We start from the raw sequence: 52,793 nt of genomic DNA, 5'->3' as shown, positions 1-52,793 counted from the left end.
CCAATTAGTAGAATTCCAGTTAGTAGAACTTTTACCTTAATTCAATCGACCCTTACATTCCTAGATGTGGCCTCCTCTGGGACTCCATCTACAGGTTTGGGGTTTACAATACCAGGTAAGGGAAATATTCCCAGCAGGACATAATATCCATTCCCATAAAACAATAGGTAAAGGAGACACAGCTTCTTTACATAAAGCCTGTTTAAACATTCCAACTTCCATAATCTCATGAACTCTTGCACTTCTACGTTCTGTTTTCTCAATCTAATTGCCGCCAAGTCAGGGCTTCACCAACAGGTTTTGGTACCACAGTGAGTGGTGAGTGGGGCTCCTGTGTCAAGGAGTACTGGGAAGTTCCCTTCTTCACTCCCCGACTGTTTCACCCACTGTTGTGCAAAAGGCTTTGGATTGGAGAAGATTCTGGGAAGATGGTGGAGTAGGAAGTACCAGGAATCTGTCTCTCCACCTGGACAACAATTGCACTGGCAGAATCTGTCTGATGGAACTATTCTGGAACGCTGAAGGCTTACAACTTCCAGGGGAAGGCTTGGACAGTAAATGGCCATCAATTTCAGTTCTCAGTTCAGTAGTAGCTGCCCATCCCCCACCTGGAGAGCTTGCAGGAAGGAAGGTGAGCAAAAAGGACCCTGTCCTCCGAAGATGGGGGATCTGGGCTCTGATGGCTGAGAATGATCAATGCTTCTGATCAGGGAGCTGTAGACAGAGGGGTGGCAGCCATTCTTGTGACACCTCCCCCCGTGCTGCAGCCCCCGCCCATCTGGCTGAAGTGACGGCGGGGGGGGGGATTTAAAGGGCTGAGCCGTGACCCCTTTTTAACCCCCTTCTTTTTTAAAAATTAATTTTTATTGGAGTATAATTGCTTTACAATGTTGTGTTAGTTTCTACTGTACAACAAAGTGAATCAGCTATACGTATACATATATCCCCTCTTTTTTGGATTTCCTTCCCATTTAGGTCACCACAGAGCATTGAGTATTAACCCCCATCTTTTAAAGATTTTCCTCTTTCAGGAGTCAGACATTAAAGACTAGAACATTAAAACAAAACAAAACAAAACAAAAAACCTGCATCTATGGGGAAAATTAGCAAGTGACTGCGTGTGCCCAAGGAAAGGCTCAGAAAAGACCTAAGAACACATTAAGTTCACACCTCAGTCACAGAGACAGCCTACAACATTCCCCCCCCCCCAAACAACAACAAAAAACAGCAAACCCTGGGGAGGGGGAGAACCTGACTTCCAGAGTTACCACATTATTAGATTTAAATGTCCCAGTGTTCAACAAAAAATCACAAGGCACACAAAGAAACAGGAAATATGGTCAGTTCAAAGGAAAAAAAAAATCAACAGAAACTGTCCTTGAAAAGACCTAATGGCAGGCAAATACTACAGGATTCCACTTAAATGAGGTACTTAGAGTACTGAAACTCACAGAGACAGAAAGTACAGTGGTGACTGCCAGGGGCCAAGGGTGGGGAGAAGGGGTAGTTTGTGTTTAATGGGGACAGAGTTTCAGTTTTACAAGCCGAAAGGAATTATGGGGATGATTGTGGTGATTTCTGCACAGCATTGTGACTGCAGGTAATGCCGCCAAACTGTACACTTAAAAATGGTTAAGATAACAAATTTTATATATGTGTATTTTACCACAATAAGAAAAAAAAGTTAATGTGGAAAACAAACAAAAGAAGGAGGACAAAAAAATAGATCATGCTATATGATTCCAGTTATATTTAGCAAATGCAAACCAATCTAGAGGGATAGAAAGCAGATCAGTGGTTGCTTGGGTGGGGTTAGGGGGAGGCAGAAGGGAGGAATCAAAACGGAGCAGAACACTGTGGTACCCCCGCCTCCCCCCAGGTACAAAGGCCCTTCCAGTGTCCCCTGCCTCTTGTTTGTAGAAAAGCTGAATTCTCCCAAGCCTCCCTGAGTCACAAAAGAGCAGGCTCAAGCAGTTAATGATCAGGACAATAGAGTCACAGAATCTTTCAGTGTCTGATGCACATTCTTGAGTTGCTTTACAGATACTGTAACTGTCCCCCAGAGGGAAAAAGCATGATGACCAGACTGCAGCCATGACATAAGCTGCTTCGTTTTGAGCAGTACTGACTCTTTGGCTAGCACAATTCCAAGTACTGGCCTGAAGAGAATGCGGTTAACACTATTGCTCATAATAATCTGTATCTGTGGGCGTCAAAATAATTGTAGTTTGCTATGCCCGTATATGTAAGCGGGCAACTAAAATTGTCAGCAAAGAGATGCTATAGAAGCATGTCGACATCTTCCACACTAAGACTACGACACCCTATGTCAGCAGGAAAAAGTTACAGAAGATAGACCTTCGCCCCTAATCCCTTAGAAATGGAGTGATGTCTGACAATGGGGATGTAAGCAGCTTTTTGCAGGAAAGAGCTCTTTGCAGGAAAGAGCTCTTTGCAGGAAAGAGCTCTCTGCAGGAGGTCCCTTTTGTCTTGTCCCTTTAGCAAAGCCAGATTGTAACTAACCTCCGGCCCAAGCACACCTTTCAAATCTTTTGATCACACAATACTTAGCCAAACCTAATTCTTTCCTTAGATCAAAGAAATAGAAATGAAGAATGAGGAATTAACAGATGACTAGATCTCTTCCCTAGCTTCCCCTTCAGTAATCTCGTGAAGAAACTGTACAAGGTGGCATTTAAAGAAAGATCACAAGGAGTCGACAAGGCTGCACCCAACGGGAGATGGTGATGATTCTGACCCCCTATCTCAGTGATTAACTGAGGGGACTTCCCCGGTGGTGCAGTGGTTAAGACTCCATTCTTCCAATGAACTAAGATCCTACTTGCTAGCGAGGTGCCGTCAAAGAAAAAGAAACTGACAGTGATTAACTGAGATTACCTCTCCTTTTTCCCCTTTAAAAACTTTCATGGCTGGGCTTCCCTGGTGGTGCAGTAGTTAAGAGTCCGCCTGCTAATGCAGGGGACGTGGGTTCGTGCCCCGGTCTGCGAAGATCCCACATGGAGCGGCTGGCCCGTGAGCCATGGCCGCTGAGCCTGCGCGTCCGGAGCCTGTGCTCCGCAACGGGAGAGGCCACAACAGTGAGAGGCCCGCGTACCGAAAAAAAAAAAAAAAAAAAAAAACACCTTTCATGGCCAAGCAGGATCTGCAGAGTTGGTTCTGGGACTTGAGTCCGACTTCTCCCCAGGTTGCTAGCCACCTGGTTTTTTTTGGTTTTTGGCCATGCCACGCGTCATGCGGGATGCGGGATGCAGGATCCAAACCAGGGATTGAACCCGTGCTCCCTGCAATGGAAGCATGGAGTCTTAACCACTGGACCACCAAGGAAGTCCTTCTCTCCTCTCGTTTTACTCTTTGTTTCATTCCTATCAATATTCGTTTTATTCACCTTATTTCTTAATAACCCTTTAAAAATGTTCACCCTGCCAAGACCTGTCTCTTGTCTCTTGATTCTCTCCTCTGCCTTTCCCCATTTTCTTTTTTTTTTTTTAATAACTGAATTTATTTATTTATTTATTTATGGCTGCGTTGGGTCTTTGTTGCTGGGCTTTCTCTAGTTGCGGCGAGGGGGGGCTACTCTTCATGGTGGTGGCTTCTCTTGTGGAACACAGGCTCTAGGCACGTGCGGGCTCAGTAGTTGTGGCTCGCAGACTCTAGGGCGCAGGCTCAGTAGTTGTGGCACACGGATTTAGTTGCTCTGCGGCATGTGGGATCTTCCCGGACCAGGGCTCACACCCATGTCCCCTGAATTGGCAGGTGGATTCTTAACCACTGTGCCACCAGGGAAGTCCCCCCATTTTCTTGTTAATTAACCTAATTTTTTTCTTTAGTAAGACCCATGAGGGGGAGCTGGTACCACAGATTTATAAGGCTTCCTGAACTGTCCTTCAGTTTTGCAGCAGTCAGGTTATGTGGGGGTACCCATGCAAAAGGGCCACCCCCCTCAACCAGAGGGTGGTCGGGGTAAGGGGCATATTTGGTGGGTGAATATCCAGGTCCTTTTAAAGCCAGCTCCAGGTGGCTAGCATACAGAGTTGTCATCCACTTCGTCTGCAGTGTTCCACTTGGCATTTATGGGGCAAGATGGATAGTTCTCCTTCCCAGGGTAATCAGACCTTACTGTGGCTTTTCTTCAGTCTACCAGGCTGGCTGTTCCCTCGGGAATAACCTCCTGTGGGTCTGGATCACTTATAACCATCTGTGATTCTTTCATATTGAGCTGTGGGTCCTGAATCAACCCAGACATGCCCTTCCAGTCTGCAGACTCAAAACCAAAGAACAGCCCTAAGCTAGTTACTCTCACAATCCATTTCAAGAAAGGGTCTTCAAGAAAGTGATGATACTGATACACGAAATGAAAAAAACCCTCCACACTGTTCCCCTGCTTTCAGCAGTTTCTTGGTTTTGCCTTTCCCTCACCTTGACTACCTTCCTGGTGACCTGAGGTCTCAGAGGTACTTATGGTTGTCCCTGCGAGACTTTTCCCTCATTGGGAGGCATTAGGCTAGTGGCCAAAGCTCAGACTCACCAAAATCTGATCAGTATCAAGGTTCCACCCAGCACTCTCTTTTAATTTCATTTTAGCTATTACCGATAACAATAAACAGTTGAATCCTTTGCCGTTTTCTTATTAGTTTTCATTTCCTTCTGCCTCAATTGAACCAACTCCCTGGGAGTTGGGTCCATCCCTAAATTCCATTGCCAGCTTTTACCTTTAGTACCTGAGTACAGTACAGCTGCTTCTCCAGACCATGGGTGACCACGTGGCTACCAGGAATCAAAATCTCCGCATCCCCTGCCCTTTTATCCTTTCTCTTCCCAAGCCACATGCTTCCATGAGTTCTAGCAAATCCCACTTCACTGACACCAACTTAATGAAAACCTCACTTCTCCTGGCATCCCTATTTACAAGGATTTCAGGAGCTTTGTACCAGGAACTGAGGGCAGAGACCGATATATATTTTTTCTATTATCTCACACCATGTTTGTCATTGGATTGGCAAAAATTTAAAAGTCTGATGATGCCAAGTATTAGCTAGGAACGGGCTAGATGAAACTCACACTCTGCCAATAGGAGTGTGTTTCCTGGTTGCTTCGTGATGGGAGGTGAAGACTGATGAGGTCACACGTAGCAAGAGAGTAGGATGAGATTGATGACTGACATAATGAGGCTTCCTGGGAGGAGCAGGGCAGGTTCCCAAGCAGGTCAGAAATGGCTTGAGAGAGTGAGGAGGGGCTTTCACTGTGGTCAGGGGGTGAGGCTGGGCTGAGGGCCCCTTCACACTGGCCAGGGCTTTCCTGAATTCAATTTCCCGTCTGTGCAAGGGAGCGAGCATCAGGGCCTTCTTATCAGCTTGCCCAGATGTGGGACACAAGAGGGAAGAGGGAAGTCTGAGGCTTTCAGGCTATTAGCAAACATCAGAAATGGAGTTAGTGCTCGCTTTGGCAGCACATATACTAAAATTGGAACGATACAGAGAAGATTAGCGTGGCCCCTGAGCAAGGATGACACGCAAATTCGTGAAGCGTTCCATATTTGTGTAAAGCAATTATACTCCAATAAAGATGTTTAAAAAAAAAAGAAATGGAGTTGGACTTCTGATTACAGAGTGTAAATTCATACCTACCCTTTGGAAACCAGTTGGGCGATATTTAATAAAACTGAAGAGCATAACCTCTGTGGTAGGTAAAAGATGGCTGCAAATTCTTCTCTACTCCTCCTGTGGAGAGGTGGAATCCACTCCTTTCCCCTGGAACCTGGGCTGACTCAGTGCCTTGCTGACCAGTAGCATGCTACAGAAGTGATGGTTCTGGGAACTTCTGAGTCTTAAGAAGCCTGGCACCTTCTGCCCAGGCTTCTTGGAACCTCGTTTTTGGGGAAGTCGGCTGCCACGTGAGGAGTCCAGGATAGCCTCGCTGGGAGGAAATCCAGGCAGACGCGTGCAGAGGCTGCGTGAAGAAAGAAACACTATCTCGTCCCAGCTGACCCAGCCAGCCAGCCCAGGCGCCAGACATGGGCGCAGAGAAACCATCTGATGACACCAGTCCCGGCCACCATCTTACCTGCAACTGCATGAGATGCCGGCAGAACCCAGCCAACCCTCAAAACTGTGAGAGAGAAAACCAAATTGCTGGGCTTCCCTGGTGGCACAGTGGTTAAGAATCCGCCTGTTAATGCAAGGGACACGGCTTCAAGCCCTGGTCCGGGAAGATCCCACATGAAGCCCGTGCGACACAACTACTGAGCCTGTGCGCCTAGAGCCTGTGCTTTACAACAAGAGAAGCCACCATGATGAGAAGCCCACGCACCGCAACGAAGAGGAGCCCCTGCTCGCCACAACTAGAGAAAGCCCACGTGCAGCAATGAAGACCCAACGCAGCCAAAAATAAATTTAAAAAAAAAAGTTCTAAAGAATAATTTAAAAAAAAAACCTTGCTGTTCCAAGCCTCTAAATGGTGGGATAGTTATTACACAGCAAGAGATCACTGGAACACCTCCCCCCACTCATTCTACTTCTAGAATGATGACAGCATAAAATTTCCATCCAAGTGTCCATGGAGATCTATGTACAAGGATGTGCATTAGAAAATTGTTTATAATGTTGAAGAAGTGCCAGAAGACTAAGTGTTCATTGATAGTAGAGTGGAGAAATAAATCAGGGCATAAATATTGGATGAAATACCTTACAGCTGTTAAGAACAAACTAAATCTAAATACATTATCCTGGATAAGTCTGAGAAACATTTTGGAAAACAGCTGCTTGTATTCTTCCCCCCAAAGTCAATATCCTGAAAGACACATAAGAAGGCAAGGGGAGTGGGACTTCCCTGGTGGTCCAGTGAGTAAGATTCTGCACTCCCAATGCAGGGAGCCCGGGCTCAATCCCTGGTCAGGGAACTAGATCCCGCATGCATGCCGCAACAGAAGATCTTGTGGACCACAACTAAGACCCGGCACAGCCAAAATAAATAAATAAATATTAGAAAAAAAAAAAGAAGGCAAGGGGAGTATTTCAGATGAAAGGGGTCTAAAGAGAAATGTTCAGTTGATCACATGTGATAATGGTACATGATTATGTACGGGGATATCTGTGTCCTCAGAGATGCAAGCTGAAGTAGCCAACGGTTTAGTAAAATGTGTGAGAGTGTGTGTCGTGTAAGAGAGCAAGAAAGCAAATGTGGCAAAATGTCCACCATTGGGAGCCTAAGTGGAGGGTATTCATTGTGTTATTTCAGCAACTTTCCTTTAGATTTGAAACTTCTCAACCCTATTGATTCCACTGATATGTATGACACGGATGAATCGCAGCAGCATTATGCTGGGTCAAAGCAGCCAGGAGAAGGGACTTCCCTAGCGGTCCAGTGGTTAGGACTTGGTGCTTTTATTGCCACGACTCCATTCAGAGAGCAATCTGGAAGAGGCAAAGTAAAACAGATCAGTGGTTTCCAGGGGATAAGACCTGCGGAAGGAGCACGGGGAGCTCTGGGTGATGGACCATGGAGCTGGGAGAGCAGTGTAGGAGAGATGCCCGTCAGGGGCTCAAGGAGGAGCCAACCCTACCCACACCTTGATTTCGGGCTTCTGGCCCCCAGAACTATGAAACAATACATTTCTGTTTTTTGAGCCATAAATTTGTTATGGCAGCCCTAGGAAATGAATACCTACCAATAAAGTCAATTTTTTTTAAGTTGGGAAAAAACTTGGAAATATCAGGCTAAATGAAAAAAAGCAAGTTACAGAACAATGTATTCAGTGCAAAACATTTTATAGGAAGGTTTTAAATGCCCCAAACAATACTACTTATTGTTCATAGACTTTGTATCTGTCGTAAAAGCCCGGAGGCACCTTGGTCTGGAAGTGCGCCATTCCCTGGGTTGCCTCACTGGAGTGGGTGGGGCATTCTGCTGGCTTCTGCCGCCCAGCAGAGGCTGCCCAAGTCCTTGTGAAGTCTGCGGAGGCTTCCCCAGGGAGGAGACACCAGGACTCAGAACACTAGGGGCCCACCAGGTGGTTAGGAAGGTGGGGGAGAGCATTCAGGGCTGAACCAGAGCTTGGAGGCTCCAGGAAGCTGGCTTGCTTGGGGGGTGGCTGGAGACCAGAGGGCTGGGTTATTATCATCTCTGCTCTTATCTGGACATGTCCCAGCATCCCTAGGGCTTCCCTGGGGCCACTCTGTTGCTCTCATCCATATTCACCTATGATCAGCAAGGAGGCTGGGAGAGAGACCTGGGGGACAGGGGAGGGGCTGGAGGCCAGGACTCAGGTCCAGCAGGGAGGCTGGAGGCCAGATTCAAATGTCCAAAGAATTACTGGGACTGGGAGCCAGGCAAGCTGGGATGAGAGGTCGTCCATGCAGCCACAGACAAATCACTTTGCCTCCCTGAGTTGGTAACCTGTCTGTGAATGGTAATGACTTAATAGGGTTGCTGTGAGGATGAAATGCATTGTAATATGTGTGGTGAGTCATTTCTTAGGGCCCTGCTGAGGATCATGAGCACAGCCTAAGCGCTGGTACTTCACCCTCATTGAATTCTCAGAACTCCATAAGCTAGGAACTGTGATCACCTCCATTTTACAGATGGAGAAACTGAGGGCTGCAGAGGCCAGTCAACTGAATGACACAGGTACACAGAGCTGACATGTGGCCAAACTGGGATTTGGACTGAAGCCATGTGATGCCAGCACCCAAGAGCCAAGCTCTTTTGCTGTTTGTTTTATTGGTGCCTTTCTGGTTTATAGGTCTACACCTCCTCCAACCTCCTGGGTGGACTGTGAACCTCCTTTGGGAGTAGGGTCTTGAGCACTTCATCTCCAGGTGAGCCCACCCCCTGCCTGGCAGGAGGGGGGCTCAGGGAAGGCTTGCCGAGTGTGGGTGCATTATACCCGGGGTCCCTGGTGGTCCTGGTATTTGGAGGGAGTCAGGTGGCAGCACCGAGGCAAGGCTGGGGTGTCTCCAGCCCTCCGAAGTCTGCCAGGCTGTCCTACAGGTGCTGTGGGAGACTGTACTGGCCTTGCCAGGCAAGGCAGCCCACAGACCCCTTTGCAATGTAACTGGTACCCCTGCTCTGTACTGGCAGGAAACCTTGTCCCAGCCCCGGACGCAGTAGTCCCAGCCCCCGAACCACCCCTCCAAGGAATCCTTGCATCCATTTCCCCACAAGTCAGAAGTCCCAGCTCCCATCTTCCTCCTGTTTTTCTAAAATTCAGCCAGATAGGACTCCAGTCCTCCAAGACTCAGAAGCCCTGACCCCCCACAGCCAGAGGGGCAGGGGAGCCAGCTGGTACTGGCTGGCAAAAGCTGATTATGGACATTTCTGCCCATCTCCACATTCAAGGATGTCACATCAGTAGCTTGAAATCAGCTTTGGAGGGAGTACTTACAGCACAGAAATTGGCAAAAGCAACAAATCAGGGCATTCTTTTTCCCCAGAGAGTCTGTTGTTAAAGTGTTACCAGCATACCATTGCTCCCAGCCCTCCATCTGTCCCTACTCACCAGGCCAGGAACCCCTTTTACAGGGACCCAGGGAGCCCTGGAAGTCTGCGGAGACTCCTGACAAGCCACCAGGTCACAGCAGGGGCATCCCCTGCATGCCCAGGCTGCACTGGGCTGGACCCCAGAACCCAGGCCTGGATCCTCCCAGTCTCCATACCCAGGCCTCTGCCTCTGCCTCTGTGCAGCCTGGGAACCGACAGCCTCAAGTTGGGAGGCGCACAGGCTAAGGTGTGGTTACGGGCAAGTCACTTTAGCTGTCACCTACAGCATGGGAATCAGCATAAGAGCACACACCCTGAAGTCACACTTGTGCTGCTCACATTCAAGTTCTGGCCACGTGACCCCAAGCAAGTTAGATTCTCCCTGGCCCTCAGTTTACTCATCTGTAAAATGGGGATAATAGTAGTTCCTGCTTCATTAGGATGTCATGAAAGTAAAGAAGTTATTCCCATATAAGAGGATATTGTTACTTAGCATATTACTTAGCATTAATACATGTTAGATTTGTTGTTATTGTTAATAATTTCCTATCCCACAAGAGCAGTTGTGAGGGGAAAGGAGCTGACATATATGCTCAGGGGTCTGCACACAGCAGGTGCTCAGTTAATGGGCCCTGTCGTTTTCCAATGGCAGCAAGATGGGTCACTGGCTCTGATCTGGGTGGAGGCCTTTCTTTAGGCCCCACCTGGCCATTCCGGCCACCAGGGGGCGCCCCAGGCCTTGCCCGTGGCACCGCGCCCTCACCTGTGCGGGCAGTTCACCTGGCGCCGCCTCCGGAAGAGGGGACCGGGGACCGCGGACCGCGGGTACCTCGGAGGGAGCCCGGCGTCGTCGGGTGAGAGTCTAAAGGGCGCCGAGGACAGGGACCCTTCGAGCTTCGGGCGAACCGGGCCGGGGAGAGTGGGCGAGTGGGGCATGGGGCGGGGCAGGGGCGGCTGGGCCGGACTCCCGGGGCCGGGAAACGGGGGACGCGGGCAGGAAGGAAGGCAGGAAGGCAGGAAGGCGGTGGCTGGGCTTCCGACGCCTAGGGTTGGGGGTCGAGGCGCTGGGGACCCTGACGCCTGGGTTGAGGTGCTAATAACTGGTAGCTCAGTGCCGGGAAGGGTGAGAAGGAGGGATACCCCTGAGTCCCAGAGCGGTGTTGGGCCTGCAGAGGCCACGTCAGGGAGACCCCGTCTGGCCGGGGGGCATTTGGGCTGGGACTGCCGCTGATGCCTGGGCCCTGAGAGTAGGCCTGGGGTCGGACACCTGGCGAGGGGAGGAGGGGAAGGGACAGATGTGTGTGCACGCGTAGGGGGTGGGGGAACCTCAGGAGTGCTGGAGAGGGGTAATATGCCAGGAAAGCCCCGTGTTTCCCCTCCCTCCTGAGCCCTGGAGCCCCTGAACTGCGGGCCCTGGCGGCCCTAGGGGAGTGCCACCAGGCTCCCATCCCCAAAGCCGGGCGGGAAGTAAACAGAAACCTGGAGTGGCCGGGCGGGTGGCAGTGCCGGCACAACCTGTTACCTCGCCTGCCCGCCTGCTCAGGGCCTGGAAACTGGGGGACTGGGGCCATCAATCTAGAAGGGGTGGGCTGAGGGTCCGGGCACCTAAGTTCAGAAGGATGGGGACCTGAGAAAATAGGAAAACAAGGGTCAGGAGGGCTGGGGGGCTGGGAACTTGGGCCTGGGCTTCTGGAAGGGGAGGGTGCTGGATTTCTGGGGGCTAAGGGCTCAGGACACGTAAGTTCCCAAGGCCCTGTATTCTTGGGAGAAGAGGCTGGACTCATCGCACAGTCCTGAGTCCCAAGAACCTGGGTTCTGGGAAGAGTTTCCCAGCTGGTAAGAGGCGGGGAGCCAGAACAGCTGGGTCCTGGGAAGAGGGGGGCAGGGACTGTCTCTGGGGTGGCGTGTGGTCCTGGAGCACTGGGAGAAGGTTTCCTGGGAGCAGAAAACATCTGCCAGAGGCAGAAGTCTGGACAGCTCTTTTCCTGCTTCTCCCTGCCTCAGTTTACCCTGGAAACATTAACGGAGCTGGACAGCCAAGACACAGATCATTAACCCTTCATGGACCAGGGAGGCCCTGGCTGCAGGACCGAGAGGGCCAGTAGGCAGTTGAAGAACTGCAGGAGAGCCACGTCTTGGCCAGTGGGGGGGGGGGGGGGGCAGGGCAGTGAACCTCTTTGGGCTGCGGTGTAGACTGTCATGCAGCTACCTCTCCCCACAGACCTACCTGTCCCCACAGACACTGCAGGCACCATGAGCTCCCCAGAAGGGCCCAGCTTCCCATCTGGGCTGCTCTCCGGGGGCACCTCCCCCAGCGGCAATGAGGGCTTCTTCCCCTTCGTGCTGGAGCGGCAGGACTCATTCCTGGGAGGGGGCCCAAGGTCTGAGGAGCCCAAGGACCTGGCCCTGCAGCTGCAGCAGAAGGAGAAAGACCTGTTGTTGGCCGCAGAGCTTGGCAAGATGCTTCTGGAGCGCAATGAGGAGCTGCAGCGGCGGCTGGAGATGCTGAGCACCCAGCACTCTGAGCGTGAGGAAGTGAGCTGACAGCAGAGGGCAGGGCTGGGGGGATGGAGGACAGGGGAGGGACCAGGCAGGGGGGCAGGGAGAGGAAAGCCAGGCAGGGGGATGCCTCTGGAACAGCAGTTCAGGTCTGGGACCAGCCTCCTTGGCAGTGTTGCCCAGTGGTTAAGAATATGGACTCTGAGGGCAAGACAGGACCTGGGTTCAGATCCCTGCCTGGTTGTGTGACCTTGGGCAAGCTGCTGGACCTCTCTGAATCTTGGGTCTGTCTCCTCAGCAGTATTGCAATGATCCCAGCCAACAGATCCTGGGCTCTCTCCCTGCCTGGCTCTGGGCTAAGCACTTTCCATGCATCATCTTGGTCAATTCTCATCCGGCTCTGGGAGATATGAACAGTTCCCTCTGCCCAGGCTGTAGTCAGCCACACTCTCACCCTGGGGGTCACATCTGGTCCCCTAAACACCCTGGACACCACTGACTCCTGTATGCATGTCGTCAGCCCCACACCCTCCCCACCTGGCCACCTAATGGGCATTTCAACATAAGTGGCACTGGATTCCATGACCCCATCCCCTGCTGTCCCCACCCCAGCTTCCCGCCGCAGGACCAGAGCCTGCACATCTCTGTGATCTCTCCCTCCCACACTGGCAGGCCCTATTGATTCTTCTTCGAAACTAGATTGTGAGTCTACCCACTTCTCATTGTCTCTCCAAGCTGGCCGCAGCCCCATCATCTGCCCCAGACACTGCAGCTGCCTCCTCACTGGTCCCCAGCGTCCACTCTTGCAACCTGAGCCCCTTCTCCATGGGGAAGCCAGAGGGATCCTCAAAAATTGCAAATCAGATCATTTCAGTCCTTGCCCAGAATCTTTCAGTGGCTCCCCCTCACATTTAGAATGAAAACAAAACTCCCCATGTGACCTCCTTGACATCAGTTATAAGTCATCTCAGCCATGCAGTCCCTCCTCAGAGGGGGCCTTTTTTCAGTTCCCTGAGCAACCCATGCATACTGCCTCAGGGCCTTTGCACTTGCTGTCCCTTGCTATAGCCCTCTTCCTTCTTGCCCTGCAGGAATCAACAGACATCACTTCCTCCTGAAGGAGCCCCCACCCCACCCCACTCCTCTTCAATCACTTCCCAGGGTTTCTTTAGGGCTCTTAATGTCCCCCCTCTGAAACTACCTGGTTCAAGCATGTGTCCATTTGCCTCTGGACTCTAAGTTGCTTCAGGCACGGAACTTGGTGGTCTCACTTACTGCTAACAAAGACTCCAAAACGGGGTGAGCTCAGGAAATATTGGATGGATGGATGGATGGATGGATGAATGGATGGGACTTGGAGATATTAGGGAACTTGCCTGACCACAAAGCAGCAGCAGAGCAGGACAACGGCCAGGACGATAGGACCCCGAACCTGTGGGCTCCATCCTAGAGCTGTGTTGCCGCACAGTATTTGGTTAAGGGCTTGGCTGCCTGGGTTAGAATCCCGGATCCACTAACTCACTGTGTGTCCTTGGGCAAGGCTTTTAACCTCTCTGAGGCCCAGTTTCCTCATTTGTAAAATGAGGATGTTAAGGAGTCTAAGTCTTGTAGAGTAAATAAATATAGGTAAAGTGCTAGCACAGGCCCTGGCAGGAATGCCTGCTAATCATTGTAGCAGCTGTGGTTAGCTTCACCTTCCCGCATGGAGAGTCTATGACAGGGAGGCGGGAGACGCTGGCCCCCTGACTTGCCTGCCTCCACAAGCTGGGCATCTGGGTGTGCCAGGAGCATCCCCCTGCTGGTTAGACAGGTTTGGGGGAGGGCAGGCAGAGGCCTGGGGCCAGGGTGTGGCTGACCAGGGTTAATTAGAGGGAGCTGGCCAGGAGGAGCTGGGGGAGAGGGACCGAGCAGAGAGGCTGGGCAGAGTCCAAATCTCCAGAGCCCCTGGAACGCAGGTGTGTGAGGCAATGGGCCTAGGCTTCAATTCTGCCAGACTCAGGCGCCAGAAACAGCGCCTACACCCTCGGGTCCAGAAGCCCTGGAGGCAGCCAGAGGTGAGTGAGCATCAGGGAGCCCGCCCAACTCTGGCCCAGGGTCAGCCCCTCCCGGAAGCTTCTCTCTATTGCTCTCCCTCCTCCTCTACTGTCTGAGGCTGTGTCTTGCCCTCTGCCCACTTCCTCCCCGGCTCTCTCATGTTTCTGGTTTTCAGGCCTGTGTCAGACCCCCCTTGGACTTTCTTTGGGTCTCTGTCTGTCTCCCTGCATACCCTCCAGTCTCACCTCTCCCTGTCTCTACCCTCTATCCTGGCCCCCACAGAGGCTGCAGCAGGAGAACCATGAGCTCCGCCGAGGCCTGGCAGCCCGGGGAGCCGAGTGGGAGGCCAGGACTGTGGAGCTTGAGGGGGACTTGGAGGCCCTTCGGGCCCAGCTGGGGGAGCAGCGTTCCGAGCAGCAGGACAGCGGACGGGAGCGGGCACGCGCCCTCAGTGAACTCAGTGAACAGAACCTCCGGCTCAGCCAGCAGCTGGCCCAGGTGGGACGGCCCTGACCCCGGGTCCCTGGGCAAGGAGGGGCAGACACCTGGGTCCTGGTGGGAGTGGGTGCACTGGGCTTGGTGTTGCGGCTTGGGCCAGCTGAGGGCTCCACTGCCTCCCCCCACCCTCAGGCCTCCCAGACTGAGCAGGAGCTTCAGAGAGAATTGGATGGCCTTCGGGGGCAGTGCCAGGCTCAGGCCTTGGCTGGGGCAGAGTTGAGGACACGGCTGGAGTGTCTGCAGGGGGAGGTGAGTGCCAGCTGGGTCTATTGAGCCTGGAAGGCTCGCTGGGGGCTGTCTGTGCCTGGCCTAGCCCTTCCACTCCAGCTCTGAGGCCTTTCCCCAGAATCAGATGCTCCAGAGTCGCCGAAAGGACCTGGAGGCCCAGATTCGAGGTCTGTGTGAGGAGGTGGAGAAGGGCCAGGGCAGGCTACAGGCAACCCATGAGGAGCTGCTGCTGCTACGGCGGGAGAGGCAGGAGCACAGTCTGGAGGTGACTAGTAGGGTTGGGGTGGGCGGGTGCATCCAGCCGGGGCCTTGGCCACTGCCTCAGGGCTTCCTGGGAGAAGACACCAGGGCTGGGTCACTGGGAGCCCTAACAGCTGGGCCAGAAGAGTACAGGCATTAATTAGCACAAGGGCAAGTGGGAGCCATAAGCTACTGTGCAGGGGCAGTACTCTTAGAATGCATCAGAGACTGGCATCTGGGAGGCCAGGGATGGGGCTGAGGCCAGAACTCAGGGCAGAGATGATAGGGACCTGGACCAGGTCTGGGCTGTGAAAATGGACGAAAGGAAATGAAAAGAGGCAGTATGGCTTGATGTTTGAGATCTCAGGAGTTTGCATTTTGTGGTCAAATTACCTGGGTTCTTATTTCGGTGTCCCTTCCTACTATTGCGGAACACCACCTTCAGTTTCCCCATCTGTGAGATGGGATGGTAATGGTACATGGCTGTGGTAAGGGTGTGAGACCCTCAGCACATTGCCCGGCTTAGGAAAAAGGATCAGTCAATGTTGGATGATAGCATTAGGGAGAGAGTTAGAAGGTAGACCGGTATGGTTGGGGGAGGGGGTGGGGCTTTTCGAGGTGACCTGGTGGGGTGGGACTGGAGGGAGGGTGATGGGAGACTTTGAAGCCGGGGCGCCCATCGGCGCCCTGATTTATAGGGGAGGAAATTGGTGTCTGCCGAGGGGAACCGCGCGGCCCAAGGCAGCCCAGCGATCTGGGAGTGGGATCGAACTTCAGAGCTGGGCTGCGCGGACGCGCGGGGCTGCCTGACTCTCTGTGGCGCGCCGGCGCCCCCTGTGAGCCGGCCGCGGGATGCCGGTGGAGGGAGCACCTGGCTGACCACCCTTGTTTCGCTCTGTGGTGGGTCGGTCGCAGCTGGAACTCGCGCGCTCCGAGGCGGGGGAGGCACTGAGTGCGCTGCGGAGGCTGCAGCGGCGGGTCTCGGAGCTGGAGGAGGAGTCGCGCCTCCAGGACGCCAACATCTCGGGAGCCTCGCTGCAGTTAGAGCTTGCCCATATCCTCGACAGCGACAAGGACCAAGACCAGAACGCGGACAGACGCGGAGATATTCTGGTGAGCTCTTGGCCCACCAGCCCCCACACGTACCATCCAAGCGGGCTGCAGACTCCGCCCCTCCTTTTTTTCCCACGAGGTTCGACACTGCACTGACCAGTTTCTTTGGTGAACAGGCCACTCTGTCCCCGGAGACCCAAGAGGCATCCAGCCACCAGCCTTCGCCCCAGGAGGAGAGGTTGGAGCCTCCCAGGAAGCGAGCATCCCTGAGCCCAGAAGAGATACTGGAAGAGAAGGAGGCGGAAGTGGTCCGGTTACAGGATGAGGTGAGGGGAGAATAGTACTGGCTGCAAAGCCCCTCTCAATGTCAGTTTCTCTTTCCCATCTACATCTCCGAGGCTTTGCCCACGAATTCCCCTCTATGGATAGCCCTTCATCCCCAAAAACTTGCAATCATGTTTGAAGAGCCAGCCTGTATGTCACCTCCTCCAGGAAGACTTCCTGGACTACACTGCCCCTTTAGTCCCACCTCCCAATGCTTCTCCGTGCATCCTTCCTGCAGGTTTATACCACTCATCCAACCCCGACCAACCCCACCCCTCTAGGCGCTCAGAAGATTCATCTCCAGCACAGGACCACAGCTATCTGGGTTGTTTGCAGAGCAGGCCGGGATGGGGGGTGGGGGAGGGGCGGGAGGGCGGCGAGCTGGAGTCCAGGCTGCCTGGAAGAGCAAGAGCTGGGACACTCAGGGGCCTACCTGCCTTTCTGCACCTTACCCTGTCCGCAGATGGCGCTGCAGCGGGAAGAGCTACAGTCCCTGCGGGAGGAGCTGCAAAGGCAGAAGGAACTGAGGGCGCAGGAGGATCCCGAGGAGGTCTTAAGCGGCGCCCTCTCTGATCGGGACGAGGCCGTGAACAAGTGAGCATCTGCCACCATCCACCACCGCCCCACGGGGGGCTACAGGCCCCCAGGACACTCTGGCCTTTCTGGGTCTCGGATTCCCTCACGCGAGTGCTATAATTGTCCCCACTCCGACGCAAGGGCCAACCTCCCTGGTTTCGGTATTAGCGGCCTCACTCCTGCCTGGGCCCAGGAGCCCCCAACCACCACTGTTTGCTGAGGCCCCAGCGCCCTCGGACCTGCTCTCTGTCCCTCTCCCTTGCAGGTGCGTGGAACTGGCCCTGGAGCTCAGCCGCGTTTCTCTCGAGCGAGACTCCCTCTCCCGGGAGCTGCTTCGCACCATCCGCCAGAAGGTGGCGCTGACACAAGAGCTGGAGGCCTGGCAGGTGAGGGGCGGGGGCAGGAAGGGGCGGGGGCAGGAAGGGGCGGGGCCGAACGGACCTGACCCGCCCACCCGGCCGCCCTGCCCGCAGGACGACATGCAGGTGGTCATCGGACAGCAGCTGCGATCACAACGCCAGAAAGAGCTGAGTGCGGCTGGATCCGCCCCGAGCCGCGCCCCGCCGCGCCTGGGCCCTGGGCCCGCCGGCGGCTTCTTCAGCAACCTCTTCCGAAGGACCTGAGCGCCCGGTCAAGGGGGGCACCTTTGCCCTCTTTGGCTCACTTTCCTATTCTGGCCAATGGAGCGACGGGCCCCGACTTTCTGCCAAAGGCGGCTGGTGCCCTCTCCACCCCGAGAGGCTGGGCAAGGGCTCACCGGGAGCAGGGGCCAGCTTTGGGGGCCAGGAACCCCAGGTGGGTGGCAGGGGCAGGTGTGGCAGAGCTGTTTTACGAATCTATATAGGTCTATCTTTTCCAGGGACTAGGCCCCCTGGCCCCTGGCATGCTCCAGGACAGGGGTGAGGGTGGGTATTTATGTATCAAGATCAGACAAAGTAATATATAAATCATTGCACCGACTTCGCCTCCATTCTTGGGAAAAAAGCACATGAAAAAAAATGCCCAAAATTTTATTAGTATAAAAAAAAAAACAAACAACAAATCACTCCAAACCCCTGAGGTGGAGGTGGGGGTGTTGCTGGAGGTCAGAAGGACAAGGAGAAAGCTCGGTAGCCCAGATTGGTGAAGACATCCACCCTGCAGCTGTTGCCTGCGGCTGTCAGGACCTAGAGGCAAGAGGGGAGTGACTGACCTGCCCACACGCCCTGGCCTCCCAGGATCCCCACCGCCCCTTGCTGAACCCACCTTGCACTCAGGGGCTGCTGGTTGCTGGTTGAGGCTGAGGCTTAGCAGCCCTGGGGAGGAGCCAGGCACCTGGGCCTTGAGCTCCCCGCTCAGCTGCCAGTGATTGACACAGCGACCCTGTCCAGCTGATAGAATCTGTGAAGACAAGGAGGGGCCTCAGGGTTCAGGGCTGCAGGGGGAGCGGGACAGGGCTGGCAGAAGCAAGACAGAGGGGCTCACCAGGTCCTGGTAGAAGGTAACATGTTTCTGTGGTGCCCGCATGGGGAAGACGGTGGTGGGTGTGGAGGATCGAAGGTGCCAGAGGGTTAGTGCTGGGCCACCTCCACAGACCTGGGCAGAAAGGTGGGGGTCCCCAGCTACCGTGAACCACAGGGCCTCAGCTGGACAGGGCCCAGAGCTGCCACCCCATCCTACACTCTGCCCAGCTCACCATCCAGTCGGAGTCAGTTGCCAAACATCCAATCCAGCGCCCATTGTGGGGCCTCGAGCACTCCTGGGAGGGAAGAGGAGAATAGAGGAGGAGGTGAAGACACAAGAGATGCCCAGTAAGGAAGAAGCACAGAGCATGGGGTGTGCCCTCACCTCGTGCTTGTAGACCTCAATCGTCTGGACCTCCTTGGCCATGCGGAGGTCTGTGGGGGAAGAACCATAAAAGGTACCCTCCTTGCCCCAGCCTCCCTTACCACCATCTTTCCCTCCAATCAGACATTCCCTTACCCCAAAGCCGCACGGCCCCATCCTCGCCACCTGACAGCACCTCGGGGCTCCGCTCCCGCAGTGCCAGGCAGTGGATGTAGTCTGTGTGGCCCCAGAGGGCCCGCTGCAGGGAGAGGGGCAGTGTCAGGACAAGATCCAGGAAGGATGCTGCTGCCCCTGCTCCCCCACCCTGCCCCTGCCACTCCTGTTCCACAGCTGTCTCACCGTGAAGGTCCCCGTCTCAAGGTCCATCGTATGCAGCTGACAGTCTCCCCCCGCCAGGATGAGGGAATTCTCCTGCAGAAGAAGGCAGGATGGGGTCAGAAGAGAATGTCAAGTCAGAACAGGGAGAGGGGAAGGATTAAAATTTGGGCCCAAAACAGGGCAGGGCAGAGCCCCGATTAAAAAGGGCTCAAACCTTGGGGACGAGAAGCAAAGCATTGATCTCAGGTACTTCCAGACTGGTCCTGGGAGAGGGAAAGCAGGGTCAGCTCTTGTGAGGCAGTACCTTCACCCCCACATGCCCTCTGCCCATATGGGCCTGGCTCACCTGTATGGGGGCTGACGACGCCACAGCTCCTTACAGCCCTTCATGGAGGAAAACAATGGGTGACCTCAAAGGCTCTCTCTGGGTCTGGGCACCTCACCCTTCCCCCAGCTCCACACTCACCTTCTTAAGGATCTCTGCCCAAAGCCAGGCCTTCACCTCCCCATCCCCAGCACTGAGAAGATGTCGATCAGTGGAGACCATGCTGTAGACGGGTCCATCGTGGGCTAAATCGAAGTACAGAACCTGAGTGACCCTGTCCTGCTCCTCTCGTCCACCCGGGGGTTCCCTAAGCTGGCCTCAATGCCTGCACCCACCTTGGAAGGTCACCATGGGCTTCTTACTTTCCTCTTTGGCCTCAGAGCTCAAAGCAGCAGACAAGCTGAAAGGAGAGGGGCCTGAGAGTCAGAAGCAGGGGGCATCAGCCCCAGAAGACCAAGTGCTGGAGCTAGTGGATGGTGGGGAGCAGGGGCAAGGGTACCTAAAGATGGCTATCCGCCCGTAATTGTTGCCAGCTGCCAGGAACTTCCCACAGGGTGAGACATTCTGGGAAAAAATGATCATGTGCAGCCGCTGCAGGGCCTGAAATACTTCCATCTGTGGAGAGAGGCTGGATGAAGGCTGTCTGGGGCGTCTGGGACCCCTGATCCAGTCCAGCCTCCCACCGCACTGACTTCTCGGTTCTCCTTTTTATAGCCCACCAAGCAGGCACCTGTCCATATAGTCCCAGGGGTGGTTCGAAGACGGAGGTGAGAAAGGGGAGAGTTGAGGCTTGATGCCTAGTGGAACTTTTGACCAAGGACTCAGCCTCTCCTCCAGGTTTCCTCAACTGTCAAAAGGAGCTCACGGGAGATTTTGTCACCATTGGATGAGCTGTTGTATATAAAAAGCTTCGCACAGGACTGCCTCGGAGAAACCGCTTAAAAAGTGGCTCTATTACTCCAATACAGAAAAACGTACTGACTCCTAATCCGTATCCTGACTTTCATGTTAGGCCCCTGAGGTATTTCTGGGTTACTCTCCCTCCCTCGGGTCAGAATCCGAGTCCCACCAACAGCCCACGCAAAACAGGTCTAGAGGGCACGACTCCTTGGCCGGCCCCTTCGGAGCCGGGCATGGACTACAAACCCCAGAAAGCACCGCGCATCGCGCCCCCCTCACCTGACCGAGAGGCACCGCTTGAGGCAAGGCTCGCTCCATCTCGAGAAATAAAAGTCCCAGAGTGCTCCGCGCGCGACGAAGCCTCACGAGACCGGAAGTGCCAACGAGCGCCTCCTTTTCGCGGCGTGTCACCTACCCAACGCCGCTGGCCTGCCCGGCGTGAAGGCGGCCGCCACGTAACCCGAGTCCCAGGAGTGGAGGTGACCGCCGAGAAGGTCCCAACACTAAGTGGCGCCCTCCTCAACGCCACTACGCCAGGTCCCCTCCCCTACACGGCTGAACCGACGCGCCTTCCAGTCGCGTGCTGTCCGTCTTCCGCGCCTGCGCGGAACCTGGCCGCGCGCGCTCGCCTAAAGCCACGCCCCACGCGTTGAGCCACGCCCTCGGAGGCTCCGCCCCTGTCGCCCGGATCCCACCCCTCTGCTGGCAGGACCCCGAACCCCAATGATCCTGCAGCAACCCCTGGAGCGAGGCCCCCAGAGTCGGGCCCAGCGCGACCCGCGGGCCGCCTCAGGGGCGTCCCGAGGCCTGGACGCGAGGTGTGTGTGGGGGCCCTGGGTGGGCCTGGTCTAGGGGCCCAGGAGCTTTGGCTGGGCCCTCAGGGCTGCTCTGCAGGATGACACGCGGTAGGGTTTATCGGCAGGGCTTGGGCATGAGCTAAGACAGGGTTGCAGACTGGGGACAGACTCCGAGGCAGGCTTCTGGATGGTCTGGGAGAGGGGGTGACTTAGGCGTCAGCTGAGACAGGGTTGGGCTGGGGGCTCCTGGCTGACGCTGCAGGCTTAGTTGGGCAGATCCTGGGGATGGGTCCAAGAGGGTGGGGTGCTCCGGGCTCTCTTTTCTTCCCAGCTCCCCTCTCCGAGGAGCTGTGCCCATGAGCACCAAGCGTCGCCTGGAGGAGGAGCAGTGAGTTTGGGGGCAGGGAGGGACTCCCAACAAGCCCTCTGTCACCTCAGGTCCCCATCAGACTACCTCTCTTCTGAATATCCCAGGCTGCCTGCCTCCCTGTCTCTCCCCAGGGAGCCCCTGCGCAAGCAGTTCCTGTCTGAGGAGAACATGGTCACCCACTTCTCTAGACTCAGCCTGCATAATGACCACCCTTACTGCAGCCCCCCCATGGCTTTCCGCCCAGCTCTGCCCCCACTCAGGTAGGCACCATCCACAATCCACTAGCTGGGCCTTCCGGAGGATCATACCCAATCCTCAGAGCCAATCTCCAGGCTCTGCCTCATCTTGCTATTTTTAGCTTCTAGCCAACCTCTGTTGTTTCCCTACTTGGCTCCTTGGAAGGTGCCAGCAGTCCAGGGGAGCCCCTGGGGACCTGTACCAGGTGGGGTGTAGCTCTGCCAGACCAGCCTCAGCCCTGTGCCGTGACTGTCATTTCCTCTTCCAGAAGCCCTTGCTCTGAGCTGCTTCTCTGGCGCTACCCTGGGAACCTGATCCCTGAGGCGCTCCGGTTGCTGAGGCTGGGGGACACCCCCACCCCCCACTACCCTGCAACCCCAGCTGGGGACATAATGGAGCTCTGAGTGCTGGGGGGCAGTGCCCCTGCCCACCTTCCTTCTTCCCCACAACAGGGGAGGCCAGCACTCCCACGAAGGGACCAGCTGCCCTGCTTTTCCTCCAGACCAGGCCTCTGGGCACCAGGACTTTCCCCCAAGAGGACACGGAGCCCTGGGGTGGGAGGGGCAGGAGCATGGGAAGGGAGCTGTCTCCTCCTCAGAGAACTGAATAAAGATTGCTGAGCAAATGAAGGTTTCAGTGTGGAACCCAGGGCCTTTGGGAAAGGGAGGGCAGGGCAGGGATGCTGGATGCTGGGGTTTCTCAAGATCTTCCCTGGAAAATGGTCAGGGCATGGCCAGGTCCTGGCAGGCTGGGCTCAGGCATTGAGAATGTGTGAGTCAGAGCCTCACCCCCACCCCCGCGCTGACTCACTCCTCCCTCCAGCTCTGGGAAGTCAGGCTGGGATCATGCCACTCTCCAAACCATTTAAAGTTAAAGATTCTTTTATTAATAAATTCTCTCCCCCTCCGAACTTTCTTCCCAAAATAAATATCTCCCCGCTTTGGGGGGTTGGAGGGGCAGTGTCTTAGGGCCAGCCCTGCTAGAGGGCCAGCCCCCTAGTGTTAGGAACAGGTCCCTAGCTCCCCAGGCTGAGACCCGTGGTGGAATTTCAGTACATCTGAGTGGGTGGGTCCTGATGTTGTGTCTGTCTCTCAGGTCAGCCTGGCCCCCAGGCCATAGTGGGGGTGGGGGGACCCTTGTGCAAATGCTGTGGTTCCTTAGTGTCAGCTGTCTGTCATGAGCCAGCCAGGGTCTCCTTTTCTATTCTGGAGCCAAAGTCAGGGCAGTCAGACACCTTGGAAGGCCCTTCTGAAGCCTGAACCCAGGCCTCAGAGAGGTGATTCACTGTCCTCCATCCCTCCACACCCCTGTGGTTGGAGCAGCCTGGCTCTGGCTGTGTCTGGGAGGCTGGGGCTGGCTCCAGAATGAATGAATGAATGATGAGTGGGCGCAGCCTCCTGCTGGCAGGGGGCGCTCACTGTCACTGGATCAGCGCCACGCCAGGACAGCCCTCCCCGCCGGTCTCCTCGATGGGGGCTGCAAGATAAGAAGAGGGGCATCAGGAGCGGGGGAGATGTTGAGGAATGATGGGCGGCCGTCGGGCGGGCGGGGGCACACTTACTGGTAAACTTTTCTCTCCTGCGGCACCGTCTCCAGACCAGGAATCCGGAAAGCAGCCCCAGAACGAGGGCCAGGCTCAGGGCACCCCCCAGGATGGGCCACAGCAGCCTGAAGGAGGCTGGAGGGGCCGCAGCGCCTGGGGGCGGGACTCCAAGTCAGACTTCGCCCCTCTAGTGACCAGCCCCGCCCCCTAGATCGGAGCCTTAAGCCTTTCCTCCACCGTGGTCCCTACCCCAATCAGAGCCCCTTCCTCACTCCAGCCTCTCCCAATTAATTCCACAGATCTGCTCCCCTCTCCACCCAGCAACCCTCTCCCCCAGTCTGGGGTCCGCTCGCCTCTGGCCCGCTCCCACTCACAGCCCAGGCAGAAGTCGCTGTGCGGTCGCGTGGGGCACGATGCGCAGTCCATGCACTTGTCTAGGTCCGCGCTCCAGGAGCTGCCGCGAGAGCAGGGGGTGGTGCCTGGGGAGGGGGCCGCGAGTCAGAGGCGGGGGGCGGGGTGCGGCTATTTTGGGGGCTGAGGTCAGGGTCGGCCGGCTCGAATAACGTGAGTCACCGGCGCCCTCCCTCCACATTCCTCACAGGTGACCGCACGGCCCGACCGGGACACGGCAGCGCGGGGGAGAGGGGGGCGTAGTGCGGGACGCTGGGGAGAGGGGGTCAGGTCCCCATAACAGCACCCCCGCCGCCGCCGGCGGGTGACTCATTCCTGGGCACCGGGCCCGACCCCGGTCCCTCCCCCCGCATAGCTGGGCACTGAAGTCACCGGATAGAAGGGGGCACCCCACATGGTATGGGGGGCACAGACCTCCGTGCCTCTCAACACCCCCCCAACTCTTCGGTCAAGCGGGGTGGGCAGACCCGATATTGATCAGGCTGGGGGCGTGCCACCTTACCGGACGGGACATCTCTCCCTCAAACTTTTTTTCTCTCTCCACTTCCGAGTCCAGACTCAGAACCGAAGCCTCCCCCGCCCCCCAAGTTGGACAGGCGGGAAACTGAGGCCCGGACTACGGATGAAGCTGGGAGCGAGATAAGACCTCTCCTGGCCAGGGAGCGCGGTGTCTGGAGACCACCTGACCCAGGATCCCCATGTCCACCTAGTCCCGCCAGTTCTGCCCCCTCCTCTAGGCCCCCAGTGACGGCTCCCCGATCCCGGACCTGGGATTCCCCCGTCTCCCACGCCCTCCCGCCCAGCCCGGGCCGGGCATACCTGGCACTCGCTCCCCGGCCGCGGCGCGCAGCAGCGCCAGCCCGAGCCCCAGCACGAGGAGCCGCGGCAGCGGGAGTAGTGGGCCGGGAGACATGGTGCTCGTCCGGCGGCGGCTGCAGTCTGCGCTGGTCAGCCGCGTACCGGGGCAGACAGCAGCGGCCCCGCCCCCGCCTTCCGGGGCGGATCCCTAGCCTCTGCCCGCCCCGCGATCCACCCCTAGACGCCGGGTCCCGCCCGGATTTCTAAGTTCAGTCATTCGCTCAACAAACGCCGTCTCTGTTTGGGAGCGGCTAGAACGCCAAAGGGATGCAGATGTGACCCTACCTTCTCGGTGCGGAAGCCCAGGAAGTGCGTGTTGGGCGAGAGGGCGGATCTGACACAAAACAACCCAGCACAGAGAAAGCTGCTTTCTTAAGGGCCCCGAGGGTATGATAATAACAATACAACAAAAGTAATAATACTGTGCTCTTTAATTTCTACCTTAGGACATAGTTACATAGTAAAATGTGGGCTTGTTGTCTCCATTTTTCAGAGTAAAATGAGGCTCAGGAAAGTTAGGTGAGTTCCGTAGTCGAACCCCAAGCTCTGTTCGGCTCCATACCTTGCGCCTTGACCCACTGCCTGCCGGATTTCTGCCAGCTGATGCCCTGCACCCGGACCAGATGGGGGAGCAGCGGCTCCAGGCTCGAGCGCCCCCCACTGACGAGGTTGGGATTCGCGCGTCCGCCGCGGTCTGGACTGGGGTCTCTGCCCCTCCCCTGGGCGGTGGTCCGGTGACGTCATTGCCTCTTTAAGACCCCCGCCTCCGCCCCCGTCCCAGCACTCCGCCTGCTACTCCGAATCTTTGTGGACTCCCTTGCAGGTGAGTCTGGGGGAAGTGTGCGTGTCGTGGGGGAGGGGGTAGGTGCCTCGAAGATGGGGGGGGCAGGGGGAGTGGCGAAGTTGGGTTGGGGTGCGCGTGAAGAACCTGAACTGATTGGGCGGCAGCCACTCAGGGCCAGGAGCCCCTGGGCGGGGGGCTGCACCAAAGCCTTAATGGGGTCCTTTGGCGGAAGGGTTAAACGCCCCTCCCCCCAGCCCGGGGACAAAGGCACCGAAACCCAGGCGCCCCTCCCCCACCTGCGCTTCCCTCTGGGGCGGGGCTGTCCTCCCCCTCACCTGCGGGAGCGGACCCTGCTGCTAGCGCCGCCATTAGAACCCTCCAGGGTGAGCGGCTTCCAGGCCCGGGGGGCTGAGGACACCCTCCTTCGGGCCAGACTCAGAAGGGAAATAGGGATAGAGAGCGGGAAGGGACGCCCTCGGATGAGCCGAGCCTGTAGTGTGTGGAAAGGGGAAGGGGTCGAGAGCAGAGACACGCTTGTAAGGTAGAGGTGCCGGGTGCCTAGTCTGGCGTGGCCCCGGCCCTAACCCGGCCAGAGTCCTGGAGGGCTGACACTGGGCTTGGGATTAGCGCTGTACGGCCCTCCGCGTTCTATCTCCCCCCAGGTCATGAGTTCGGCCCGGGTTATGGGCGGGCGCAAATGAGTGGAGAGTCTGCCCTCTGGCCACCCTGGTGGGGCCGGTGCTAAGTTTAGGTCCGAGGCGTGCGCGGGAACTTTGGGCAATGAAGAGCCACAACGAGACCCTGAACAGAAGGGATCCCCCGCGGCGACCTCCAACATGAAGTGGGTTGTGAGGGGGCCAGGGCTGCCCCAGAGGAGATGTTTCACTGCACAGACCCCAAGGGTGGTAACTTCTTTTAGAGAAGTTGTGTTCTGAGAGGATGGCATTTGGGGCAAGAATACACAAAAAAATGTCACCAATCTTGGGGGTCTGCTCTGTGGCCCCCCTAGGGGAAGACAGAAGGGCAGAAACCAGAGAGGCAGCCGGTGGCCTTGGGAAAGGAAGTGCTTTGGGGTGGGAGGGCTGTTTTTGTTTTTGTTTCCCTCCCTGCCCCATCCAGGGTCTGACTGGGTGGGTTTGGTTTGGGCCAGGCAGTGGCAAGCAAGGCCAGGGCTGACTGGCCACCATGTACACAAGATCTTAAGATCAAACTGGCAACCGCCTGTTTGGGGTACAGAACCAAGTTGGGGTGAAGGGTTTGGACATTTATGTTGGGTGCTGGGAGGAAACTTGGATCTCTATTCTTGGTGTTAAAACTAAGTTTTAAGCCTGAAACTCACGGCTAGAGCAAACCTACCACCCATTAACCCTGTGGAAACCACCAAAAAACTGCATTCTGTTGTTTCATCCCTTTTGCCCCTTTGTACCCAAAGTAGCTGAAGCCATGGACAAGCATGTGCATAGGCTTTATATTTCATTTGCACTCAAAACAACTAGGACTGGGTTGCTTACTTTTTCACTCTTATAAACCAGTGCCTGTCTGGGGAAAAAAAAAATACTGAAGCATTAAATGCTCATTTTGCCCATGAGAAAATGAGGCTCAGGGAGCATGCCTTGTCCATGTTACAGGACACGGTGTCCTGATTCCCAAGGTTCATACTCTTGGTGTCCTGTGTGGTGGCCATGGCATGTGGCATGGGGGTTAGCATTCATTGGGAACCAGGGGCTGGGCCAGCTGATCTTAAGTTACTCTGCTTCTGTCCCACAGTGCAGCTCCTCAACCTCAACCTCGCAATGGCCTCCACTGGTCTGCAAATCTTGGGGATCGTCCTGACGCTGCTTGGCTGGGTGAATGCCCTGGTATCCTGCGCCCTGCCCCTGTGGAAGGTGACCGCCTTCATCGGCAACAGCATTGTGGTGGCCCAGGTGGTGTGGGAGGGGCTGTGGATGTCCTGTGTGGTGCAGAGCACTGGCCAGATGCAGTGCAAGGTGTACGACTCGCTGCTGGCGCTGCCCCAGGACCTGCAGGCTGCCCGAGCCCTCTGTGTCATCACTCTCCTAGTGGTCCTGCTCGGCCTGCTGGTCTACCTCGCAGGGGCCAAGTGCACCACCTGTGTGGAGGACAAGGACTCCAAGGCCCGTCTGGTGCTCATCTCTGGGATCATCTTTGTCATCTCAGGAGTCCTGACCCTGATCCCCGTGTGCTGGACGGCCCACACCATCATCCAGGACTTCTACAACCCCCTGGTGGCTGAGGCCCAAAAGCGGGAGCTGGGAGCCTCCCTCTACCTGGGCTGGGCAGCTTCTGGCCTTTTGTTGCTGGGTGGGGGGCTACTGTGCTGCACCTGCCCCTCTGGGGGGTCCCGGGGCTCCAGCCATTATATGGCCCGATACTCGGCATCAGCCCCACATACTGCCTCTCGGGGTCCCTCTGAGTACCCCACTAAGAATTACGTCTAATTCGGGAAGGGGGGGAGCGGGGGCTTCCTTGATAGTGGAGCCTAACCCTCTGAGCTGGAGCCATGGCAATGGTGATCCATGACAGCTTTGGTGTTGTTTTTGCTTTTTATTGGTGGGGGGCGGTGGTTAATCCATTTGATAACCCACCTGGGCTCTGCTACTGGCATTCCTCACCTTTGGATGATGGAGCCAGAGGTGATGCTTCAGAGTTTCTGGATCTTTCTCCACCCTGGACACCCCCATCTTAGAGACCAACCGGGAGCTTTGGGCCCCATGTGAAGGGTGCTTGCTATCCAGGTGCTTTCATCCTGTCCCCGAGAGTTCCTGCTGATGTTGGGGGTAGGGCCTCCCTAGGCCTGCAGGGACAAGCCTTCCCTTGCTGGTCAGGCCTCTGGAACCCCCAGGGGCTTTTGAGCCACATGTAGCCTCTAGAGGAGCAGGTGATAAGTTACCAAAGACCCGCCCACCTCCAAGTCTTCTGACCTCTGGCTCCTCCATCCTGAGTCATGTCCCCCCTGTGCTGACCCCTGACCCTCCCATCCCCAACCCCTGTGTACTTCTGCCATGTCCTGCCCACACTCACCAGTTTTTACTAAATAAAGCATGTTTTGTTTGGTTACTTGCCTTTGGTGTTGCTGGGGGTCTGCTGAGTGCCAGCCTGGCAGGAGGAGGTGGGCACAAGTCAGTCACCTCCCGTGTTGCCCCCGTGCCTTGCGTGGCCTGAGTGAGGTTACCCACTGGGCAGGACCTCCTGGAGCAGGCCTTGGTCTGACAAACCCAGGAGAGGCCATCAGGTCTTCCCAGACCAACCACAGATCAAAGGAGCCGAGTTACAAATGGTCTATTTATTCCCTACTCAAAGGTGGGGGTGAGGTTGGGGGAGATGATGGGCAGGGCCTCCGGGCCTGGAGGAGAGTGGCTGCTCTCAGACGACCTGTCCTGGGCCTCTGGATGCTGGTAGTGGCCAGGTCAGAAGGGACCAACTCCAGGCCAAGGAGGGCATAAGGAGCTACTGCCCTTTGGGTGAGGCCCAGGTTCTGGGGGCAGGGGAGGGCTCAGAGGAAGAGGAGGGCCAGCCTGAAGAAGAGACAGCAGAAGAGAGAAAATTGGGGGAAGCAGGGGCAAGCCAGGGCACCCTGCCTGGATGGAGATGGGGACCATCTGAGGAGTGTCTAGACTCAGTCAGACCTAGAGGGTCTAGACTCAGTCAGGCCTGCTGAGACTAGCCCTGTAGCCGGGGTGGGCTCCAGCATCTGTAAAGTGGGTTTCACCTGGGGGAGGGATTGACAGTAGAAGGCAAGGGTTAGGGCAGGGCATCCAGCACAAGGTCAAGGTTCTAAGCAGCAGGCTTCCATGGACATTCACCTCACACGTAGTCTCTCTTGTCCAGCCCAGATGCACCCGAGCGGGAGGGGATAGAGTAGCCCAACCTCGGTCCCCGGGGCCGGTCGATCTGGGGCGGGGGGCATGTGCAGCAGAGGAGGCCCCCGCCCAACATAAGCAGGGCAGACGCCGCCCAGCCCAGGTAGAGAGAGGCTCCCAGCTCCCGCTTGAGGGCCTCAGCCACCAGGGGGTTGTAGAAGTCCTGGATGATGGCGTGGGCGGTCCAGCACACAGGGATGAGCACCAGGATGCCTGAAAGGAGGAGGATGACCCCCGCGGTGAGCACAATGCGGGCTTTGGCGCCTTCATCCTCCACGCAGGTGGTACACTGTGCACCTGTGATGGCCAACAGCAGGCCAAGCAGGGCCAGCAAGAGGGCGATAACACAGAGGGCTCGGGCAGCCTGCAGGTCCTGGGGCAGCGCCAGCAGCGAGTCGTACACCTTGCACTGCATCTGGCCAGTGCTCTGCACCACGCAGGACATCCACAGCCCCTCCCACACCACCTGGGCCACCACAATGCTGTTGCCGATGAAGGCGGTCACCTTCCACAGGGGCAGGGCGCAGGACACCAGGGTCCCCAGCCAGCCCAGCACAGCCAGGGTCATGCCCAGGAGTTCAAGACCAGTCGAAGCCATCTGTCCCCTCAGTTAGGTCTTCCCAACTCTAGGAGGCCTGGTTGATTTGCAGGAGTGTGTCCGATGCTGCGGAGCGTAAGTCAGCGTCCTCTGACCAAGACAGTCCTCACATCTGTGAGCCTCTGGCAAGACACCTCCTCGCTCCGTGCCCCTCACAGATGTGTCTCTGAACCTCCACAAACACAAATCAACCTCAAGTCCTGCTCAGCTGAGCCGTTGGTGTCCCTTCGAGGGGCCCGTCGCCCCTCAGATGCCCAGCGGCTGCTCCTGCCACCCTGCAGTCAGGTCCCACAGCCGCCTGTCTGACCCAGCTTGCACGGACCCTCCCGACCCACCTTCAGGCTGAAGAGAGACGTGTCCCCAGAGTTGCAGATTCACGCTGAGCGGCTCACCTGGCGACTCTGCGGGCTCCTGGTTGCAGGCGGGGTTTTAAGGCCAAGGCAGGGGAGGAGCAGAGAGGCCGAGACTGGGGAAGCCAGAGTGATGGAAGGAGGCGGGGCTGGTGGTGGGATGGGGGCCTCAGGGTCAGTGGGGGGGGTGGGTCATGACCAGGATGGAACAGGGGAAGAAAGAACTTCCATGCCGTGGGAATCCATGGACAAAGGAATGGGGAGACTGAGGACCGGCTGTGGAGGAAGGAATGGGGGGCAATAAAGGAACTGGCTCAGGACAGAAGTGGGAGGGCATCTTGGGGAGCCTCCTGTCCCCCGCCACCCCCCCCCCCGCTGTCTCTGCTCTCCCCCACCCCGTGATGCAAACGCACCAGCTTCCCCAGTATCACACACCCCGCCCCTGTCCACCAACCGGGGACTCTCTGGAATCTGATCTGTCTCCCGTCTCAGCCCAGTGGCGCTGGCGGGTCCCGAGGGAGGGGCCCCGCCCGCACTGTTCCCTAGCAACAGGTGCCTGGCGCTCAGCTCAGGTGGCATCACCCAGGCAATGGCCTAGAAAACCACCACCCCCAGCTTCTACATCAGCTCAGGTGTGCCATCCCCACCCCTGCTGCTGAAACTGGGGGCTGAGCTGAGGGTGTCTGGGGGCGGGGGACAAAGAGCCCGCTGTGCAGGTGGGTGAGGGGTAAAGGGGAAAGTAACAGGGGTGCGAGCCCTCCGTGGGAGTGCAGCCCCATCACCCAACTCTGTTCCTCGGGGAGTGGGACACCACAGAGGAGGGCGTCCCTGAGCCCTGCCCCACAGTCTTCAGGAAAGACACCCCTCCTGAAGACCCCCTCAGAGCCTGTGGCGCTCCCCTCGTGGGGCCAGCCTGGAAGTCACACAGACCATGGCTCAAATCCTGCCCCCCACCCAGGGCCAGTTCATGGAAGGTCAAAGTCCTTAGCCTCCTTGGGTCAAAGATCCCTTTGAGGGCTTCCCCGGAGGCACAGTGGTTGAGAGTCCGCCTGCCGATGCAGGGGACGCAGGTTCGTGCCCCGGTCCGGGAAGATCCCACATCCCACATGCCACGGAGCAGCTGGGCCCGTGAGCCATGGCCGCTGAGCCTGCGCATCCGGAGCCTGCGCGTCCCGAGCCTGAGATCCGCAACGGGAGAGGCCACAACAGTGAGAGGCCCGCGTACCGCAAAAAAAAAAAAAAAAAAAAAGATCCATTTGAGAAGCACATAAACAGGAGCCCCTCATTTTGGGCAGGCCATGAGCTCCTTCAAGCCCCTCCCTGGGTTCTAAGAACTGAGGATTATTGTGTGAAAAGGGAGTTGGGGGCTGATGAAAATTCTACTCTCCAGAGTGGTGGGGAGGACCCCTGGGGGAGAGCCTCTCCACCCGCCCTCCTCCTGAGGAAGCTGGAGCTCACCTGGCCTGTGGCGGCAGGGGTGGGAGGCCCCCCAATGCACACCTGGTCGCTGCACCACTCTACGACCCTGAGGGAGGGGAGGGGTTCTAGGTGCCTCCTCACCTGCCCAGTGGGGCTTCATTTATCAAGGATTCTAATTTCAAGTGGCTGCATTGCTTCTGGGAATGAGTTTTAGCAATTTTTTGGAAGAGAGTTTATATCTTCATCAGATTTGCAAAGGGGTGGGTGCCCCAGAAAAGCACAAGAACCGCTCCCCCTAAAATGGAGCAACTGAGGCCAGTGCCAGCCAGTAGGTCTGATAGGTGGACTCCAATGATTGGAGCTTTCTCCACACTGGGTGCCTCCCCAGAGAGGGGCAGAAATCAACTGGTATGGGCTGACCTAGTGGCCCCAGCCTGAAGACGGGAGGAGGGTGCTGATGCTAACTGGCTGGGAAACGGCCAGAGCTCCCTGCTGGCTGTGATGGGCAGGGGGAACCCTGGGCAGGTTGTCCAGCTCATCTAGTGCCTCCTCACGCCCCCAGGCCTCAGATTTTATGGGGGTAGGGGGGTGGTTGAGAAGAAGGGCAAATAGAGGCAAGCCTTCAGTGGGCTCCCTCTGGGGCCACCAGGAATCCAGTCACACAGGTTTGGGCAGGTAGGTGTCAGGGAGCGGCAGCCAGCCCAGATCTCTGGAGGGCCCACCGATCCGCACAAAAGGCCTCCCATCCTGGGCAGCCTCAGCCCAGGGCCTTTTCCTTCCCCAGGCCTGGAGATAGTCTGCCTCTTGCCTTGGGCATAAGGTCACAAACTCATCCTGATTTGCCTAGTACATTCCTGGTTTGAGCACTGAGTCTTGTGTAGGGAGGTGGGGGAGGACGGGGACAGTTGGTCAGCCTGCAATTGGGCCTTGCTTTAAGGGCCCACCAGTTCCACGGGCAGCTCCAGACCCCTCCCCCCAACGTCGTGATGGGGGCTGGTGTGGGCACTACACACACCAGGTAAACATGGTGCCCAGAGATGGCACTAGGAGGACCCTAAACTTCTTAGATCCCATTTCCTCTTTGGCCCAGCATGTCTACACTCTACCCCTGCACTGCCACACGGGAGGTGGGCGCTCAGAGGATGAAGACACCCCTCTTGCCGCCGCTGCCCCCAGAAACCAGTCCCAGCCAGACCTGCCTCCGGGGGTGGGGCAGCTTCAGCTTCCTCCCACCTGTCTCCCACTTTTCCCCCTCTTGATAAGGCGCCTCCTCCACAGCCTAGACGGAGAGTAAAAGTGGGGACATTTGTCAGAGAACTAGGAGAGGTACACTGTGTGTGGGGGGGGGGATGGACAGCAGAGGGCAGAGTCCCAGGGCACCTGGGCAGGAATGTACTGCCCACCCTCAGCCCTTAGCCCTCCGTAGGCCATGGCTGGGAGGCCCCAGGCCCTCTCTTAGGTCCTCTGGTCAACCTGGATTCAGCTGGATCTGGGAACCAAAGGGTTAAAGTTGGGGCCTAGGCTGGGCCTGGGACTCGGGCTGGAAGGCTATCAACGGGAGAGGCCTGGACCCCCTCTGTGTAGTTACCATCTCAATGACACTTTACCAAGTCCGCAGGAAGCCCCACCTCATCCGCCACCTCCTGGGAAAGAGGTGGGGGAGGAGAACCTTCCTCGCTGTACCACTGAGGGAGGAAACCAAGGAAGTGGAGGGGGGCTTGCCCTCCTCACCCCTTCAGGGAGCAACAGAACTGAAACCAACCTTTGTTCTCTCTGGGAGGGCGGCGGGGTGGGCAGCTCAGGTGGGCAGAAGAGACTGCAGCTCAGCTTAGATGGAGGTGAAGTCGGGGGGTGGTTAACTCCAATCCTATTGTCCATCTCACTCCCCTCACTGGGCAACAGGACAAAAGAGGGGAACTGACTGTGGCCACCATGGTGCCAGGAGGGTATGGAGGTATCTATGGGGGCTGCACAACCCCAAAGGCTGCATCGCCCGTTTCCCTGGGGAGTCACCTGAAGCCCGGAAGTTGCAGGTAGAAAGCCCCTGGCTCCTGAACCAAAAGGAGCAGAGGAAACACTGACATCCCGTAATAATTCTCACAGACTCATGCCCCCATTTTACAGACAAGGGAGCAAGCTCAGAGAGCTAAGGAACTTGGCCAAGAGAACACGTGGGAAACAGGACAAGACTGATGCAACCCCAGATTGACTTCAAAGCCTCCAGCTCCTTGCCCAGCAACGCTGGCTGAGCTTCCTGAGGGTAAGCTGGGCCTCCTGGTGCCTCTTTCCCCAAAGGCAGTGCAGCCCGCAGCCTAGCCGGGCCACCCCCACTACCATGTTGAGCCTCCCTCAAGCCATCCTCCCTGTATCCTGTCCTTTCCTCCAGAGCCAGCCATCCCCTCCTCCTCCCCACTCCTCGAGGCTCCCTGCGTCATGGGGAAGTCTCTGCACAGAACAGCATCTGGATCTGATTACACGGGAAGCCACCCTCCACCCAGGTTCACTTTCACCGTGTCCATGTCCAGAAAGCAAAGAGTGCTCTCCACTCACAGCGTGCAGATCAGTGAACTCTGGGGTCAGATGTGGTGTCAACCCCACCCCAGGACCTTGCTGGGCAAGTCACAACTGCCTAATCTCGGGTGTCTCCTGGATATAAACCAGAGGGAGAAGCCTGCCCTGCTTACCTCCAGGGTTGCCAAAGGCACTGGCTGGGCCGCAAGTGCCCTGCACACCTTAGGTATTATTGTAGGTATTAAGTTGGGAGTACTTCATCAAGAGCACAATGGCAGTTTCACTTGTAAACTGGGGCCGACTCCATTGACTGCGTAACAACTTTATTATCCGTCGTAATTGTCAGCTTACAACCAGCAGCAGTTAGCCATCTGAAGCTCTGAGAGTGCTGTCTTCTTTAGGAGCCCACATTCAGTCATGTCCTTCCTGTTTACTGATTCTCGGCTGAGAGGGAGGAGGGCTACGGGACATAAAGAGCATAGAGGAAGCAGCAAGCCGGCAGGAATGCGAACTCGGCCACAATTTAGCAAAGGCAAAAGTCAGTCTACTTTTTTTCCTGTGCCAGTGAAAGCTTTATCAAGGCACTAGCGCCTTTGGATCCTGCACGAGTACTCCAAGGGCACCCAAGGCTCAGGTTCAGCAAGGGGTAGGGCCTAACACATGCTTTAGGGAAGCTGAAAGACAGCGTGGCAGGTGGGCCAGCCCCAGAAGGGAGAGCACACTGCCTGTATGGATTGGATGGTGGCCCCCAACACTATGTCCAGTCTCAAGCCCTGTAACGTGTCAGTGTGGCCTTATTTTAAAAAAGGGTCTTTGCAGGTATACTTAAGGATCTCAAGATGAGAGCATTCTGAACTTAGGGTGGGCCCTACATCCAATGACAGGTGTCATAAGAGAAAAACAAGAGGGAGATGTGAGACACAGCTACAAGGGAGAAGGTCATATGAAGATGGAGGCACAGATTGGAGTGATGCAGCCACAAACCAAGAAAACCTGGAGCCACCAGAAGCTCAAGAGTCAAGGAAAGATCCTCCCCTAGAGACTTGGGAGGGAGTATGGCCCTGGGACACCTTGATTTTGGACTTGTGGCTTCCAGAACCAAGAGAGACTAAATTTCTGTTTTAAGCCACCCAGTTTGTGGTGATTTGCTACAGCAGTCTCAGGAAACTCATAAACTGCCTTTCTTCCTGGCGGGTCCCAGGCTCTCAGAGGTCCCCCAAGGTCAATTGGGCTCCCTGATACCACTCCTGAGCTGCTGTAGAAGAGCCCATTAAGATAGGACATCTGCCTGGTTACTTGAGACCAAGCCACCTGAGTAACAAAGGGAACTTTATTCTGCGTTGTACATGCTGGGGAGAAAGGGGGGAGGGGGGTGGTGAAGGGAGGTGGTAAAGATGGGGAGAGAACAGGGGCTTCCTCTCATGACTCACCCTGGGAGCTTTCCTGTCCCTTGGGGATGACTTCAGAGCCCTTGCATGTGACACTCCTGTTCCAAGGCCCAGTATCGGCTGTCCATCAACATCGCTGTTCTCCCTGTGCACCCAGGCCCAAGGGACCCCAGGATCTATTTCAGCTGAAAGTTTGACTTCTTAAGACTTGGAAGGCAGGTTCTGAATTTCCAAGAAGCCATACAAACTTCAGCACAGAAAGACCTTAGCAATGGCATCCAAACCCTTTACTGTACAAGGGAAAATGAGGCATTTTGCGTACTCTAGTAAAAGTATTTTTAAATTTTGTTTTCATTTCCTCAAGCCGCGTGCTGTGGGCTCCCCAGCCCCACCTGCCCAGATCACCAGCCAGTTTATCACTACCAGGAATTAGTTACATTCTCAAATGACCAGGCAAGAGGCTTCCTGTAGGACAGTAAGAAAAAATGGAAGAAATGGCCCCAATCTCCAAACGAGCTTATTTTCAAACTTGCTCCTTCCTCCCCCAAAGCTGGGCTGCTCCCGACACGCCCTCTTTCTTCCCCAAGCCGGGCTCCGACCCACGCCCTCTGAACCTGCCGGCGGGGAAGGCGGCGAGGGGCATAGCCCCTGAATCCAGGCAGGGCTGCCAACTCACCCGCCCGCAGCCCCTCCGGGGCGGGGAGGGCCGGGCCTTCAGCACGGCGGCGACAGGAAAAAGTGCGGAGGCGGGGGCGAGAGTGGCAGCGGCGGGGGGAAGGCGGGCAGCGGCGGGGGGAAGGCGGGCAGCGGCCAGGGGTCCAGCGGCGCAGGCGGCGCCGGCACGTTGAAAGGCGCGGGTCTTGCGGGTAGCGGCGGCAGCGGCTGCGGGGGCGGCTCGGTGTTGAGTGGCGGGCGGCCGCGCGCGCCCACGGGCCCTGGCGTGGCGGCGACCGCGGTCTCGGGCAGAGGCGGCAACGGCAGGTGCGCGGCTGGCGGCGCGGGCGCGGGGAGGCGCGGCAGGTCCTGCAGGGCGAGAGCGGCGGCGGGCGGCGCGGAAGCCCAGGCCTCGGGCGGCAGGTCGGGCAGCGCCATGTGGGCGCCGGGGCCCCAGGGTGTCAGCGGCTTGGGTCGCAGCGGGAGCGCGGGCAGCGGCGGCAGCTCGGCCAGGGCGAGCGCCGAGGGAGGCGGCGGCGGCGGCGCGGGGCTCAGGCCGGGCGGCAGTCCGGGCAGCGGCGGGTGCGGCAGGGATGGAGCAGGCGGTGGGGTCAGGGATAGAGATGCGCGGGCCCGGCCTAACCGCGAGTGGACGCGGGCGCGGGCCAGCCGCGGATGCGAACGGGAGCGAGGAAGCCGGGCCGCCAGCTTGACCACCACCGCCGCGCCAGGTCCCCGCGCGCACAGCCTGCGGAGGCCTTGTTTCTCCAGCAGGTGGCCACGCGCCGCGCTGCGAGAGGCCCAGCCAATCGGAGCCGTGCGCCACCGCGCTCCAGCCAATCAAAGGCCAATGCGCCGGCGACCTGTGCGTTTCTCCTGCTGGCTGGCACGAGCTGTCACTGACAGCCAATCAGAGGCAGCAGCGCTCTCTGTCAAGGTCTTCTTCCCGCCCCCTCCCTCAGTTCCAGCCAATCACAGTATTCCGAGTTGCCGCAGGCTCCACTCGTCACCATCCCTGAGGCCAGGCGCTGAGTGTGCAGTGGGCGCCCCCAACTGGCCTGAGGGTCCATTTAGCCGCGCAGCCCACTCTACAGCCCCGCCGGCCCTCCCTACGACAGCCAATGAGGAGAGTGTATGGATCTCTTTTTTGGGGGGGTTTGTCCTTAGGGATTCCAGAGTGATGCTCCTGGTGTAGGTCAAGATCTACTCAAATTCCCAATAAATGATCCTACAGAAAAGATGAAACGACATCAATTCAAAAGCAAAGCTTGACATGCAGCATTTGCGTTAACGTTGTTAAGAACGGTTGTAAACAACACAGATGGGTGACAATCAGGAAAAAATGAGAAATGGTCAATCTATTTAAAATTGGAATATAGAAATCTTTATTAAAACATATTAGAGGGCTTCCCTGGTGGCACAGCGGTTAAGAATCTGCCTGTGCATATAGGGGACACGGGTTAGAGCCCTGGTCCAGGAAGATCCCACATGTCGCGGAGCAACTAAGCCCGGGCGCCACAACTACTGAGCCTGCTCTCTAGAGCACGCAAGCCACAACTACCCACAACTACTGAAGCCGGCGTGCCTAGAGCCCTTGCTCCGCAACAAGAGAAGCCACCTCAATGAGACGCTGCGCACCGCAACAAAGAGTAGCCCCCACTAGCCACAACTAGAGAAAGCCCAGATGCAACAATGAATACCCAGCGGGGCCAAAAATAAATAAATTAAAAAGAAAAACAATATTAGAATATTTCTCAGTGGGTTAGAAAGAATATCATCCACTGCCCTTACTGAGAGTCTGCTCTGTGGCCCCTGTTCCCAAATGCTGCTCTTAATCCTGTTCTCCAGTAAAGAGATGATGTGGTTTATTCCACACCTCAGGTCAGAGAAACACAAGATGTTTTTTTTTTTTTTAAAGAAATGACAAAAAAAAAAAAAAAAAAAAAAAACAGAAATGACATCCAGGATTTATTTATTTATTTTAATCTTATTTACTTTTTTTTTTTTTTTTGCAGTACGCGGGCCTCTCACTGTTGTGGCCTCTCCCGTTGTGGAGCACAGGCTCCGGACGCGCAGGCTCAGCGGCCATGGCTCACAGGCCCAGCCGCTCCATGGCATGTGGGATCTTCCCGGACCGGGGCACGAACCCGCGTCCCCTGCATCGGTAGGTGGACTCTCAACCACTGTGCCACCAGGGAAGCCCTATTTATTTCTTTTTAATAAATTTATTTATTTAATTTATTTTTGGCTGTGTTGGGTCTTCATTGCTGCCCACGGGCCCTCTGCTGCTGCGGAGAGCAGGGGCCACTCTTCGTTGTGGTGCGCGGGTCTCCCACCGCTGTGGCCTCTTGCTGTGGAGCACGGGCTCCAGGCGCGCGGGCTTCAGCAGTTGCAGCATGTGGGCTCGGCAGTTGTGGTTCATGGGCTCCAGAGCACAGGCTCAGAAGCCAGGGCGCACGAGCCTAACCACTTACGGCATGTGGGATCTTCCAGAACCAGGGCTTGAACCCGTGTCCCCTGCATTGGCAGGCGGAATCTCAACCACTGTGCCACCAGGGAAGCCCAAGATGATATTCTTAAAGCATCAATACTTCTGTGAAAAAGCAAAAGTCTATAATGATTCTCAAATAGAGCAAATTAAATAAGGTAGGCTAAGAGAAATCAGTCTGGAATTCCAATAATGTTTACACAACCTCCTCAAGGTTGATCAATCCAAAACCTTGTGCATACTGCAGTCAGATTTTGGTCTACACTGGTTATCCTAAATCAGGCCACAGAAAGACAAGCTGAGTTCCTCATAGGGTGCCAAATCCCATCAACTCTATTCAACTGGAATTCTTCAGTTAAGACAAAACTTCACCAGATTGCAAAAGGTGTAGGCTTGGGAAGGCACAGCTCAGAACAGAGGCTCAAAGAGACTGGTTCCAGGACTAGCCAAGCCCTGGGTCAAAGTTCAGAATAGCAGATCAATCCCCAATTGTGCAACCTCCATTTTGGACCCAGCCTAGGAGAGTAATTTGCTTCCACATTTCTGGGTGATTAAACTTATAATCATGGGATGAGAAAATGAAGCAATCCAGTAGCACTGATTACCAACATTGGATTAGTAACTGGCTTTTTAAAATGTTTGAAAGTATTCAGTAATCTGAGATATTAAATGTCTGATTTATTCATTTCCAAGAGGGGCTCATTTCCAAGATCCCCTTAAGTGCTTAGGAAGAAGTTGCTGGTTGGATTTGTACACATGTACACCACCCCCTCACCCTGTTAAGAGATCAAGTGGATTATGTGTGTAATTATTTGAAGTGTCTAAGGGAATTGAATTATTCAGGCTTGTAAAGCATGCTAAATATTTAGGGAGAAGCTGATCTGTCAAATTTATAATCTAATTGAGTGCTAATCAATTAGTACTAATCAGAGAATGTGAAAGTGAGTTTTACATCCAAATTATAAGTTCAATCAATACAATGAGGTTGGAAGCAAGTATAATGGCTTAAGGAAAATGAGATTTTTAGTTGGATCGTTTTAATAAGTTAATTATAAATTAAAACACCAATGACGCACAAGTCCTCTAACTTGGACATGGTTTCATCGCCAGATTTTGACCACATGATGCCCCCCTCCCCAAGGGCAGGCCTGAGTTCTCACATCTCTCCCATCTGGAGCACAGCCCCTAGCACACAGCTGTGTTGATGTTTGTTGAAGGAATGAATAAGGGGCCCCCAGCTGGCCCCCAACCCAGCCAGTGATCCCCTGCACATAGCACACAGAGGCAAACAGGGAAGCACATTGCCTTTATTGATAGCTCCAGCCCTCAGGAGACCCCAGGCCAGAGGCCAAGCCTGAGGGTCTGGCCAGCCTCGCCTGGCAGACCAGGCTCTGATACAGAGGAGCTCAGGGTGGGCAGTAGATCTGCTCTGGTGCTCAGCATTTCCCAAGAGGGCAGCGGCCTGGGAAGAGGCAGTGCAGGGCCGTGGTGAGCCCTGGCTACCTCCTCACCTCCTGGGGGACATGAGTCCTCTCCCTCCCCTAGCCTCTGAGGCCAGTCACCCAGCAGACATACAGGTAGCCTGAGAGCTGGCTATATGTCCCCCCCGAGGTCTGGGGGTGTCCCCCAGTGCAGCCTGGAGGGGCAACGATGGTGGCATGGGATGAGTGGGGGCGGGGGCCCTGCATTCCCTCTCACCTCCATAGCCATTTCCCATCAGGCCATTGCTGCCTCGCTTCACCTCAGGGCTCCCTAAGGCACACAGACAAGCCAGGGGACCCCAGTCATCAGAGGACTTTGCAGTCCTCCTGCCCACCCCAGCTTTACCCCAGGCCCTGGGAGACCCCCACTCACCTAAGGGCCCAGGGCCCAGCTCTGGCCTCAGCTGCCCATAGGGCCCTGGGGGGAGGGGCAGAGGTGAGAACACTGAGTCCCTCCTGTCCCCCTGCTACTCCCTCCACCAGGAGTGTCCTCCCTCCATCTCTGCAGGGCTATAAGGTGGGCTGTACGGCTAGGTCCAGGGCCCAGAGCCCAGTACTCCACAGCCACCCGACCCCTGATGACCCATTCCCACACACCCCATTACCTGGCTGGCTCCTGACCTCTGGATATGCACCTCCGGCCCCATATCTAGGCCTCAAGTTGGCCCCCCAGGGCTGGAGGGAGGGCCAGGGAGAGCCCCTTGGGGCCCGGGCCTGACCTGAAGGAGGAAAGCCGGCTTGGGACTCCTGCTCACCGGAGTTGTACATTCAGGATGCCCCAGGCCTTCCCGGGTCTCAGAGCCCCTCACCCACTCGGCCTGGTCACCGCCACCCTTGCTAGGGTTCCCTCTGCTCCCCCAACGTTTCTTACCATTTCCTCCAGGGGCTGGAGCAGCCCCATTGGGGCGCACAACTGCTGCCCCCTCATACCCTGCAAGAGACCCAGCTGCCTCCTGCCCAGCCCCTAGACATCCCTTCCCCCACCCCCTGCATGGTTTCCCCTGGGTCCAATTCACCATTCCAAAAGCCATCAGCCCCAGGGAACCCTGGAGGAGGAAAAAGAAGGTCAGAGGCAGGAGCAGCCCCAGAGCCCAGAAAGCCCCACCCCACCCTACCCAGCAGCCCCAGGCACCTGGCTGTGCACAGGCCTCAGGGAAGATCCCGGCTCCCAGACCACCATTCCTGTAACCAAAACCTGCAGGAGAGCGGTGGGAGAGGGACTGGTTGGGATGGGGCGGGGGCAGCATTGGGGGGGCCAGGGTGACCTGCTCATGGAGAGACAGGGAGGGGCAGACAGACAGTCTGACTCAGAGGCAGCCTAGAGAGGACCTCCCACAATCCCCCACCATCATCCAGCTAACCCAGTGGAGCCCACCTTCCGGAAGCCATCCCTCCCTCCCTCTGGGCACTTCCCTTTCTGCCTGCTGAGTCTGTCACTTTGCCCTCAACTGAGACAGGATCCCACCTGCTCTGGTCACAACTGTGGTCCAGCGCATAGTAGATAACTGCTGGGTGGATAAGGACGAAGACTGACAGACAGACAAGGAGCACTCTCTGTGAGGGAGACACAGCTCATGCCCAAGATGGGGACCCGGGGGCTCACCGACTTTCTGGGGCTTGAGGCCACCACCAAAGCCTGGGGGAGAGGAAACAGGGGTCAGAGATAGCCGATTTTGCTTCCTTGCTTCCTGGACTGGTGGAGGGGAGGAGAGGGAGAACTCAGGCGAAGGGTCTCCTCACCCAGTTCTGCTCCTGGTCTGTAGCCATTCGGAGGCTGGTACACTGTAAGGGGAATAGAGATGAGTGGGGAGGACCCAGACCTTCCCGAACTCCTTGGGGGGCCAGTATGGACCTTCCAGACTCTGAGGAGGAAGGGACTCTCCTCATCCACAGGGAATGGAACCAGAAGAAATGAGGTAAGAAAGCAGCAAGAGATACCAAGGGTAGACTCAGAGAGGGACTTCCTGGCCTTAAGGTGACTGAACACCTGAGATGACCCAGGGAACAAGGGAGATGGAGGAATGACCTGATCTGGCATTGGGTGGGGCAGGGAAGGCAGACGCACACCTGCTTCCTGAGGTTTTGGCCCCCACTGGTTGGCTGGAGTAGGTACTAGAAGGAAAGCCAGGGGACAGGAGTGAGCCCAGGGTGGGGAATGCTGCAGAATGCCATGGGGGAAGGGGCTGGGGGAGCTGTCATATTGGGGGTCATGTGGCGTCTCAGGGCCAGAGTTCAGGCTTTTCCTTACTGACTTGCTGGAGATCAGGCCTGGGGGATTCTGAGTGGCCTAGCCAGGCCCAGCCCCTCCTGGGACCAGGTACCCACCAGGGTCGCTCAGGTCCCTCATCCGCACTGACCTGGGAACTTGCCGTTCTGCACTGGGGAAGGGAGCTGGGATTTCAGGTCCCAGCCACCTGCTTTATCGGAAGGGATCCCTGGAGTGGGAGGCCTGGCAAGAAGCCATGGAGGGACCCCACCACTGCAGGGACCTAGATGGGGAGGAAGGGAGAGGGCAGTGAGCCCAGGCCAGTGCCACCCTCAGGCTTCCCTCCTGGCCTCCACATGGCCAAGCCACCCGCCTGTGGTGGCTTCTAGGGCAGATACACCTTCCAGGGGAGACAGTGGCCAGGCCAGAAAAAGCCCAGCTCCCATGGGCCACAATCTGATCTGGGGACAAGGTGACCCAGCCACCTGATGTGGTTCCTGCTATTGCCCCTCGCCCTCCACCTTCCAGCAATATCCCCCCACTCCCTTCTGTTCCCTGCCCCCTCACCTGGCTGGGCCCCCAGCCCATTGCCATTGCCATATCCTGGAGAGTAAAAGCAGGTATATGAGGGACAGTATTGGGCAGGGGGGTTCTGGAAGGACGGCAGGAGGAGGTGCAGGACAAGGATGGGGAGGGCTCTGGCTCACCTGGCTTCTGAGGTTTCAAATCTCCTCCCAGACCTGCAGGAGAGACAGAGGCCGCCTCAGACCCCGACCAGCCCTTCCCCAGAAAGGAGCCCTCTGTCTCCCCTACTAAATCCACCACTGAGCTCACCTGGAGGGAGCTGCAGCCCATTCCCTAGTATGTATCCTGGGAGGAAGTGTGGGCATGAGGGCAGGGGCTGGGTGGGGGAGACTTCAGAAGGGGTAGAAGGGAGGCAGGGATGGACTCACCTGGCTTTGGAGGGCTCAAGCCCCCTCCCAGGCCTGGGGAGAGACAGACAGAGGCTGAGTAACAGGTGGACCCCACCCTGCCCCTTCTCTTCCTCTGCCCAGTGCGCACTGTGTCCCCTCTTCCTGACCTCCCAGAACTGCAGGGCCTGACCCTGCCCCCCTCACCTGGCTCTGGCCCTTCACCTGGGAAGGCTCCAACTCCCAGCCCATTCCTGTAAACTGGGGAGGCAGAGTGGAGGTTATGAGGAAGAATAAAGTGGGGGGAGTAGACAGTTTCTGGGGGTAAGAGAAGTGGGGGGTCCATTTCTGACACCAAGTCCAATTCTGGGGTTTTTCCAACACCACCAAGCAATTCTCAGGCACCATCTGGGTGTCCTACAATTTAACTCAAGTCCAACACTGTCTACGTGGAGACAGCATCAGATCCCACAGGTCAAAGGCTCAGTCTTCTCCCCCAACCCCCACCCCACATTTCAGGCACCAATTTCCAGTCTAAGTTGTCACCTGTGCTTCTGACCAACTGGTTGTAGATCAGAGATTCCCACCACCCCCTCTTTGGGTTTGATTAATTTGCTAGAGCGGCTCACAGAACTCAGGGAACATTTTACTTACTAGATAATCGATTTATTATAAAAGGATATAACTCAGAAACAGACAGTTAAAAGAGATGCAAGGGTCAAGGCACGTGGGAAAGCACGAAGAGCAACCCTCCCAGCACTTCCAGGTGTTAACCAGCCCAAAAGCTCTCCAAATCCTGTTCTTTTGCGGTTTTATGGAGGCTTCATTACATAGGCATGATTGATTAAATCATTGACCTGTGGTGACTGACCTCCAGCCCCTCTCCCCTCCCTGGAGGTCATGGAGTGGGACTGAAAGTTCCAACCCTCCAATCACATGGTTGCTTCTCCTGGCAACTAGGCCCCCTCAGATGACCTAGGGGCTTTCCAAAAGTCACCTCATTAACATAACAAAAGACATCTCTCTCTCTCTCTCTCTCTCTCTCTCTCTCTCTCTCTCTCTCTCTCTCTCTCTCTCTCTCTCTCTCTCTCTCTCTCTCTCTCTCTCTCTCTCTCTCTCTCTCTCTCTCTCTCTCTCTCCCTCCCTCCCTCCCTCCCTCTCCCTCTCCAGGAAATTCCAACGCTTTCAGGAGCACAGTGCCAGGAATGTGAGGATGATTAAACATACATATTTCTTCTTATAAATCACAATATCACAGGGTGGGAAGAGAGAAAGGGAGGGTTTACCTGGTTTCTGAGGCTTCATGGCCTCAGCAATGCCTGGAGAAGAAAGAGATGGGAGCAGGTGAGGGACCCATGACCCCCCTCTGAGCCTCTCCTCCAGAACCCTGGCATCTGCCCCCAACACCCACTCCTGTACCTGGTCCGTAGCCGATGGGAACCGCAGACCCTGTGAGGATGGGCAGGAGGTGGGGGGGTGGGGAGAGGTGGAGGAACGCAGGAGGCCAGAAACTGGGCTTCCCTTTCCTCCCAGTTTAGGGACCAGAAAACTTGGAGCCTCCTCTGCTGCATTCCATTACCAACTCTGCCCTCTCCAAGGAGCCCAGGAGAGGACCCTCAGAACAGAGTCTGGGTGGGGACCACCTCGCCCCCTCCTCTCTCCTCCTCGCCCAGCCTCCAGCTTCTCCCAACCCCTCAGTTCTGAGCTGCGGGGCCTGTGAGGGATGGAGGGATGAGCAGGGGTTTGGGGACCCTGGCTAAGTTAGAGGCAAGGATTTGTGGTCCTCCCTACAGAGCCAAGCCAGAACCCTGGAGGCTCTCTCCACCCGCTCTTAATCCTTCACCAATCCTGCCTCTTGAAGGCCTGAGAGGGAGATGGGAGAGAATGCCTAGATGTGGACCACACCCCAGAGCCCATCAGTCTCACCTGGCTGGGCTCCCAGCCCCTTGCTATTCCCAAATCCTGGGGGGACAGATGGAGATGGGTGTGTGAATAGGGGGAGGGGAGATTAGGGTTTGGGAGGAGGTGGAGAGACTTGCCCGGACAAGGCTCACTTGGCTTCTGGGGTCTCACACTGGCTCCAAAGCCTGGTGGAGAGACAGGGGGCAGCTTAGGGCTCCTGGCCCCATCCCTGGGCCTCCCTAGTATCTCCAGGCAGGCCTGCCCCTACCTGCTCCATAGTCTGAGCTGCAGGGCCTGGGGGCAGGAGACAGGGGCTCTGTGTACAGCCTCTCTGAGGCCCCCCCCCCCGCACAAAGCAAGGTCCTTTAGCTCTCCCCCACCACCCCACCCCCAGCTGGACCCTCGGCCTCCTCCTGGGGTCCAGCCTCCCTGTGGAGCCTGAACGCCATCCCAGCTGCCTGGGTCCCGTCTGGTTGGTGTCACCACCACCACCCACACCAACCAGCCAGGAAGGTGGACTCCTTGACGTCCCGTCACCAACGACATGCTCTGCTCTGGGCACGACCTCCCGCCTCCTTGGCCCCCAGCCATTTCCAGAGCCTGTACCCTCTCTTGTCCTCTCTCTCAGATGCCCCAACTCAAGATTTTCAGTGGGGCACGGCCAGCGGGCCCCCGCCTCTGCCTCCACCTCCCCAGAATGTGCCCCCCACCCGCCCGTTACATTCATGCTCCTTTCCTGCTTGCCTCCTCCTGCTGCCCAGGCTCGGGAAGGCCTGCCACCCCACCTGGCTGGGCTGCCCTGGGGATGTTTGTTGAAGGAGTATTTGTTGTGTGATGCCAGATGGGAGGGCAGGTCTCACCTGGCTTCTGAGATTTCAGTCCTCTGAGGCCTGGGGAAGAGAAGGAGACTGTCCAGTGAGTCCACCCGGATCCCCGTCCCCTTAGAGCTAGGGACAGCACCTCCACCCCTGCATCAGCCACCCCCTCGGTGAGCCCTGCGCCCCTAGAGCTCTGGGGTGGCACCCGGCTGGGCTCCATTCCCGGTTCCAAACCCTGGGGAGACAGAGCAAGAGGCCTGAGGAGAGATCAGGAGTCTCAGGACTCCTGAGAGATCAGGAGCACACATGCAGAGATAACAGACAGAGCCCAACAGAGCAGAGCATGGCTGACCTAGCTTCTGGGGTTTTCCTTTCCAGAAACCCCCACCTTTGGGTCTCTGCCCCCGCCAACTCAGCCCCGGTCCCCACTCTACCTGGTCCAAAGCCATTTAGAGCTGCGAGACCTATGGGGGGGGTGGGTGTGACACAGGAAATCTGGATGGCACTGAAGTGAGAGTGAGCCCCAGCCTCCCCGCCTACCTGGACCCCTGCCCTCCCCTTCCACGTCCCTCCATTCAACCTAGCTAGGTTCACAAGAGAGGTGGGGAGCTCACTGGGGGGACCTGTGATAGGAAAAGGATTGGGGAGACTGAGGCGGCTGAGAGATGGGATCCCAGATCCAGCCTTCCTCCATCTCTCTGGCCCAGAAGATTCCTGGGGTCTTAACATCCTCGCTCCTCCCTGCTCCCACTCTGGATGCCAGGAGCCGAGCCCGCCCCCCACCCAGAAACGCCAGCAGCCTCCTCCCCAAGTTCTCCAACCCCTGCCTACTCCAGGTAGACAAAGTCTTTTGCTCCCTGCTTAAAACCACAAAGGTGTGTCCCACTGCCAGGTTCAAGTCCCCCCAGGCCTCCAGCCTCGGGCTGTGTCCTTTGGCTTTCCACCTCTGGTGGATTGCCCCCCACTCCTGACCACAGCCTGCAACAGCACCTAGGGGTCCCGGCTTGGGCACTGGGCCCAGCGGGTCTGCAGCTGGGTCAGGGTTGACCGGCTCGGTCTGCAGTGTGCAGCCAAGGCCGCGCTCAGGCAGGCACTTGGGAAAGTTGGTGGAATGAGTGAGCCTCTAAGAGGGCCCCTGTTAGGAGCCCAGAGTGGTAGCTGGCAGTGACCTCTCCCTCCCCCAGCAGCCTGGGCCCTAGCCACCCTCACCTAGCTGGGCCCCCAGGCCATGGCCAATGCCCTATCCTGGAGAGGAAAAACCATATGTGAGCAGTGGATTGGGGGAGGACTTAGGGTGGGGACAAGGACAGGGATGGACAGGGACAGAATTAAGATGGTGGGATGGAAAGGCAGGGTCTCTGTCTCACCTGGTTTCTGAGGCTTCATGCCCCCTCCTAAGCCTGGGGAAAGAAGAACTGAGCCACATGCAATGTGGAACCCTTCCAGCCCCTATTCTCCCCCAAGAAATCAAATTTCTGCCCTCACCCTCCCTCCTTCCTAGGACCCCAGGTGCCCTTACCTGGCTGGGCTCCAACTCCTGGGAAGGCCCCAGCTCCCAGCCCATTCCCACTGCTGAGTCCTGGGGAGACAGAGCAGGAGTGAGTAAGGGGAGTGGGGGTGGGGGTGGAGGGATGATGGGGGCAGAGGACAGGGACATAGGGACAGGGTGGGGCTCACCAGGCTTTTGAGGTTTCACACTCCCTCCAGTTCCTGAGAAAGAGACAGAGACTCGGTGAGGGAGCCTAGAGCTCCTGTGAACCCCGAACCCAAGCACATGCCACCAGTTCCCCTCACCCCTCCCCTACCTGGTCCCTGGCCATTCTGAGCCGTGGGGCCTGTGGAGAGAAGGAGGGTGGAGGTTGGAGCCCAGCCAGTGTTGGGTGGGCCCACACCTCCTGTGGTGTCCTCACCCCACAACCTTTGCGCCCCTCAACAGTTATTCCTGTGGAGCATACCCAGAGAGGGGCCTGGAAGTCTGGAAGAGCCTCCCCAAGACCACAGCTCAAGCCAGAGGAGTGGCAGCAGCAGCTAATGAAGGGAGCAGTCCCTGGGAGGGTGGCACAGTGGCAGGGCTGGGGACAGGGTGAGACGGCTCCCCCGCACCTCGTTTCTGAGGTCTTACGCCCCCTCCCAGCCCTGGGGAGTGACAGAGAGATTGACACTGACCCCTACCAGCCCCTCCCCTAAGAATGTGGGCCGGGACTCTGAACCCCCCTTGCCTGCCCCTCCCTACAGCCCCCTGGCCCTGGAAAAGCACCAATGCTGAATCAATTTCTGCTCCCAAATCCTGGGGACACAGAGGTGGCGCTGTTGGCTGTGGGCTGGCAGGTTGGGGCAGGCAGAAGGGGCCAGGATAGAAATGGGTGGGGAGAGTGCCAAGATGTGCAGGGCAGGGCTCACCTGGCTTTGGAGGTTTCATGCCCACTCCCAGGCTGAGCCCCTGCCCTCTCCCCAGAATGCAACTCTCTCCCGGTTCCCTGATTCCAGCTCTGTTCACGCCTTCCCCCTCCCTGGACCACAGGGTGGTGCCCCAGGTGCCCTCACCTGCCTGGGCTTCCAGCCCTGGGAAGGCACCAGCTCCCAGCCCATTTCCATATCCTGGGGAGACAGAGCCAGAGGGAAGGATGGGGGGAGGGGCTGGAGCTTCAAAGGGCAGGTAGATGGAAAGGTGGGCAGAGGGGAGGTCATGGAGCAGGTCTCACCTGGCTTCTGGGGTTTCACCCCCCTTCCAAAGCCTGGGGAGAGAGATGCAGTAGATGAGGGCACCCCAGGGATCAAGCCTCTTCCTGGGGCTCCATGAACTGAGGGCTAATGTGGGGGGCATTTGTGGTCCCAGCTGAGGTAGGGGTGGAGCAGGGGTGCCCTTGTTCTCCATTCCCCAAACCAGACAACTGGAACCGTTTTGATCCTTCCCTTTGCCTCCAGTGAGTCACCACTTGTGCCCTGAGGGAGCCTGGGGGAAGACCCAGTGGTATCCTCCCCACCCCTCATATCCAAACCCATCTTTTTCCCAGAACCTCCTCACCTGGCTGGGTGGCAGCACCCGGAAAGGCCCCAACTCCCAGCCCATTCCCCTTACTAAACCCTGGGGAGACACCTGGGGAAACAGGGAAGGAGGGGGTAAGGGAGAGGGGCAGAGAGATGGAGAGAGACAGGTAGGGTGAGGCTCACCCAACTTCTGGAGTTTCACGACCCCTCCAATACTTGAGAGGGGGATGGGGGTCAACTGAGGGTCTCAGGAGACCCCATGTCAGGGGTGCCCCTAGAATCCTGGCCCTACCTCCACCTGTTCCCTAGCCATTGGGAGCTGGAGGGCCTGTGGGGAGAGGAAGCAATGAACTGGGTGGGTTTGGGGTGAGGGTGCAGGACCCTTGGACCCCACCAGCAACAGCAAACCTGAAGGCTCTCTGTCCCTTCACCCCCTGGAATCATTCACCAATCCTGCCTCTGCTCCAAGGCCTGGGAGGGAGCAGGGGGAGGTGCAATGCCCAGCCCCACCGCTCACCTGGCTGGGCTCCCAGCCCACGCCCAGTGCTGAATCCTGGGAGAAGAGATAGAGGTGAGGGGTGTGAGAGAAGGTTGGGAAGACAGAGAGAGCCGGGGCCAGGCAGGGCCCACCAGGCTTCTGAGGTTTAACACCCTCTCGGAAGCCTGGGGGAGACCCAGTGAGCCAGTGAGAGACCCAGGACGCCCTCTACCCCATAGCCATTCTGAGCCAGGGCCTGTGGGAACTCAGCTCCAGTCTGTTCTTCCCAAGAAGGGTTGGGGGCACAGGAGGGACCCTGGCTCCTGGGAGCCCACTCCTCTTCCTTCCTTCTTTCGGCTCTGAGCTGGCCCAGGGCCTCCCAGTGAGCTGGGCTTGCCCGCCCTGGAGCTGGGTTCTGTGGGCAACCAGGGAACAAGCAGGGACAGGAAAGAGTTATATCCCCCGGGGCGTGTACATGGTGAGACAACTGAACCGCCTTGATGGATTCCTGGGGCAGGGGAGCGGTGTGTAGGAGGGAAAGGACAAGACCTTAAGGAAGGGTGGTGGGCGGGCTTCTCCACCCAGTGCTGGGGTTGGGGGGAAAGTGCAGCAGTGTGGTCCCCAAGTGTTTCTGAGATGGCTGCCTCTCCCAGACCCAAATCCCATTTGCCCATGCCTTACCTGCTCGTAGACCACTGGGGGGCCGTAGCCTGTGGGGGAAATAGGAAGTTGAGCCTGGGGGGCAGGAGGGGCCAGGAGCTGGGTGCCCTGCTCTCATTCCGAGGACACAGAGCTGCCCCGACCACCACCACTCAGCCAGCTCTACCTGATGGATAGCCATTCAAGCCTCCTAAGCCTGTGGGGTCAGGAAGAGGGTGACTTAGGAGGCAGCAAAGAGCTGAATCTGGATGCTCCCTGCAAAGCGAGAGAGCACACCCCCCTCTCTGGGCCTCAGGTACCCTGGGGTCACTGCAGGGTGATCAGACTGGTGGCAGGGGCAGGAGAAGTGGAAGAGTCCCTGGCATGGAGGGAGGTGTCTGGGCCATACCCCTGGGAGCAGATCCCCCTGCACCCTATTCCAGGGGCAGCTGCACCTCTGGCCTCCATTCTTACTTGAACCCCTCCCTTCCTGGAAATCCCATCCTTGTCCCCCAGCCCCAAAGTCTCTCTCCTGCAGCTTAGGTGTGTCAGGTCTCAGGAGGAAGCCTCTCTCCCACCTGTAGGGCCCCACAGGTCCCTAGAGGGAAGACCTTTCCGGACACCCCAGCCCTGGCCCCGCCCCAACTCGCCTTGTATCCTCCCTTCCTGTCCCACCTCCACGCCTTTGCCTCATGTCACTGCCAGCAATGTCCTTCCCCTTTCCTGTCGCAATCTGCCCTCCGACCCCCTACGCCTCCTCCCGCAAAACCAACTCCAGGCCTTCTCCCAGCCCTGATGTTCTCACACCCAGGGTTGAGATTCTGTCCCATCTCAACTCAGTTCCAAGGGTGCGAGCTGTCTGTTTCTCATACTTGAGCTAACGTGAACAAGGTCACCTGCCAGGAAGACACAGATGACCCTGTGTTCTCCTGGGCCCCAGATCTGGATCCCAGAGCAGGGAACATCTGGGGTGCTCTCCCAGAGAGCTCCCAGACCCCAGCGAGGGGAAGACCAGACCCTCTTCTTTCACCCCAGAGCCTGGAGGATCCACTTACCTTTCCCCAGGCCAGGAGACAATGGAAGTAGCCCTAGGGGAGGAAGGGGGGTCCTGACTCAGGGCAGGGACCCCAGGCATCTATCCCCCAGTCTCCCAAAGCCCTGCCCAGCCCAGATTCACAGATCCTCCCCTCCTTTTCTCTGGAGCCCCAGCATCTGGCCCAGCGCTCTACCTATACTCCAAGCCCCAACATCAGCTGCCCAGACCCGCCATCAGCCCTGCTGCCTGCTCTCACCGCCTTTCAGGCTTTCAGAAGTCAAGCAGAGCAGAAAAGGGGTGGAGGGGAAGGCCCAGGTGCTCATGATGCGGGCAGAGTGGGAGGGCACCCACCCTTTGGGCCTTTAAACACCCCTGCTATGGGGGGGCCCACACCCAGTTCCCCCCACTGTGAGTAGCATAGGCTCTGCTGGGCTGGCAGACCCCAAGGGGCAGCCCCCCACCCCCACCCCTGCCGGCCTCTTCCCTGCTCACCCCTCATCCATCATGGGTGCTGACAGCCGGGATAGGCCCCCACCTAGCCCCCCAGGCTCCTCCACCCCTGTCAGGGACTGGGGCACTGGCGCCAGGCCTGGAGGACTCAGCTGCTCCCCCCAGCAGCTGGTGAGGGCAGGCAGGCACCCCAGGCCCAGCCTAAACACAGCTGGGGGTGGGGGTGGGGGTGGAGCCAGGCCCAGAAATGTCGTGGTGGCTGGTAGGGGAGGCTCTGAATGAGTTACTATGTTACAGGAAGGAAACAAAGTATTACAGAGGCAAGTGGCCAGGGAACAGTGTAGCAGACTGTATCAGGACTGTATCACTGTATCCCACAGGCAGGCTTGTCCATGAGAGGAGCTGGGCTATTAACCCATCTAACCCTGGAGACTGCAGTGACCACACCAGGAGACAGCCCTTTGCCCCCAACTGAGTCTGGGCTTGCAAGAGTGGGCCTGAGCCTCCCTTCCATGAAGGATGGTGACACACAGGGATGGGTCACCCCATGCTCAGCCTGTCCAAGAGTCCCTGTTGTTTCTCAAAGGCTCAGCCAGGGCCCACCTGCAGCACAAATCCCTCCCAGCTTCACCTCCATCTCCTGCTCTGCTCCATCTGCACTGACTCTAACTTTAGGGACAGAATCTGGGGGAGGAGGAGCTGCTCAGGGTGTGGTGGGGGCAGGAGTGCAAAAATGGTACCTAGGGGTTAGTAAGCACTCTCCATTCCTCAGGTGGGCAGATGAGCCTGGAGCTGGGGCCTGGGCGCAGGGGGCTTGGTGGGAAGCCGAGTACAGGAGACCCAGAGAGGTAGGCCTGGGAAATGCCAGGAGTTGGGGCCTGGACCCCAGCCCAGGTAGAGGGCTGAGGGGGTGGCTTGAGGGCCCTTTAGCACAGCTACATGTTCAGAAGATGTCTGACCGGCGGGCGCCTGGCCTCCTCTTCAACTGGCCTCCCCCAAATTCCCACCCTGGCAGGTGGTGCTGTTGTGAGCAGCTGGCAGGGAGCCTTCTGACATGGGCTGTGCCATTTTAGGCAATGTACTCCCTGGGTCTCCAACTTGCACTTCCGACCCCCCAGCTGTCACCTTGCACTGGGCTCCCAGCTCTGGCCCCTCAAAGTTGCTCCTCTATTCGGAGGCTGGGCCATGTCCCCTCACACCTAGGGGCAAAAGGTAGCCCAGGGCCTAGCTCCATCAGGGGCTCTCTCAACCCCCTCTAAGTGGTCCATGTGCTCTCAG

General features: G+C 57.2%; 7 protein-coding genes and 1 non-coding gene across 20 annotated transcripts; 4 read left to right on the top strand and 4 right to left on the bottom strand.

Moving 5' to 3' along the window:
• The first annotated feature begins 5,451 nt into the window (after positions 1 to 5,451).
• On the top strand, positions 5,452 to 5,558 carry LOC131741924 (U6 spliceosomal RNA). Its single transcript, XR_009331277.1, has one exon. It is a non-coding gene; the product is annotated as a U6 spliceosomal RNA (small nuclear RNA).
• Positions 5,559 to 10,283: 4,725 nt separating this feature from the next.
• BICDL2 (BICD family like cargo adaptor 2) lies at positions 10,284 to 17,906 on the top strand. 3 transcript variants are annotated; one of them, XM_059037947.2, is made up of 11 exons: positions 10,284 to 10,349; positions 11,945 to 12,030; positions 13,086 to 14,048; positions 14,311 to 14,526; positions 14,659 to 14,775; positions 14,873 to 15,019; positions 15,910 to 16,107; positions 16,224 to 16,373; positions 16,835 to 16,965; positions 17,213 to 17,333; positions 17,421 to 17,906. In XM_059037947.2, the coding sequence occupies exons 3-11, from the start codon at positions 13,962 to 13,964 to the stop codon at positions 17,568 to 17,570; spliced, it is 1,317 nt and encodes a 438-aa protein (XP_058893930.1). In that variant the 5' UTR covers positions 10,284 to 10,349; positions 11,945 to 12,030; positions 13,086 to 13,961; the 3' UTR covers positions 17,571 to 17,906. The 3 variants fall into 3 exon arrangements, with proteins under 3 accessions (XP_058893930.1, XP_058893925.1, XP_066869975.1); XM_067013874.1 differs by having other exon boundaries at positions 10,293 to 10,349; positions 11,717 to 12,030; XM_059037942.2 differs by lacking the exon at positions 13,086 to 14,048 and having other exon boundaries at positions 10,290 to 10,349; positions 11,717 to 12,030.
• A 35-nt stretch (positions 17,907 to 17,941) lies between these two features.
• THOC6 (THO complex subunit 6) lies at positions 17,942 to 21,963 on the bottom strand. Of its 6 annotated transcripts, none has more exons than XM_059037210.2 (13): positions 20,597 to 21,963; positions 19,917 to 20,032; positions 19,753 to 19,817; positions 19,559 to 19,662; positions 19,439 to 19,476; positions 19,307 to 19,355; positions 19,114 to 19,185; positions 18,910 to 19,012; positions 18,775 to 18,824; positions 18,623 to 18,685; positions 18,412 to 18,522; positions 18,193 to 18,327; positions 17,942 to 18,113 (listed from the first exon to the last, which is right to left on the bottom strand). In XM_059037210.2, exons 1-13 carry the CDS (start codon positions 20,633 to 20,635, stop codon positions 18,033 to 18,035), a joined length of 1,026 nt encoding a protein of 341 aa, XP_058893193.1. In that variant the 5' UTR covers positions 20,636 to 21,963; the 3' UTR covers positions 17,942 to 18,032. The 6 variants fall into 6 exon arrangements, with proteins under 6 accessions (XP_058893193.1, XP_066869968.1, XP_066869970.1 ...); XM_067013867.1 differs by having other exon boundaries at positions 20,733 to 20,944; XM_067013869.1 differs by having other exon boundaries at positions 19,917 to 19,981; positions 20,597 to 20,922.
• Positions 20,132 to 22,350, top strand: HCFC1R1 (host cell factor C1 regulator 1). Of its 5 annotated transcripts, none has more exons than XM_059037217.2 (4): positions 20,709 to 21,135; positions 21,446 to 21,502; positions 21,616 to 21,744; positions 21,990 to 22,350. In XM_059037217.2, exons 1-4 carry the CDS (start codon positions 21,041 to 21,043, stop codon positions 22,123 to 22,125), a joined length of 417 nt encoding a protein of 138 aa, XP_058893200.1. In that variant the 5' UTR covers positions 20,709 to 21,040; the 3' UTR covers positions 22,126 to 22,350. The 5 variants fall into 5 exon arrangements, with proteins under 5 accessions (XP_058893201.1, XP_058893200.1, XP_058893198.1 ...); XM_059037215.2 differs by having other exon boundaries at positions 20,953 to 21,135; positions 21,589 to 21,744; XM_059037218.2 differs by lacking the exon at positions 21,446 to 21,502 and having other exon boundaries at positions 20,132 to 21,135.
• A 234-nt stretch (positions 22,351 to 22,584) lies between these two features.
• TNFRSF12A (TNF receptor superfamily member 12A) lies at positions 22,585 to 24,657 on the bottom strand. 2 transcript variants are annotated; one of them, XM_059037219.2, is made up of 4 exons: positions 24,495 to 24,657; positions 23,639 to 23,743; positions 23,283 to 23,417; positions 22,585 to 23,197 (listed from the first exon to the last, which is right to left on the bottom strand). In XM_059037219.2, exons 1-4 carry the CDS (start codon positions 24,586 to 24,588, stop codon positions 23,142 to 23,144), a joined length of 390 nt encoding a protein of 129 aa, XP_058893202.1. In that variant the 5' UTR covers positions 24,589 to 24,657; the 3' UTR covers positions 22,585 to 23,141. The 2 variants fall into 2 exon arrangements, with proteins under 2 accessions (XP_058893202.1, XP_066869974.1); XM_067013873.1 differs by having other exon boundaries at positions 23,639 to 23,718; positions 24,495 to 24,635.
• A 64-nt stretch (positions 24,658 to 24,721) lies between these two features.
• CLDN6 (claudin 6) lies at positions 24,722 to 28,394 on the top strand. The gene is made up of 3 exons (XM_059037214.2): positions 24,722 to 24,920; positions 25,027 to 25,356; positions 27,085 to 28,394. Exon 3 carries the CDS (start codon positions 27,111 to 27,113, stop codon positions 27,774 to 27,776), a length of 666 nt encoding a protein of 221 aa, XP_058893197.1. The 5' UTR covers positions 24,722 to 24,920; positions 25,027 to 25,356; positions 27,085 to 27,110; the 3' UTR covers positions 27,777 to 28,394.
• A 742-nt stretch (positions 28,395 to 29,136) lies between these two features.
• Positions 29,137 to 29,796, bottom strand: CLDN9 (claudin 9). Its single transcript, XM_059036740.2, has one exon. It carries the CDS (start codon positions 29,794 to 29,796, stop codon positions 29,143 to 29,145), a length of 654 nt encoding a protein of 217 aa, XP_058892723.1. The 3' UTR covers positions 29,137 to 29,142.
• A 10,214-nt stretch (positions 29,797 to 40,010) lies between these two features.
• Positions 40,011 to 52,583, bottom strand: GREP1 (glycine rich extracellular protein 1). Its single transcript, XM_067013699.1, has 29 exons — positions 52,523 to 52,583; positions 52,119 to 52,199; positions 50,072 to 50,100; positions 49,430 to 49,465; positions 49,096 to 49,150; positions 48,950 to 49,021; positions 48,627 to 48,659; positions 48,469 to 48,522; positions 47,730 to 47,759; positions 47,602 to 47,634; positions 47,444 to 47,503; positions 47,292 to 47,324; positions 45,967 to 45,996; positions 45,259 to 45,291; positions 45,131 to 45,166; positions 44,624 to 44,653; positions 44,491 to 44,523; positions 43,412 to 43,465; positions 43,247 to 43,279; positions 43,001 to 43,033; positions 42,861 to 42,896; positions 42,445 to 42,576; positions 41,828 to 41,869; positions 41,553 to 41,723; positions 41,220 to 41,282; positions 40,693 to 40,806; positions 40,461 to 40,505; positions 40,305 to 40,358; positions 40,011 to 40,068 (listed from the first exon to the last, which is right to left on the bottom strand). The coding sequence occupies exons 1-29, from the start codon at positions 52,581 to 52,583 to the stop codon at positions 40,043 to 40,045; spliced, it is 1,542 nt and encodes a 513-aa protein (XP_066869800.1). The 3' UTR covers positions 40,011 to 40,042.
• Between the last annotated feature and the right edge of the window lie 210 nt (positions 52,584 to 52,793).

This window comes from Kogia breviceps, chromosome 14 (assembly GCF_026419965.1).
Source record: "Kogia breviceps isolate mKogBre1 chromosome 14, mKogBre1 haplotype 1, whole genome shotgun sequence".
In the NCBI taxonomy this organism is placed as follows: domain Eukaryota; kingdom Metazoa; phylum Chordata; class Mammalia; order Artiodactyla; family Physeteridae; genus Kogia; species Kogia breviceps.
Note: the sequence above shows the minus strand (reverse complement) of the source record. Positions and strands in the feature narration are given on the sequence as shown.

Bases quoted from the DNA above. Each gene is read 5' to 3' on its own strand.
- THOC6 (XM_059037210.2), bottom strand. From the start codon at position 20,635: ATGGAGCGAGCCTTGCCTCAAGCGGTGCCTCTCGGTCAG. The intron at 20,033-20,596 runs GTGAGGGGGGCG...CTCTCTCCACAG, and splicing joins AAGCGGTGCCTCTCGGTCAG to ATGGAAGTATTTCAGGCCCT. The intron at 18,825-18,909 runs GTAAGGGAATGT...CTTCCCCCACAG, and splicing joins TGGGGCCGTGCGGCTTTGGG to ACCTCCGCATGGCCAAGGAG.
- CLDN6 (XM_059037214.2), top strand. From the start codon at position 27,111: ATGGCCTCCACTGGTCTGCAAATCTTGGGGATCGTCCTGACGCTGCTT.
- BICDL2 (XM_059037942.2), top strand. From the start codon at position 11,749: ATGAGCTCCCCAGAAGGGCCCAGCTTCCCATCTGGGCTGCTCTCCGGG. The intron at 15,020-15,909 runs GTGACTAGTAGG...GGTCGGTCGCAG, and splicing joins GGCAGGAGCACAGTCTGGAG to CTGGAACTCGCGCGCTCCGA. The intron at 16,108-16,223 runs GTGAGCTCTTGG...TTTGGTGAACAG, and splicing joins ACAGACGCGGAGATATTCTG to GCCACTCTGTCCCCGGAGAC.
- GREP1 (XM_067013699.1), bottom strand. From the start codon at position 52,583: ATGGCACAGCCCATGTCAGAAGGCTCCCTGCCAGCTGCTCACAACAGC. The intron at 52,200-52,522 runs GTGGGAATTTGG...CTCCTCCCCCAG, and splicing joins CAACAGCACCACCTGCCAGG to ATTCTGTCCCTAAAGTTAGA. The intron at 47,325-47,443 runs GTAAGGGCACCT...TTCTTTCCCCAG, and splicing joins AGGAGTTGGAGCCCAGCCAG to GCTTAGGAGGGGGCATGAAG.
- HCFC1R1 (XM_059037215.2), top strand. From the start codon at position 21,041: ATGATCCTGCAGCAACCCCTGGAGCGAGGCCCCCAGAGTCGGGCCCAG. The intron at 21,503-21,588 runs GTGAGTTTGGGG...TGAATATCCCAG, and splicing joins CGTCGCCTGGAGGAGGAGCA to GCTGCCTGCCTCCCTGTCTC. The intron at 21,745-21,989 runs GTAGGCACCATC...TTCCTCTTCCAG, and splicing joins CCAGCTCTGCCCCCACTCAG to AAGCCCTTGCTCTGAGCTGC.
- CLDN9 (XM_059036740.2), bottom strand. From the start codon at position 29,796: ATGGCTTCGACTGGTCTTGAACTCCTGGGCATGACCCTGGCTGTGCTG.
- TNFRSF12A (XM_059037219.2), bottom strand. From the start codon at position 24,588: ATGTCTCCCGGCCCACTACTCCCGCTGCCGCGGCTCCTCGTGCTGGGG. The intron at 23,744-24,494 runs GTATGCCCGGCC...CCCCCTCCCCAG, and splicing joins GGCCGGGGAGCGAGTGCCAG to GCACCACCCCCTGCTCTCGC. The intron at 23,418-23,638 runs GTGAGTGGGAGC...TCCCGCCCCCAG, and splicing joins CAGCGACTTCTGCCTGGGCT to GCGCTGCGGCCCCTCCAGCC.